At 44.6% G+C, this 71,739-nt stretch overlaps 5 protein-coding genes across 5 annotated transcripts; 1 reads left to right on the top strand and 4 right to left on the bottom strand.

Annotated features, from left to right (window-relative positions):
- Nucleotides 1-7,132: 7,132 nt before the first annotated feature.
- Nucleotides 7,133-12,566, top strand: LOC136653912 (vomeronasal type-2 receptor 26-like; the record flags this gene model as incomplete). Its single annotated transcript, XM_066630783.1, has 4 exons — nt 7,133-7,276; nt 9,487-9,714; nt 10,416-10,533; nt 11,701-12,566. Coding segments are annotated over exons 1-4 (1,356 nt in total), but the record flags the coding sequence as incomplete, so codon positions are not given.
- A 9,313-nt stretch (nt 12,567-21,879) lies between these two features.
- On the bottom strand, nt 21,880-22,818 carry LOC136653911 (olfactory receptor 4Q3-like). The gene has a single exon (XM_066630782.1). The coding sequence runs from the start codon at nt 22,816-22,818 to the stop codon at nt 21,880-21,882; it is 939 nt and encodes a 312-aa protein (XP_066486879.1).
- Nucleotides 22,819-42,154: 19,336 nt separating this feature from the next.
- Nucleotides 42,155-43,093, bottom strand: LOC136653910 (olfactory receptor 4Q3-like). The gene has a single exon (XM_066630781.1). It carries the CDS (start codon nt 43,091-43,093, stop codon nt 42,155-42,157), a length of 939 nt encoding a protein of 312 aa, XP_066486878.1.
- A 6,992-nt stretch (nt 43,094-50,085) lies between these two features.
- On the bottom strand, nt 50,086-51,024 carry LOC136653909 (olfactory receptor 4Q3-like). Its single transcript, XM_066630780.1, has one exon. It carries the CDS (start codon nt 51,022-51,024, stop codon nt 50,086-50,088), a length of 939 nt encoding a protein of 312 aa, XP_066486877.1.
- Nucleotides 51,025-57,157: 6,133 nt separating this feature from the next.
- On the bottom strand, nt 57,158-67,995 carry LOC136653908 (olfactory receptor 4Q3-like). The gene is made up of 2 exons (XM_066630778.1): nt 67,327-67,995; nt 57,158-57,304 (listed from the first exon to the last, which is right to left on the bottom strand). The coding sequence occupies exons 1-2, from the start codon at nt 67,993-67,995 to the stop codon at nt 57,158-57,160; spliced, it is 816 nt and encodes a 271-aa protein (XP_066486875.1).
- Nucleotides 67,996-71,739: the final 3,744 nt, after the last annotated feature.

Below are 71,739 nucleotides of genomic sequence, written 5' to 3'. Positions count from 1 at the left end.
ACCCAGTTGAGACAGGCTGTCCCTCAGTTCTGCTACTATGTTGATTACCTCTGAACTGAATGTCACAATGTTAGTATGTCTACAGTGGTTTAGCTCGTGGGAGGCAGGCAGTACCATGTGACACACTTGGGGACGGTGATACTATGAGTGGCCTAAACTGTGGATACTTTTTTATTTTTTGAATCATGCCATCATGATGTTTATCCTTCGATAGGTAACTTAATGCAAAATGTAATGAAACAAACCGTGTTATCTGTTTTCTGTCAAACGTTCTAGCCAAATAACCAGAAAAGGAAAACACAACTGCCTTATGTAACAAAAAATGGATTTCTTTCACTCAAAACCAACCAATGAGACTTGGGGTGCAATCCTAACCAACTTTCCAGCACTGACGTAGCTGTGCCAATGTGGCGTGCCCGGCATCCTGCAGTGGCGAGGCGGTCAAAGGGGCCTCTTCAACATACGGGCATGTTTGTTACCTTCCCTTGGGGCTGCATTGCAGCTAGGTCAGTGCTGGAAGGTTGGTTAGGATTGTGCCCTAATTGTTCCAAGAGCAAATGAGGTGTGATAAAACAGCATGGAACCAATAAGTGTTAGTCTGAGTCAGCTGTAATTTCCATGGATCAGAACTCACACCAGCACTCCTATTCTTTTGTGTGTGTGTCAAGTTTGCCACTTGTTCTTTGTTGTTGACATTTGTTGGGTGACCTGGAATGTTGCATAGTAAAATAAATAAATAAATAAATAAATAAATAAATAAATAAAGTTAATGGGTGTGACACTAACCCTATTCATGTCACTAGTGGGACGTTTGGGTGGTGTTAGTCACTGGCTGAGTTGAAGTTAGTTTGTCACTTTTAAGTTAGTCACTCTTAAAGTGGACCCCAGAAGCTGGTGGGGACAGGATCACAAAGAGGGGGACATGTGGGGGAGGGGACAACATTGGGGATGGAAAGTTTTTTATCTTGGAAGGACGGAGATGAGTAGTGGAGCAATAGACTGAAGGATTACTATTGGGGGTTATTAAATGAATTGTGAGTTCTGGTGGAAATGGGGACTGGGAATAGGAGGAGGGGTGAGAATAACTCTGAGAAAGCTTTACTATGTAAAGTTTATAATAATCACAGATTAAAAAATGTTCTCGTAGGTTTTGCTTCCATGCAAGGTCTTTCAGGTCACACGGAATTCCTCCAGCTTGTTGATTAGGAGGAGGGGTTGCAAGTTAATGTGGGGCATTGCGGACTTTCTGTGTTGTTGGTGCCTGCCTTAGACGACTTTAAAAGTGGGTTCCAAACATTAATGGTGGACTACAGATCTATCCGTGGTTATTAACCATTCTGCCTACAGTGAACCTCCAGGTGCAGGGGCAGGATATCACCGAGTACTAGCTGCAGAGACTTTCAGTCCCTGCTTGTGGGGAAATGTTCAATGCCTTTATTTTCTGACCTTGATGATTATTCATTTCATGTCATGACTCCTACTGAAAATAATTTTGTCATATACAGGGGGCGGTGTCAAAAATGTATGGGCCCCGGATGTCCAATGACCTAGCCATGCATCTGCTTATACTAATCACAGTCTCTGCATTGCCAGAAGGCCAAGGTGGCAGGTTCCAGTGATATCAAAAGAACTCCTGCTCCACAATTGACCCCGGTGTTTTATTTTTCGTGTCCTCCAATCAGCTTCACCACTTTCTGAGAAACGTTTGCTTCAACAATAACGCAGGCGAAGAAATATTCTTTGAAAATGGGGAACTGGCAACAGGTTTTGATATTGTCAACATAGTCACGTTCCTCATTCACTCTTTCCATAGAGTCAGGGTAGGAAAGAAGGACCCCTGGGCTCCTGAAGGAGAAGAGTTTGCTGTTAATGGAAGCGTCATTGTGTGGAAACAGAAGTTCGATCAGGTGGGAAGGATCTGAATGCATTTTCTGAGCTACAGTTGCATAGTTGTAGAGGAACTCAGAAGTACTCTTCAGTAGATGCCTGGGAATGCATGTTCCTGTACATGATGCACTTACTCTGAAGCAAGCCCTACGGTATTCACTGGGATTTACTCTGGGTCTGCCAGCCCTCTGTGGTTATAGTGATGCAAGAGAAACACCTAAAAATGTGGCTGACTTGTTATAACGTTTGTGCTTGTAGACTAGGATGAATAACATGGATAATATATGCCAAACTCTCATATATGCAGGCATATGTTATCCATGCTCTTTTGTCCCCTTGTTTGTCCATCTCTTCCCATGAATTTTCAGGCTGAATTGATTATGGTGATGAGAAGAGGTGGTATGTAAAGGAACTAAAGGAAAACATCTGGGGACTGAAGGATTCTATATGTAGAACAATATTGTAAAGACCCTCATTGAAACTAACTAGGACAGTCCACCTATGTAAACCGTCTTGAGTAATATCTGATGAGAAAGGCCTTATATAAATACAGGTGTGTGCCACTTAATGACAGGGACACATTCCCTGATCCCTGTTACGTGATTAGGTCATTAAGTGAACATTCAGTCCAATCTATTGCCTTTGTTGCGTAAACAGACACCGCCTGCCAGACACCGCTGGCTGCACAGGCTACTGGAGACAGATGGCCTCTTCTTTGCATTAAGAGCCTCTCTGTTGTGTAGAAAGACACTCTGCTGCAGGCTACAGGAGATGCGATTGCCTCCTTAAGAGCACCTTCATTGCGCTTTGACCACCGTCAAATAGGCGATCAGTCATGAAGTGAACCATTGTTAAGCGGCACATGCCTGTATAGAAGTAAATCAATACGTATAAGAGGTCAGAGGAGCTCATGAGCTGTGTGTCATAACTGTATTCTCGGGCAGAACAAACCAAACCAAACATCACAGCAATGAGAAAACAGTTGATTTCCATGCTAACCCTTTCTCCTTTGGGGTTTTTTGAAGATGCTGCCCCAATTGACATGTACTGAGAGCTGCCATCCTGGACAGACAAAGGTGGTGCACCAGGGGGAGCAGATCTGTTGCTATGATTGTGCTCAGTGCTCTGAAGGGAGGATTTCCAGCCAGCTGGGTGAGTGAAGAAGGTGATGCTCCATCCAATCGGTGTTCCAGAAGTTTGTGGAAATGAGCAGCTCAAAGGTCTTCCAGCCCAATCTTTTCTTTCCCAGCACTCAGAGGAACTGTGGTGTCCAGGAACTTTTGTCCCCTTCCCCCAAGGAATGTCTCAGGTCCCGCGATGGGGCTTCTCATGTTTGCACCAGCTATTTTGCTGGCACCGATGTGAGAACCTTCATGTCAAGCTATGAGGTCGGACACAGAGGATAGGATCTGGCGGAGGAGGCCTCAGAGATCATTATGCCTTGAAGAAACAGGCTGATGGCCAAGATGGGAGAAATAGTTAACGTGATACAGTGCTGGTCCTGACATATCATGAGAGCTTTATTGTAGCATCCTGGTGAACTGAATGAGCTATGAATCTGGATTTGCCTGGTGAGATTCTCCATTTACGTGACACATTCCCTCTCTGCCTTAGCTGCAAGTGGGCATACTAATAATTATTGAAACAACAGCACAATCCCATGCATGTATATGCAAAAGTACCATTAAGCTCAATGTGATGTACTCTCAGGGAAGTGTTTATAGGATGTCAATATGTTCCATTGAATTCAGTGGGACTTATTTCTGAGGCTAAGAGGCAAAGAAGGAAGGCCCATAGCCAGGGAGACAGACCAGGGACAGACTGCACTTGCTCCCAGTGTGGAAGGGATTGTCACTCCCGAATTGGCCTTTTCAGCCACTAGATGCTGTTCCAGAACCACCTTTCAGAGCGCGATACCATAGTCTTTCGAGACTGAAGGTTGCCAACAACAATATTTCTGAGTAGTCATGCACAGGGTTATGTGAGAGCAGCAGTTCATAAATATTTTGGTTTCTGGAACCCTTTACAGTCCTAAAAGGAGTCTCTGCATGTGTAGTGTCTCGGGTAGCCCCTGAGGACCTGTGCATTTACAGAGTGCTGCAGCACCAAAGGCCTTGCAGACATTTGAAAAGGTTTCTCAATGCAATCATCTTCCTGGTAATTATCTAAATCATTGCCTTCCGTTAGAGAACTCTCAGGGATCATCTGAAGCTACTTGCAACATTCATAACAAAAACAGTGGACTGTACCTCGGGAGCTGAGGATAAAATGTTCATTTAAGCTTTTGAAAAGCCAGCTACACGAGGCAGGTGTAGGGTATTCACTGCATACAGCCAGGTGTCTGTCGCTTGAGTGTGAAGACCTCGTGTGAGAAACTTGGCAGTGGGGATTCGCTCAGCCCCTCTATGGTCATTTCTCCTCATGACTGATGATTGTGTTTATGGTGCCTCGTGTGTGGAAGTCACTGGAAATTGGTAGAATGCTGTGGGGCTGAGGTTCAGACATGCTGCTGTTCAGATGGTCAACAGTGCTGCTGCTACTGCTGCCTTATGGTGTCATCAACCACTGCCACTCCAGGGGGGGTTGGCAGAAGAGCAGCTATCCGTCTTCGGACATAACTATTGCTGTCTTTGCCTCTCTCGCAATTGTTGATCAGAAAGATCTCTCTTTTAAAGAAACTCCAGATGTGTCTTCCCAGAAAGGAAGGTAAGTTGGGTTGTGGTTTGGATTAAAATTCAGTGTTGTAAATATAGAAAAATTACTCAGGATTACATACTTTGGGACTGGTGGCAATAGGGGCAGAAGTGGTGGCATGAAGTTCAAGTTCACAAATGCAAACAGACCCCAGCAACTAGAGAACTGGAATGTCAAGATGAACACTAAATAATGTTATTGTTATTATTGTTATTGTTGTTATTAACACTAGGCTAGACCTCTTTCGATGAGCCATGCTCATTATCCTTGTGCAAAGAAGTTTTTTTGCAGGAAGGAACATAGCATTTGGTTATGTGAGCTGCAGCCGGTGCTCTAAAGTGGTTTTGCTAGTGGGTGTGCTTTTAAAGACACGTGGAACAGGAACACACATGGAGGAAAGCTAATAGGCATGCAGGTTTGAGTGTGCTGGTCAATGGCACAACTTAGTGGAATGACACACAAGACCTATGGGGCACAATGGTGACGGTGTAACAATAGATCACTTTTATTGTGGAGATAATAATGCAACAGCAAAAATGTGCAGTCAAAATACAAAGCAATACAGTGTATTGGATATTTTCAACCTTTTTCAGCTCATGGCACACTGTCAGGGGTGTAAAATTGTAAAGACTCACCATGGGTTCTTGGACAAGGCACACCCAGCTGCCTGTCAGATTTCCCACATCACCCAATGGCCTAATAAATGACTCTCCCCAAATGGCCATGGCACACATGCACACCCTGCGTGGCACACCAATGTGCCACTCACAGGGGTTGAAAATTGCTGCAGTGTATTCACTACTCACTCATACAACTCGGCATCATCATAAGCAGTTGCTAGGGCTGCAATCCCATAAACACTTACCACATGTTCCTATTATACGTTGAATTCTTGGGGCTGATCTCAGGCCTCCCCCTTAAAAGATTCCAACCTAGACAAGAGTCCTCGACTCAGACATGTCAAGGAGAACATGATGGAGGTGCTAATTGTGTCATCAACAAGGCTGCAAATGTGACAAGAAGCTAGAGAGGCTTAGTGAGTCACTGGCCAGGCTTGCCAAAGGTGATCTATCTGTATCTCCTACAGGAGTTTGAAGAGTTGCAGGAATCATGGGGCTAATTTGCCAAGACTACTGGCCCAGTGTGATCTGGGCCTTGGGCTGACTGCACTTGCAATCCTTCAGCCCAAGGCACAAATGGCTGGAGCCCCTGAACGCGGAAGGAGTGCAGATCCCATTCCAGAGCAGGTGGGTCAGCAGAGGAGGTGCTCCGAGGAAGGATCAGGCTGGGAGGCATGTCGAGCGTGAGCCTCCGTGACAGTGGTTGTGCCAGTATGCTAAGCCCCCAGACTGGGTCGAATGCTGTTGCTTGGAGCTACTCAGATCTATGACAGCAGCAAAGTTGGTTTCTTAAAAGCCAGAGAAGTTTAAAATGTAGAAGGAAACAGATCAAAAGAGGCAAAATGGATACTTGATTAGAGAGACACACTGTCCAATTCCATCCCCTGCCACTCTAAAAGGTGGAGGTGCACACTGCATGCTCTGGGGGAGCTTGAGGTTTCTGGTGGTGCACACACATTCACGCTCCATTGCATGCACTGTCACTGCTTCTGTAGTGGAGAGGGATTCCAGTGGTGGAACACTTGCTCCATCAACAGAAGGTGCCCGTAGGATTAGGCCTTAGGGCTGCATGGCTATTCACATTGACATGGAAGTAAGCCCCATTGAACACAATGAGGAGACATGCATATGGTGGCAAAGTAGAGTCTTAGAGCTGGAAAGAACCTAAAGCGTCATCTAGTCCAAACCCCTGCCTGTAAGCAGGAAATCCTCTAGAGCATCTCCAAAATAAAACAAAACCAGTTTTTAATGAAACAATCCCTGCACTGTAAGGGGATCTGTTTGTCCCTTTCTACCCTTGAAGGGCATCAAGGCATGAGCAAAAAGCCGTTCCATGATAGAAACAAAACACGTTACCTCTCAAGCCAGCCTTCCCTTCTCAGGAGTTGGGGAACTGAGGCTCCACTTTCCTCATTGGCTTGTTCCAGGAGAAGAAAATGTCATCCTGTTCAACCACCCATAGACTATGGGAAGATGAGTGGACACATCCAGCGGGCCAAGTGACCAGATCCCTTCTGACTTTTGTTCAGAAGGAACTAGTGTGATAGGGTTATATTATTTTCCATCTCTTTTTCTTGTTGGACCATCAAAGGTTGTTACCAGGAATTCCTTGCCTGTAACTGGACATAGAGAGAGTTAGAAAGTTCATAAAAGCAGAGCTGCATGTGGGGCCATCAACCTGATTTTAAGCACAAGTAAGGGCTATGCAAAGAGCATGAAGCATTCCCATTCTCCATACTGAATATGAACCAGAGCCTAAGACTACGTGATTGTCTCATTTCAGCATAATTCCGAAGAACTTCCAGCATCTCTTTGCCATGATGTTTGCCAGGTTCGAAATCGAGAAAGATGTCGACCTCTTGACTAACAAGACAATGAAATTTTTATTTATTCAAAACGCTTACAATGCCAGGGGGTCCTGTTTTGGAACTATGGGTCTCCTTTTCACAGATGAGGGGCATCCCCTTAATTACATCTGCAGCAAGGAAAAGGAGCTCATTGTCATCATCGGGGGGCTCATTCCTCAAAATTTGAAGCTGATGCCTCACATCTTAAATATCTACAGGATCCCACAGGTATGTATGTTTCATAATCAGGAGAAAGGTATGGCCACTAGGATTGCTAAGAGAGCAGACAATCTGGGCTACAACAAGTGCGGTCAGAAGACTCTGCTCTGCCCATTTAGCACATAGCTTGGAGTCAAATGTTAATCAAGTGTTGTACAAAAATGTCAAAAGTTTTTAAAAAACCACTTTAAGGAGGGAATAAATTGTACTGAATTAGCAGCAAATCTATGTGGGCAAAATATTTTCTCCAATAATAATAATAATAATAATAATAATAATAATAATAATAATAATAATAATAATAATAATAATAATAATAACAGTATTTATATACCACTTTTCAACTAAAGTTCACAAGTACCTTACCTTGAGGAGGCCTCCATGAAAGCCCCACATTGCAGGATGTAGTGCATAATCCAATGACAGCTGAATCAAAACTGGAAAGTTGGACAGGATTGGATCCTGAGAGCCCAAGCCTATGCCTGTCTACTCAGAAGTAAGTCCCATGATAGTCAATGACACTTGCTCCCAGGAAAGTGCGGAAAGGATTGTAGGCTGAATGACTAATCCTAATCCTCTTGGTCATCCTGCCCAAAACACTACACCCAAAATTGAGACTTCCACATTTTCCATACAGGATAAAGTACAAAAAGATCTACTATATAACCTGCCAGGCATGTGAGAGAGGACCTTTTTATTTAGGAATAATGGGAGATGTTTGTCTGCCCTAAAAAGCTCATTGCCTTTCCACTTAGCTCAATTATGGCTTCTTTGACTCTGCACTGAGTGACAGAACTCAGTTCCCTTCTCTCTACCAGATGGTCCCAAATACAAGATCTCAGTACACTGGGATTGTTCGACTGATTAGACACTTCAAATGGGACTGGATTGGCCTCCTCGTTTCAGACAATGACACTGGAGAAACATTTCTGAGGACTCTCCTTCCCAGGTTCCTCCAAAACAACATTTGTGTGGCTTTTACAGAAGTTCTTTCAGAACTAAAGACATTTGTGGAAGAGAACCAACCCTTTTATGACTGTTTGGAAGAAGTAAGATCTATTGTCTCTTTGTCCAGGAGTAACGTGATTGTTGTTCATGGAGATTCACAATCTATGGAGAGTTTGCGATTTGTTCTAGCACTGTATGAAAATGTAAGGCAAGACCCAACAGAGAAGGTTTGGATCATGACATCTCAGTGGGATTTTGCAACCGTATTAAACCCACTTTTATTCACACCCAAATCCTTCAATGGTACCTTGTCCTTCACACCCCACACAAAGGACGTGCCTGGATATGAAGACTTCCTTAAGGCAATAAATCCACATCAGCTTGCATTTTCTTTCTCATACGAGTTTTGGTCAATTGCATTTCGGTGTTCACTCCCCACGTTCAACTGCTATCTACCAAAGACAGGGAACTGCACTGGGGAGGAGAAGCTGAGCAGTCTCCCCAGTTCCATATTTGAAATGAAAATGTCTGATGAGAGCTACAGTATCTACAATGCTGCTCATGCTGTAGTGCATGCTCTACATTCCATGTACTCTTCAATATCCAGGCATAAGTTAAAGGGCACTGGAGGCACAGGGGATGTTTGGGCTGTTCAGCCATGGCAGGTAGGATTTTACTGTAAGCCTCTACTGTGTACATTCATGGATGGACTTGGATCCACTCTTGCAATGCAACTGGACTGAGCTAGAAGTGAGACAATATTTTCACTTTAGTTTGTCTAAGCCCGAGCCCGAGTCCTTTCCATTTGGAAAGGGACTTAATTTAGAGGAGCAATAGATTGAAGGATAACTTTTGGGGTTATTAAATGAATTGTGAATTCTGGTGGAAATGGGGACTGGGAATAGGAGGAGGGCTGAGAATAACTCTGAGAAAGTTTAACTATGCAAAGTTTATAATCATCACATACAAAAAAATGTTCTTGTGGGTTTTGCTTGTATGCAGTCTTTCAGGAAATGTTCACAGTATTTATTTTCTGGCCCTGATTATTATTCATTTCATGTCATGACTACTACTGAAAATAATTTTGTCATACAGGGGGAGGTGTCAAAAATGTATGAGCCCCGGGTGTCCAATGACCTAGCCATGCGCCTCCATGTATAATCAGAGTCTCTTCATTGCCAGAAGGTCAAGGTCACAGATTCCAGTGATTTCAAAAGAACTTCTGCTCAACCGTTTACCCCTAAGTATTATTTTTCTTTTTCTCCAATCAGCTTCACCACTTTCTGAGAAATGTTCGCTTCAACAACAGTGCGGGCGAAGAAATATTCTTTGATAAAAATGGGGAACTGGCAACAGGTTTTGATATCGTCAACACCATCACATTCCACAATCTATCTTTCCATAGAGTCAGGGTAGGAAAGATGGACTCCTGGGCTCCTGAAGGAGAAGAGTTTGCCGTTAATGGAAGCGCCATTGTGTGGAATCAGAAGTTTGAGCAGGTGGGAAGGATCTTGTATGTATTTCCTGAGCTATAGTTCCATAATTGCAGAAGAACATGGAAGTACTCTTCAGCAGATGTCTGGGAATTCATATTCCTGTGCATGCTGCACTTACTCTGAAGCAAGCCCTATGGCATTCACTGGGATTTACTCTGGATCTGTCAGACTTCTGTGGTTATCATAACAGTGATGCAAGAATAACACGGACAAATGGGGCAGGCTTGTTATAATGAATAACATTAGAATAGGATGTAGAATAGGATGAATAACCATGGATAATACATGCAAAGCTCATGCATGCCCAGGCATATGATATCTATGCTCTTTTGTCTTTGTGTTTATCCATATCTTCCTATGAATTGTGAGGCTGAATTGAATATGGTGAAGAGGTGGTACGTCAGGTAAGTAACCATGGAAGGAAAACATCTTGATTCATACATAGAACAATATTGTAAAGACACTTATTGGGTCTACAGCCTGCCTACGTAAACCACCTTCAGTAATATCTGGCAAGAAGCATATATAAATATAGAAGTAAATCAATCGGAATACGAGGTTAGGGGAGCACATGTCAAATATAGATGTGACTTATATGTCATTAATGTATTCTCTTGCAAAACAAACCAAACATTATAGCAATGAGAAAACAGTTGATTTCCATATTAAACCACTTTCCTTTGGGTTTTTTGAAGATGCTGCCCCGATCGACATGTACTGAGAGCTGCCATCCTGGACAGACAAAGGTGGTACGCCAGGGGGAGCAGATCTGTTGCTATGATTGTGCTCAGTGCTCTGAAGGGAGGATTTCCAGCCAGCTGGGTAAGTGAAGAAGGTGATGCTCCATCCAATCGGTGTTCCAGAAGTTTGTGGAAATGAGCTGCTCAAAGGTCTTCCAGCCCAATCTTTTCTTTCCCAGCACTCAGAGGAACTGTGGCGTCCAGGAACTTTTGTCCCCTTCCCCCGAGGAATGTCTCAGGTCCTGCTATGGGGCTTCTCATGTTTGCACCAGCTATTTTGATGGCACCGATGTGAGAACCTTCATGTCAAGCTATTAGGTCATACACAGAGGATAGAATCTGGTGGTGGAGGCCTCTGCCGCTCCCACTCCCCTCCCACCCCATCTCTTCCTCAATTCCCCTGCTCAGAATAGAATCTCAAAACCGAAAGGCCATACCACTACCTGGTGGTCCCACTTATATCCACACAGTCACATGGCATTCTTCATCCAGAACTACCTACTCCAAGGGTGCCGTAAATGTGCTTTACGACATATTTACAGCACCCAGTGCCAGCACTGGAGCTCAGCACCGGTGCTATGAACCTTTAGGATTGGACCCTTAGGGTTCAATCCTCAATTCATCATACTGATGCAATCAGTAAAGCAACAATTCAGCAGAAAGTATGGCCCAGTCCTATGGGACTGTTATGACAGTGGGGCAGGTGTCTACCGTTTTCATAGGCCCAGTGATGGCGTGAAGCTGGTGCCACCACTGGGCCAAACCAAGCATCTGCTTCAAAGCAGCTGCAGATCTGGAACCACATTGCTGCAGATGCCGGTAAGTCAGAATTGGGGCATGTTGTGGATGAGGAGAGATCAGGCCAGGGAAGAGAGGAGGTGGATCTTGGTGGCAGCAACATGCACCAGGCTCTAATCCTTGAACCTTGCCTCGGAATACTCCCTGACTCTCCTCGGAAGTGCATCAGCAAAATGGAGGAGGAGACCTACAGGTGACTAGGCAGCCTATACACAACTCTGCTGGCCTGCAATTTGCCCCCCATGATGCCAGTTTTACTGAGGGTTGACATTCAAAGGATACCTGGATGTTTTATAAACATGGATGGATGCAAAGAAAAATTTAAGTGAGTGATTTCTTTTGTATGTATTAATTAGCACACTTCATCCTATGATTGACTGCACTGTTGCCAGACAGGCTCAGGTGACACAAATGCACTTTGAACTGTTGAATCCCTGCATGTTTCTTTTAGATGCAGATCATTGCAGTGACTGCCCAGAGGACCAGCATCCAAGCGGGAACCAGGATCACTGTATCCCCAAAGCCATCACTTTTTTGTCCTATGAAGAGCCCTTGGGAATCGTTCTGGCTTCTTCTGCTCTGCTGCTCTCCACCATCACACTTGTGCTCGTGTGGAGCTTCATTCAGCACAGGAACACCCCCATTGTCAAAGCCAACAACTGGAACATCACCTGTGCCCTGCTGTTCTTCCTGCTGTGTTGCTTCCTCTGCACATTTCTGTTCATTGGCCAGCCCAGAAAGGCATCCTGCATTCTCCAGCAGACTTTGTTTGCCATCACCTTCACTGGGGCTGTTTCTTCAGTGTTGGCCAAAACCCTCACTGTGGTCCTGGCCTTCATGGCCACCAGACCAGCCAACAGGATGAGGAAATGGTTAGGGAAGAGATTGGCCATGTCCGTCATTGTGGTGTGTTGTCTGAATCAAACTGGCCTCTGTGCAGCGTGGCTGGCAGTGTCTCCCCCCTTCCCAGAGCTTGACGTGCACTCCCTGATAGGTCAGATCATAGTGCAGTGCAATGAAGGCTCAGCCTTCATGTTCTCCATTGTTCTGGGCTACATGGGATTCCTGGCCCTTGTCAGTGTTTTGGTGGCTTTTTTGGCCAGAAGGCTGCCTGATACTTTCAATGAGGCCAAGCTGATCACCTTCAGCATGTTAGTCTTTTGCAGTGTTTGGGTGTCCTTTGTGCCAGCCTACCTGAGCACCAAGGGGAAGTACATGGTGGCCGTGGAGGTCTTCTCCATCTTGGTCTCTAGTGCTGGATTGTTGGGTTTCATCTTTCTCCCCAAATTCTTCATTATTGTGTTGAGGCCCCAGCTGAACACCAAAGAGAACTTAGTAAGGAAAAAGAACTTTGTTACCTGACTGAATTGCTTGAGTACCTTCGTCCATAGCATTGTGCATGAACCCCTTGAGATATCTCCATTGTTTTATAGAAACTCGTGTGACTTCCTTCTCTATTCCCAACTGTTCCTCTTGGACATAATCCTGAGATTCATTTCAACTTTCACCAATCTGACATTTCAGGGTCCATCTAATTTCTCATTCCTTCCTTCTCCTCCAAAGTGCAATCATCTACTTTAGTTATCCTAAGCTGTCTGTAACTGCTCAAAAAATAATAAATGATTATGATGATGGTGAACTGCTTCTTTAAATTGATTGATTGATTGATTGACAGCCTTCATGTTCTCCAGCACCAAGGGGAAATACATGGTTGCCGTGGAGGTCTCCATCTTGGTCTCTATTGCTGGATTGTTGGGTTTCATCTTTCTCCCCAAATTCTACATTATTGTGGTGAAATCTGAGCTGAACACCAGGGAGCAGATTATAAGGAAAAATAAATTTGGTACCTGGCTGGCCTTCAATTTTCTTTTCATACTTCTGCTCCCTTTCAAGTTTGTGCCTTGCAATTTTGTGCAATATTAACTTGTATTATATTTGTATTGCATTTAGCAGGTTGAAACCAGTGAGAATATATAATAAATGAGGGTGAATTCACTCATTTTTCTCCCAGGTGCAGTAAAATGTGTTCACTGTTGATCCCTTCAGGAGATGAGTCTTAGATATCCTTCTGTCATGCACCTGACACTGACATCTGACCTGACAATAGAGAAAGAGATTTCTATCCAGTAATGCAGGACGTTGAGGTGGTGCAACATTTGTGCCATCACAATTTCACTTATGGCAGTGGATAGCTAAATGGCACCCATTTAGGACCAGGGATGAGTGATCACGGGCCCTCAGGTCACAAACAAAGGTGTCTTGATGAGCTCACTCCACAAAAGTTCTCACAGGATTCTAGGGAAAGAACAGGTCTAGATTCTGGGTCATAGGAAACTTGATGTATTTCCTGTGACACTGAGCTCCAGGTGACATTGGTTCATTCCTTCCCAGTCGGAAATGTGATGTTTTAGTTGACCAACAGCCTCAAAATCTCAATGAGTCATGGATGGCTCTTTTCCACCTGCTTTCTACACCAGTATAACATGTCTGTCAACACCCCCCCCCCCCAAAGTTATCTTCAATACACAGGTTATTCTGAATCCACTGAATTCCCCATGGGGGGGAACAGACACACAACCACTTGCTACAGATCAGACAAACATATTTTCTTTACCCCTGCAGATAGTCAAAAAAGTTCTGGTCTGCAATGACCTGACCTATAATCATAATAATCCCTGCCTTCAGCTCCTGAAGCACCAGGGGCAGACAGCAGCCACTTAAGGATCTTGTAACTAAAACCCTTGAATTCTCCTTGGGAGCTGGTGATCTGCTTCAATCCCTTTATAAAGCCTCTCTTCAAAACAATGTGCATCATGTAGATTTAAGAGGCTAAGCCTGCAATCCTAACCACACTTTCCTGAGAGGAAGCCCCATTGAACAAAACAGAACATACTTCTGAGTAGACCTGGTTAGGATTGTGCCCTAGCTGAAGCTAACCTTCCTCAGTGGATGTCAGAGAGTCAGACATGGTTTAAAGGCCCTGTTTCCCTCACCCCTTTGGCTGTCAAGGTTGGTTCCATAGTTTTGTTTCTTTGTTTGCAAAGGCCGATGGTTGTGTGGCCCCAGCACTGCAAGTGTCCGTGTCACCTTGAAAGTCTTTGAGCGCAATTGAGACTGAGACCAAGATATGCTCCTGTTCAGGCTGTTCTCGTTGCTGCTGCTGCTGCTTTTGCTTCTGCCCATGTTGTCAGCAAGAACTCTAAATCCAGTTGGGGTCTGCTGCCCGACATTCAACACAGCCTCCAAGATTCTTCTTACGATGATCTTGTCATTGGTGAATTTGTCCCCCTCCGTGTTGCTGAACTGAAGGAGGTTTCTTTCAGCAAAGCTCCGGATGTGTCTTCACTGGAGGCTTAGTAAGTAGCTCTCTTATGCTTGAAAGATATACCAAGGGCCGTATTGGCAGTCTGGTTCTCCTGCTTCCCATGTATGGTTGGGTGGTCATAGCCCTGTGAGCATCCGTGTCACCACAAATGTCTTTGAGTGCAGTTTGGATGGTGGCCTCCTTTTTTCAGCCCCATCCATGCAGCTCTGTGTGTTCATTTTAATTCTCCTAGTTGCCCTGATAAGTAGCCTGGAGTCCCTGTGGTTTCTCTGAGTTGATGGGGAGAGCTTTGTCACTAATAATAGATTTGGGTCTGGGCTACTGGTATCCAAACACAACCCTGTAGTATCTGCTTCATGCTGGATTCCTACAGTTTTTCTCTTTCTTTGAGTGGGAGGCAGAAACATCCCCAATTATTGAGTTGAACTGATAATTTGCTCTTCATTAAAACCAAGGCACAATGGGGACGGTGCTGACTGCTGTTCAGTCCCAAATGGGATAATTACAAATGAATAAGGTTTTGAAGTTCTCCTAAACAACAGAACTTTAGAGGGTCTGTACTTTTTTTCCAGTGCTTTGTCTACATCAGCAGAAGTCGATGCACTTCATCCATCTAAATCAGTGGTGTCCAAACTTTTTGGCAGGAGGGCCACATCATCTGTCTGACACTGTGTCTGACACTGAGACAAGTCTTAATGGGGACACTTTCTGAGTCACCTGGAGCGTTTTCATGACTCGAAAAGACTCGAGTCACAAGTCTTTTTGATACATGTGTCAGGTGCAAAAAAAGGCTGATGCTGGTGTGTGTGTGTGTGTGTGTGTGAGAGAGAGAGAGAGAGAGAGAGAGAGTTCTCTTTAAACATTCTCCTGACGTCCCTGCCCATCTGTAAACAAGGTGGGAGGGGATGGGACGGACTGTGTGAGAGTGGAGACAGAAGCGGCAAGAGGGAGGAGGGTCATGTGCAGCAGCTGAGAGGCTTACCAGGACAACCCAATCCTTTGCAGCTGTACTCAGAAGTAGTTCCACTGCAGTTGGGCATTCAATGGGGCTTCCTCCCCACAAGTAACAACGGAGCTCACAGCAGCCATGCAATTGGAAAGCATGATCTCTATGAATCTCCCCTACCCCACTTCCCTGCCTCCTTTTTCCCTAGGCTTATTCAACCAGTCCTAAGACAAGAACCCCCTTTAGTTCCTCCTCTTGATCTCCCTCATTCAAAGAAACAAATCAGACCTCCCATCCTTCATCTTCATCAGTTCCTTCTTATTAGAGATTCCAATTAGAATCCAATTCCAATTCCTATTAGAGATTCCAATGTGCGGCGGCAGTAAAGAAGGCCAATTCTATGCTTGGGATCATTAGAAAAGGTATTGAGAACAAAATGGCTAATATTACAATGCCATTGTACAAATCGATGGTAAGGCCACACCTGGAGTATTGTGCCCAGTTCTGGTTGCCACATCTCAAAAAGGATATAGTGGAAATGGAAAAGGTGCAAAAGAGAGCGACTAAGATGATTACGGGGCTGGGGCACCTTCCTTATGAGGAAAGGCTACGGCGTTTGGGCCTCTTCAGCCTAGAAAAGAGGTGCCTGAGGGGGGACATGATTGAGACATACAAAATTATGCATGGGAAGTTTAAAGTGGATAGAGAGATGCTCTTTACACTCTCACATAACAGCAGAACCAGGGGACATCCACTAAAATTGAGTGTTGGGAGGGTTAGGACAGACAAAAGAAAATATTTCTTTACTCAGCGTGTGGTCGGTCTGTGGAACTCCTTGCCACAGGATGTGGTGATGGCATCTGGGCTGGATGCCTTTAAAAGGGGATTGGACAAGTTTCTGGAGGAAAAATCCATTATGGGTTACAAGCCATGATGTATATGTGCAATGTCCTGATTTTAGAAATGGGCTATGTCAGAATGCCAATGCAAGGGAGGGCACCAGGATGCAGGTCTCTTGTTATCTGGTGTGCTCCCTGGGCCGCTGTGGGATACAGGAAGCTGGACTAGATGGGCCTATGGCCCTGATCCAGTGGGATCCTGATCGAATGCAAAAGCTAATATTAACCCTTCCCTGCCTCCTGGCTGGAACTTCCCTGCTGCTCGCTCAGCCTGAATGATGGCCCCACAAGGATTTTTCATGCCGCTAAAACAGTAAGCAAGCATACCCAGTCAGACTTGAGTCTGCATGCGTAGGGATGAGTGCCGAGTTAAGGGGCCCTTGACTCAAGCGTTTTGTGGAATCTTCCATGTGCGTGACTTGAGTGTACATGAGTCAGTGAAAAACGCTGATTTTTGCGACTCAGACTTGAGTCACTTACTCGAGTTCCCATCCCTGGAAGAAACTATGTACCCCACCTTGAGCTCCATGGAGGAAGGGAGGTGTAAAAATGTGGAAAAAAAAATTAAATGGATGGTGCAAGAAAGGGAAGTGAGGTAGAGATGGTGATTTGCTTAAGGGCATCCATTGAGTTTCACACCTGAAACACAGATATGCATTTGCATTCTTTGTGTTCATGCTGCATTTGACCATGAGGTCTGGAAACAGCTTTTACTGGAGTAAAAGTGTGGAACATGGATGGGGCTCTCTGGCATTATAAGCAGAATCAGTCTCTGAGATGTGGATTCCCAGAGCCCAGTCATTGGGGAGGTGCTCCTTATTGTCTACATATATTTGAGTGTGTGTGTGTGGGGGGGGGGGTGGATGGGAGATCTGGTTCTCTGCAAGAGTTGAGTTACATTAATTGAATGAAAGATTGTTATAGGAATGAGTCATGCAGGACATTTTCTGCCTCATTTCTACAACCACCTTCACATCCTCCTGCTGAGGCCCCAAACTGGGGACTGCATTTCCTTTGGCACTCTTGTGAATGAGAGCTGCCAGCCTCTGTCATTCACTGAGTGCTAAATAGTGGCAGAACTCACATGAAACTTCCGCCTGAGATCAAGGAGAGCCCCAATGAGTACGCAGAATGGGGTTCCTTTGTGCCAGTATTAAAATGCAGTGTGGGGGATTTTTGCAGGAGCTTGCCCAAGGCTTTACAGGCTCTGTTGAATCACTTTGGCTGCAGCAGAGTTTGGGGTTTAAATGAAACAAATGCACACATTCAAATATATTATCTATAAACATTTGGTTTCATTTATTCTCTGCTCTTTCTCCAGAAAGTTTAGACCTAACATCTCAGCTCTGTTCCCTTGACCAAATGGAAATCCTCAACATGGAAAGGGAAGGCCAGGATTGTGCCTACAGGCCTCACCTCCATCCATTCATTAGTTCTTCAGCACAAAGCCAACATATGTTCGGTTGGGGGGAACAAGGCTATAATTGCACAGAAGCTTCCCCATCCAGGCCCTGTGCAGCTCAGACCTGCAGCATCTACAACAAAACTACATTATGGGCCTGGGATAGAAATGGCTCACCTGTAGACACCTTTTGCTTTAGACACTTTGGCTGTCCAAGCAACAGAAGCATGGAAAGCTTCTCCAGAAAAGGAAGGGACTTTTCCCTCCAGGGATTCTATCTGTAGACCCGTGGAACTCTCCTGTGACCCTATTGCCACATTTCAGCTACATGGATGTGCAGAAGAAGCACATTCAAGATTACCTGTCAAAGCTGAGCTGCGGGTCATCATCAAGTCATCCCCACTGAGGTCAAGCTAATGGTCAGTAAAGACCATCAATCCTTAGGCAAAGTCCCAGACTGAGTGAGAAAGGCATCTTCCTGTTGAGAAGAACCAGTGACCAGCCAGGGTGTGCAAAGCACTGAAGCATCTGATACTGCTTCACTGCCCATGGAGATGCTCCAGTCTGTAGTCTCACCTTCCCTCCATCACCCTCTGCCACCTCCTTCACCTCTGTCTTTCAGCCAAAGACAGCCTCTGTTCAATTGTGTTTTACAATTGTTTGCTTAAGACTTTCCCAGGCCAATATGCGGGCTGCAAGTGCCAGCATCGAATATCATAGCCCCGCAGCTCTCCACTGACCAGCCTTCCTTTTCAGCTGGGTCACCTGAATAGGGCACCTACTATACATTTCACCTCTGCCCTCTTTAGGGTTTCCACTATGTGGTTAGGTATACTTCCAAATATCTGGGCCCATAGCTACCTCTCTCCATGCTAGTGGCTCTATATTTGTTTGTTTTGTTTGTTTTTGAAAGGATTTTTTCAAACTCTGCTTTTCAACCACTTTGGTACCCAGAACATCTCCCAGTCAAAGTAACATTGCTGTAAAACCAGTAAGATAGTTCCAAAAGACTAGGAAGCAGAGGATTACAAATGAAATCATTTATTGACTCAACAAGGTCCAAGAATTTAATGCGGTTTTTTAAAATCTTGGGCACTTACATCTGAAAGGAAAATTACATGGGTGCCTGATGTTCTGTAATGGGGCATCCCCATTGAAAATCTCCGCTTTCGCCCCAGAGCCACTAAGAGGATTTTATCAGGGATTCAAAATTTCTTTGGAGCCTCTTCAAATGTGAATTTGGCTCCCAGGCCCCCTTTTGAACCTGGGTCCAGATTTGATGGACCCCTGCATGCTTCTCTCAGAGGACCTGACTCACCTTGCCACAGATACTCCCAGCAAGACAGCTACCTGAATATAGGTTCCTAAGACTGCAGATGGTCCTTGTACATTTCCTTGGCCACCAGACCACTGTTAGAGCTGTGCTATAGGCAGCCATCAAATGGAGCCAGGAGCCAGGAACCAAGGACCACAAGAAAGAATCCTTGTCCAAGCAAAGTCCCAGCCTGATCAGGAAGCCATTGAGGAGGACAATGGAAGCCTTCCTGTGGAGGACAGCCAATGGCCATCCTGTGTGGGATTGCTTGGGAATATATCATTGCCTAGGGCAGTGTTTCTCAAACTGTGGATCGGGACCCAATAGGTGCTCACAATCCAATTTCAGGTGGGTCCCCATTCATTTTAATATTTTATTTTTAATATATTAGATTTGATGCTACCATGGTATGTGATTGCATTTGAGAAATGTTACAGATCTGTACCTTGAACAGGCTACGATATATATGCTTTTAACAATATAGTAAATGGAACTTACTCCTGGATAAGTGTGGGTAGGATTGCAGCCTAGGATTGTTGAAAATTGCCCTGCTTGAGGACATCACTTCCAGTCATGACATCACTTCCGGTGGGTCCTGACAAATTTTCATTCTAAAAGTGGGTCCCAGTGCTAAAAGTTTGAGAACCACTGGACTAGGAAGATGATCCAACCTGTACCACTGTCGGCTCACCACACAAGGCACCTGCACATTGCTGGCTCTCACCCTGGCAGTTCCAGCTGATCACAATATCCTCATCAACTATTTATCATGTGATTATAAATAATTATTCCTGAATCATCTTTCTTCAATAAGCAAGCAAACAATTAAACCTCTCCTTCCCATTTTTAGACCAGCACTGCAGCTTTCCCTCACAGGATCTGTGACCCAGTTATGCCAAAGGGGCTCCTTATGTGAAAGATTGGGGGTTCAAGAGGGCCACAAATGACCCCCGGGCAAGGATTTGGGCACCTCTGATCTAAATTGTATCCCACCCATCCTTGGTGTGTAAAACTACCCAGAAAGCTAAGCTAGCTGAGAGAAAGAAACTGGCCCAAAGTCCCCTAGCTGAGCAAGAATTTGAATCTAAGACCCCAGTCCTCATAAATCCTTGGCTTAGGTTTCCTTTGCTACATCAGAACGCAGCTCTGCTGTCATTAGTGCTCATCCTGTGGCAAGCACAGTGAACTGCAGATTTTAGCATCCTCTGGGATTTCCAGATAACTGTGAAAGAGTAGGGCAGCCTGATCCTAAGCTTCCCAGTGCTACAGGCTACAGTGGCGCTGAAATGGCCACCACCATATCCTGCAGGGCCAAGGAAGCCACTGGAGGTCTCCTCGTGGGAAGGGGACATTTCACCCCTTACCCTTAGCAAAGCCCCAGCCCCCGCAATGCGGTTACTTGAGTCTATGTCAGATAAATCACTGGTGCAGACTTCAGAAGCCCCACGTCAGGCTTTCGAGACAGAGCAGAGGATACTGCAGAGGAGGCCTCCACCAGTCCAACCCCCCTCCTGGGTCGGTCCCTCCACCGTTTCGCCCTCTCCCACCCTCTTCCGCCCAGGAATGCTTCCCCCACACCCTCCCACCATCCTCTCCATGCCATCCAGCGCTTACCTGATTGACGGTGGCAGCTGGGCCTTCCTTCGTGGCCCTGGCAGGGTGACGCAGGCCTCCCTGCTGGTGCCACTTACTCAAAGGGTGCTACAAACATGCTTTGCAACAGGTTTGTGACACCTAGCTCTGGTGGTACGAGTGTACCACCAACACACAAGCCCATAGGCTTCGGCCCTGAGACAGCAGAAGACCATCTAAAAGAGTATGTACCTCTTACTCAAGTGTGCCCTGTCCATGTACTCTCCCTGCCTCCACTCACTGGAACATTACATTAATTATCTCTTGCTAGGAACTCCTTCAATTCATGTGTCAGCCTGGGCGCCTGCCAGCCTACTTCCTGGTGCTCCTACTATTGCTGTACAGGTCAGCTTGATCACTTATGGGATGTACAGTGCAATCCTAACCCCCAGGATAGTCCAGCACAAGTCACTTGTGCTGATCGGGGGGTGTCACAAACATGCTGTAAGGCACGTCTGCACCAACTTTAGAGTCAGAGAGGCTAGCGCAAGGAGTTGCGTTGGCCTCCCCCTACGGGATCCAGGCCTGGCAGTGTAAGTTTGTGTTGGTTGAGCTCGGAGTCGGGGGGCGGGTGTGGGGAGGCCAGGGAAAAGGCGAGGTGTTTTGGGGGGAGGGAGGGTGGTGGGCATTCCCGGGCTGGGCAGGCGGGGAGCGGGAGGCAGACCATTCCCGGATGGCGAGAAGCAGCCTGTTCAGAGGCTTTCATCATCAATCATTGCAGTATGCCTGGGATGATGAGAACTCAAGGGAGAGAAAGATTTTGCTTCCCCTAGAACTGGGTGAAGAGTTTCCAGGATATTATATTGCATATGACACTGGGTACACAATCCACTCTGATGCTGCTGTATTTGCAAGTGTTGTACATGCTTTGGACAACAAATAATGAAATTGTTTGTGTAGGTTCAAAATCATATAACAATGAATCATAGACTTTTGAAATAATTTAGCATGATACACTCAGTAATAACATTTCATATTGAATCATATTGCAAGATAATATCTACCAGCAAACTATCATCAGTCGCTGAAAAAATAAAGCAATAAAATTACTTGCAAATAATTCATTTAGGGCCCAAATGCACAGCAATGCATTTGTTAGGGAAAGGAAAGTTCACTTCCTCTGAGGAAACAGGAGCCTTCTACAATTGTTTTTCAACTTCCCCATGGCTCCTTTCACCTCTTGGTTTCTCAGAGTGTAGATCAGAGGATTGAGGGCAGGGGTGACCACCATGTAGAATACGGAGGCCATTTTGTCCACCTGGGAGTTGGAGGAGGGCTTCATGTACACAAAGAAAATGGGTCCATAGAAGAGACCAACTACCATCAGATGAGAGCTGCAGGTGGACAGAGCCTTACTACCACCTTTCCCAAAACGACTACAGATGGCGGCCAGGATGGTGGCATATGAAACAAGCAAGAGCAGAAAGGAGGGTACAGCTGCTAGCCCATTACTTACTATCAAGACTATCTCATCAGCATAGGTTTCTGAACAGGCCAGCTTAATTACCTGTGGGATGTCACAATAGAAATTATCCAAGACATTCGCTCCACAATATGGTAATGGGGCCATGACCACTACTTGGACAATGCCGTGAATGAGTCCTCCTATCCAGCAAAATATGAGGATACTGAAGCAACATTGTTGGTTCATGATGGTTGTGTATCTTAGTGGGTGGCAGATGGCCACATAGCGATCATAGGCCATGACAGTGAGGAGGAAAGCTTCTGAACCTCCAAAGAAGTGTTGGCTACATATCTGGGCCATGCAACCTCCAAAAGAAATGGTTCCGCCACTGTTCAACAGGTCAGTCACTAGTTTTGGGGATGCTATAGAGCCCAATGACATATCAAGGAGGGACAGATTTGCAAGGAACAAATACATGGGGCACTGAAAGAGCCTGGACTCAGTCCACACCGTCAATATGATAAGCGTGTTTCCCAGGAGGATGGTGATGTAGCAGGTCATGACCAGAGTTAGAAGGATGAACTGAGCAGAGCGAGAGCAGGAGAAGTCCAGGAAGACGAACATTGTAACTGTGGACTCATTCATCTTGACGGCTGCTTCTACTCTGGTGGAACACTGTTCACACTTGCAGGTCCAGCTCACCTCACAAAACCTAGTAGCTTCCCCTTCTGGAGTTATGAATCAAGTTCTTACTCTTACTTTCAAGAACAAGATTCTTATTTCCTTGTTCGAATCCCTGCTTTGCAATGAAATTTGGTGAACCTTGGCCAGTAACAGTTTTATGAATGCCCCACTGATTGCTTGCAGCTGTGAAGCAGAAGCCTTGCTATTTGAAATCATTTCACCATACACTGAAGGTGGTGGGCTTGGGACTTTAGTATACTAAAACTGTGTTCTGCTTTGAGCAATGTTCCTTCCTCCTAGGAGAAGGAGAAGTCCAGGAAGACATACTTTATAATGGTGAACCGATTCATCTTGTTGGCTGTTTCAAGAGAGAAAAAACAAATAGGATATTTTCAGACTTTCGTGGTCGCAGTTCAACTGTTTCTATTTACACTGGAACACTGTTAACCCTTGCAGGTCAAGGTCACCTCACAAAACCTAGTAGCTTCCCCTTCTGGAGATAGGAATAGAATTCACAAGTTCTTACTCTTACTTTCAAGAACAAGATTCTTATTTCGTTGTTCGAATCCCTGCTTTGCAATGAAAGTTGGTGAAGCTTGGCCAGTAACTGTTTTATTAATGCGCTACTGATGCTCGCAGCTGTGAAGCAGAAGCCTTGCTATTTGAAATCATTTCACCATACACTGTAGGTGGTGAACTTGGGACTTTGTGTATACAAAACCTGTGTTCTACTTTGGTGTGAACTGTTACCCTGCACATGCCTGATCGCGTCTGATCTCAGAAGCTAAGCAGGGTCAGGCCTGGTTAGTACTTGGATGGGAGACCACCTGGGAGATACCGGGTGCTGTAGGCTTATACCATAGTCTTTCGAGACTGAAGGTTGCCAACCATGTTCTACTTTGAGCAATGTTCTACTAGGAGCAGGAGAAGTCCAGGAAGACATACTTTATAATGGTGAACCGATTCATCTTGTTGGCTGTTTCAAGAGAGAAAAGACAAATAGGATATTTTCAGACTTTTTTGGTCGGAGTTCAGCTGTTTCTGTTTACAAGCTTCTGAGGTTCTAGACCACATTCCATGCAAGCTGGATCTTGACAAAACATCAGGGAGATCAAACTTGCATGGAATGTGGTCTAGAACCTCAGAAACTTGTAATTACAAAGAAATAGGATACCTTTAACACTCTAGGCCAGGGTGTCAAACTGAAGGCCAGAGAGCCGAATGAGGCCCACAAGAGCCCTTTACGTAGCCCTCAGGCTGTCCCAGCACCACCATCAGCTACTCTCAGCTGCTAAGCTGTGCTGAGGAGTCACTGCTGAAAGGGCAGCCATGTGATAATTGAACTCTCACATATCTTGAAAATATGACCAAGAATTGCATATTTTCTCTTCTGTCAGTTGTGGTTGATGACCTGCTTCATGACATCACTTCCTGCTTCATGACATTGGGCCTTCAGCAAGCCTCATGAATGCTATTCAACCCACTGTATAAGTTTGACACCTCTGCAATAAGCCAGTGATTTTCAATCTTTTTTCATCCCATGGCACGCTGCCAAGGTGCTAAAATTGTCAAGGCACATCACACTGCTGGTGGGGGGTTCACATCCCCCAATGGCTCTACTAATAAAATAACCCTCCTTGAAACTCCCATGGCACACCTGCAGACCATTTGCAGCACATCAGTGTGTCTCAGTATACTGGTTGAAAATCACAGCTGTAGACTCTGGTCACCTCACCTCCCACACCATATTATCTTCTTGGAACTTTTAATAGAATCCACAAGTTCTTGTTCTTGCAGCCCAGTCCTCTGCTGGGCTGGGCTGCATGATGCATGGCTGCTGAACCAGAGTCTGTTTCATTCTGGGCAGGAGGTCTGGTCTGGGCAGAAGGTCTGGTCTAGAGGGTAGAGCCTCCGTCTGTCTGAAGATAACATCCACAAGGTCGCCAGTTCGAGGCCACCGGCACCGTGCGACCTTGAAGCAGCTGACAAGCTGAAGCCGAGCTATTTCATCTGCTCTGAGCATGGGAGGATGGAGGTCAGAATGTGAAGCCAGATCGGAATGAAACACCTGAATGTAGTCGTTCTTGAAAGAAAGAACCTTCTTTCAATTGTAAAAATCCCTATTTAATAAGGGATTTAAAGAAGCCTGCCTATGTAAACCGCCTTGAATAAAGTCTTGAATAAAGACCAAGAAAGGTGGTATATAAATATATTATTTATTATTATTATTATTATTATTATTATTATTATTATTATTATTCTGCAGGCTAGCTGGAAGGTAGGCTAACTGAGAGACCTAAGTAATGAGAAGTCTTATGAGCTTGTTCCCCGCTGCCTGGTTGCCTTTGGGTCTCCTCAAGGTTACACCAGCCATCTTGCTGGTGTGGCTTTCTTTAGCCTTTCAGAGGCTGTCAGATCAGTGATGGGGACACAGGATCCGGCAGATACCACTGCCCCTGAGATATGTCTCTGTCCCGTCATGATCCTCCCCAGTCCTGTCTCCAAGCTCCTCCTGAACTTCTTTCTTCACTGCCCAGGGTCCACCAGAGGCTGATCTGTGTAGCATTGTCAGGGCATGAGGCCTTCTGGGCCTTGCCCTGAGAGTTTCACTCTGTAAACCAGCAGAGATGTTGCTGTGATAGCAACCCATATGGTACCCTGGCTGCCTGTGTTTTGGGGGGGCAGTGAAGTAGCAGGGAACCTTGGAGGGCTTCCGGGGGGACTGCTAAATAGATGTGTTTTTCAAGTGCCTCAACAATGAGGCACTCTTCGTTGCCAAGAAGAAGGAATGAAGGCTAAGAGCTTGAACGGGGGGGGGGGAGGTCTCTTGAAACGGCAATTTCAGAGATTTTCTCCCTGTTTGCTCCGTGCTGAATCACATTGTATCCCGGACGCCATCTTCGGAGATGATTCGGACAGCTGGGAACTCCCCCCCCACGGCCTAGATACAACAACATGACAGCGAAAAAAGCTTTAAATTGTGAGTAACCAGCTCCTTAAAAGGCTATAACAAGAACTGCAATCAAGAGGTTGGAAGGAGGAAAAGTTAACTTTAAGATTATTTACGTTGGCTGGTAGCCACCCAGAGGGGAAATCAGCGAATCTGGATTTAAAGAAACCCTTGCTGGAGTAATTTTCTCTGTTTCGTAATAAGGGTGACTGCAAGAAAAAGAGAGACAAAAAGATAAAGATCACCCTGCTAAATGGCATGCATGGAAAAGAAATAAATAACTAATCTTCAACGGCTGAAATAACTTTTACTTTCCTAGCAAGAAGGCTCAATTCAGGCCTGGTCATTTAAAGGCATACTACAAGTAATTTGACAGTGTTATTGACCTGGATTACTGATCCACCCCTTTTGGAAGAAGGGATACAAGATAAAGACTTGGATGACTCTTCAATTGTTTGACTGATTTGACATTGTTATTGACTGCAAGTGGAATATTGACTTACCCTTTTGGATATAAAAATTGGAAATTAGCCCTACAAGAAGGTGAAACAAGATAATGAGAGTTGGTTGTTTTTTTTAATTGTTGGACTATTTTATCTCTGTTTTTTACAGCCAGAGGTATTTCGGCTTGATTTGCTATTGATAAGAATGGCATTCAAAAATTTAAAGGATGTTAGTAAAAGTCAGGCCTTATTAATGGATTTGTTGTGGGATTTCAGAAGTGAAATGAAGCAACAGGTCAGAAAATTATCTGAAAAAATGAAGCAAATAAACTCCTCCCTGACAAGCATGCAGGAACAGATTACAAATAACAGATAAGAAAAAAGAATGAGTCAAATGTTGGATGAAACTAAAGAAGTGGAGATTTTTGAAATGAGACAGGAGATGGAAAAAGCAACCGTCATTATCAGAATTAAGAATTTTAAGGAAGAAAAAAGAGGAAACTTTCAGACAGTACATTGTTTCAAGAAGAGGAAGAATTTTGGGATTAAATCCAAAAAGAACAGAATGAAGAAAAAGAAAGAAGAAAAGAGAGGGATTAAGAAATTTAAGAGAGTTAAGAAGAAAAAGAAGAAGTGGAAGGAGCAGTGGGAGGAGCAAGAAGGAAAACACCAATAAGACAGAGGACAAAGAAACTACTAAAACAGAAAGTCAAAATGACTGAACAACAAAGTAGAATTTTTTTTCTCTTTTGTAGATATTAATGGACCGAATTCTTTTTAGAAATGAAGAGTATTCCATTAATTATGTTAAATCTAAGTAGATGTAAATGGAAACTTGGAACACAAATATTGCGAAAACTAAAGTGGTATTAAGATAACTAAAAGGGTTATTCTTTAAAAAGGAAATTATATACAATATTTTATAGATGGCATTTAATTCCAGAGAAAATAGTAAAAATGTACCCTGGGTCATCAAACAAATGCTGGATAAGTAAAGAATTGAGGGAATTTTTTATTATATGTGGTGGATATGCGAAAAAGCAAAGAAATATTGGGAAATGATATATAAACTGTTACAAGAGATATTGAAGTGTGTATTACCATTTAAACTGGAAACATTCCTCTTAAGTGCGACATCAGAAATTAAGTCAGATAAGAAATATGTTATTCTAAATATTAGTTTAGTGGCAAGAAGAGCGTATAAGTTAAAATTTGAAGCCTTTTTATGATCGGATAGATAATTTTAGATAAAAAATATTGATTGTTTAGTTAAATTATTAATCAGTAGATTAACAAATATGATAATTTTTGTATTGATGAATAACTTGTTTATAGACATTATCATTTTTTTTTTGACTAATGTATGTTGTAATCGATGGCCAATACCCTCATGCGTAACTTGTGTAGTCCCAGCCCTAAGTCTAACCGATTTTCCTTACCTGTATCTGTAATAAATAAACTTTGTTAAAAAAAATAAATAAAAATAAAATAAAGACCCCAATACTAAATAGTACTCACCGGTTCAGCGCTGGTGCCCACTGTCACAAACATGCTGTTGCGAGCACTCAGTGCCGGCCCAGAACCAGAGCTAGCCCAGTGCCAGTGTCACAGGGACACACCCCGCAACTGGGAGGGCGTGCCTCCAGGGACCCAGCCTGGCTCGAGGGGCTCACCTGCATGAAGGGGGGAGGTGACCTACCTGGACACGAGCACCCCGCAGCTCAGCCGGCAGCAGCCCCAAGCAAGACGCCCGTCCTTCCTGCAGCCTGACCTGGCCCAGGGACGCCGCGGACAACAGAGGCAGAGGACCCGCCCCTTGGCCCCAGCGACGGCAGCGGCCGTAGGGAAGGCATGCGGGAGGTGCCTTTCCCCTGCAGCTGCCGTGGGAGGGGGCTGGACAGCAGAAGGTGAGGATTCCCCGCCTGGGGGAACCTGGGAGGGGCGGAGCCTCATGGTCGGGTTCCCATGGTCTCACCTGTCCTAGAAGAGGCAGGGCACCAAAGTCTGAGGCAAAGCCTCATAAGGAGCTGGGAGGGCGAGAAAGGGAAAGGCAGAACATGGGCAGGGAGGACGGCTCGTGAAGGAAATGAGGCCGCCTCTTTTTGCCCCCAGGAGAGCGAGGTGGGAGCCCAGGGAGAAGGGAAAATGGGCTGGACAGGCCCTGGAGGAGGCCCTTCCACCTGGCACCCCTGGGCAAGTGGAAGAGGGAGGAACCCGGCTGCCCTCCCCAACACTTACCCAGGCTTACCTCTGGAGGCTCCAGGCGCCAAGCACCGGACCAGGGATGCTCCGGGACTTCTTCAGCCAGTGAGGCAACTTGGCGGGGCATCTGCGAGGAAGACGTGGTGGAAGGAGAGAAGAAACCTTGTTAGCTGAAGGGTGTTGTAACGACTCTCATGAATGTAAAGATACTTACCCGATTAAACTGTATCAAAAGGACCTGGACTGCTGCCTCTGCTTCAGCTCAAACAGCGGGTAGGTGATGGGGAACCCCAGGGGGGGAGGCAGCCCCCAGAATGGACATAACAGCCAACCAGTGTTTTTATGTCAGTTTCTTTGCAGGCATCAATGAGAATGTAACATAATTTTTGTACTGCCATAAGACAACAAATATCAGTGACACAGAGGGTAATATACAACTCTGGTTGGCTATGTCTTTGTAAGCCAAAAGTATTACGAGGCAATAGATATCACAAAGTCATGCATAATCATACAAAAGAACTAAAAGTAATAAAGGGGGTAGGGCTCCTATGGTAGACTTCTGAAAATTGTGGCTAACCCAATTAAATTAGGTAAGTAATGTTCCGAATGCAAAGGTATTTTCTTTATCTGAATTTGTTTTTCCTGATCTGGAATTATAAGAATCTGGATTTGAATCTCTCAGGCACACAACTCACTTGGTGAAATCAAGACTATGCAACATAAAGTGATATACAGGTCCAACCTTGTTATACATGGATTTTTTATACACGGATTTGACTCAACATGAATGGCCCCTGCAAATGAGAAGGAATGTGCTGATCCCTGGGGAAGGGGCAAAAATGCATCCCTTTAAAATCACAGTTAAAAAAACTGCTTTTACTGTTGTAGAGAGATAGTCATGCAAGCGATTACAGGTATAACCTAATTATCCACAGATTTTTCTATCTCAAAGCAATGAGAAGGGCAATTTAAAGGAAAACAGTAACAATAGCCTTGTTAATGGAATAGAGGGCAGCTAGCTTACAATCCATCAATCATTCTCTCTTCAGGCTTCACTCCCATTCCCCTTGAACACATGAAAGAAGGCTAAATGTCAGTGATTATCACCTCATCCATTCTTTCCCCCTTGCTGGGGCTCCTGGTGAAGGGAGGGGTTGCTGCCTCCTAGTGAAGCCTTTCTAAGCACATGGAGAGAGACGGATTGTCTCTGTGTGCATTTCAAAAGGTCAGCAAGGCTGTTTTTAAATCACTGAGGAAAAGAACTTTGATTTTTAAATTGATTTGCTTTAGTGCGATTTTGTTTTTTGCCATCCACGTGAGTTCAGGGAACAGAACCCTCAAAAATAATGAGACTCAACCTGTACAGTCAGTTTTTATTATCTGCTAGGGTTAGATTCCTGGAAACCCTCATGGATAGTGAATTCGCAGATAATAAACCATTGATCCAATGGGATCAATGGGGGTAAGCAGAAGGGGTACCCTCCCTGCCATCAGAGGAATCCAACAGCGAACCTCAGAAAGCCAGCAGACTGCAGCAGGAAGTGCCAAAATACATCTGAATGCTGCAGAGACCTTCCAGAGGCTGCAGGGACCTTTGGGATGGCACCCGCAACCAGTGCAGACTCCTTTAAAATTACCAGCAGAAGCTTCCACTGTCCATCTTAAAGGGGTCCGTGCTGGTCACAGCCACTATTCTGAAGGTCCCTGCAGTCTCCAGAAAGTCTCTGAATAGCAGATAATGAGAACAGAGGTGCAGATAATGAGAGAAGGTAGCAATTCTGCCTCGCCGTGCTCTCCTCCCTGTTTTGTTGCCTGTCCCAACCTTCCAATTCATTAAAGGTCTCTGACCAAGAGATTGTCAGCTTGTGATTTCTATCACAGAATCTGTACGCTTTAGCCCCAGATTCATAGCCCAAAAACGTCGGTTTTAACGCTTTGTCCGCTTTTTTTCGTCTAAATTTGTGGGGGACATTAACCCAGGCTGACACCCCAAATGTGCGCATGTGCTTCAGAGATGGGGGTCTCCCGTACAACGCCTCGTACGGAGTTTTATTTATGGCGGATGTCCATAGACGATTTAACAAATAATTTGCTGTTAACATGGCTTCTGTCCAATACCTCCTTCCCAGGTTTGAGTCAGCTAACAGCACACACATTTTCATTTGCAATAAACCATTCCGTCTCTCAACCATTCCATTTTCGGCAGGCATGCCCCTATTAATCAACCTTTGGCGTATGCCTTGTGCTCTTAACCAGTTTTGCAACTCAGAGCACGTAAATTCTGTCCCACGGTCGGTTTGAAGTTCCCCAACCTTGTGCGCGTAGTTGCGCTCTACAAACCTCACCCACTCACAGATACGTTGACAGGTTTGTGATTTTTCTCAAAGTAGATAACAGAAACTGAACCTGCTAAAGTGGTCAATTAAAACTAAGACATATTTTGCACCCCCGAAGGATTCTTCTAGGGGGCCAATAAGGTCAGCATAAGTCAATTCGAATGGACAGGACGTTCGTCTATCGCTCTTTAAATTTACAGGGCACGCCTTTGACTTAACCCTCTTGCAGGTCTGACAGTCAAGATAATTAGGGCATTCATCGAATTTTACACCACAGGCATTTTGCACTGTTTTCTCTAGAATTGCGTAAGAAGGATGACCAAGTCTTCTATGCCAGAGATGGCAACAGTGAATATGGTCTGCCTCATTTCTACACAAGTTTGTGGCATTTACAGAAGGTGTTACTTCCAAGACATAGAGACCACCTCTTTCAGTGCCTTGTGCACAGACCTTATTTCCCTTTAAGACCTTGCAGTGCCCATTTTGAAATTGCACACAATATCCCTGTCTGTCCAAAGCAGCAACACTCAACAAATTGTGCTTCAGTTGAGGGACATACAATACATCAGTCACGGACTCACCAAACCCTGGCACTGACACTGTGCCCTCCCCTTTAACCGGGGAGCTGAGTCCATCTGCCAGATTCACTGCAGCTCGAGCAGCTGGCTGCAGAAATGTAAATAGTTCCTTGTCTCGGGCGACGTGCTGACTGGCCCCGCTGTCGATCAGCCACTGGTGCTCACTTTCCTGCTCCACCACCTGGACCACCGAGACGTTGGAGCTTTTGTAGCCCCTCCGACGCCTCATATCCTTCCTCCCTGTACCTCGATCCTTCAGGGAGGGACATGCACGTCGCAGGTGTGATGTGGAACCGCAGGCGAAACAGCGTTTTACAACCAGCACTCCAGGAACATCAACATTCTCTTGGAAAGCAGCCTTGTTTGTTGGAGCCTCCCTCACTCGGGATTCCTTGGCTGCCTGCCCACGCTCTTGTCGGTTGTCTGCCCGTTTCTGCTCCTCCTCCACCAGCCAGCTGGTGAGATAAGCAAGGGTTAGCTGGCTCTCCGGGAGAGCTTCCAGAGTCGTCACAAGTGTATCATAGGACTCATCCAGCGAAGATAAGACGACGAATACTTTGTGCAGCTCCGGAAACGAGACTCCTCTCTCGTCCAGTTCTGTAAATAGCTGCCGCCTGGCACGGAGATGCTCTGTAACACTGGTGGCAGGTTCTAATCTTTTACGATACAGCCATCTCGTTAGGCTGATCTTTGACACGGCAGAGTCAGAAACGTAAACTTGGCGTAGTGCATTCCAGCACTCGTGAGCTGACTCTATGCCTCGTATGTGGATTAACTGGCTATCTTCCAAGCCCAAAATAATAGTGGCCAAGGCTTGCTCATTTGCAATGTCCATTTCAGGGCTTTCATCAAGCTGCGCAGTTCGAACAACTTCCCACAGCGACTGTTTGGTAAGATACATCTTCATCTTAACAGCCCAGTTCATATAATTGCTCTCATTGAGCCTTGTCAGTGGATATGCTGGCACTGCAGTCATCTTTCAGGACTGTACACAGGTCTCTTGCAGATAAACTTTGCTCTGCAGACTCACCGGGGTGCTCACAGACGCGCTCGGGTTAGATAGCAGCTGGGTGCTGGGCCCATAACCTGTTGCGAGCTGCTGGAGTGTGGACGTTCACGCAGCTGGCTGCCCGGCTGCTAGCTTGGCTTGCCTATCTCTCAAGGTCGGCGCGCACACACTCCTGGCAACAAAGACGACACAAGGCAGAAGTCCTCCACCAAATGTTCTTTACTATGTACAAGATATTTACAAGAGCAACAGTCCAAACTGTACAAATGGTACACGAATCACTGATCGCACTGACGTAGCCTTCGGCACAAAATCCACTCTGCATCTCCCACACCTTTGCTAGCCCCTGCAGGAACTTATACTGGTGACAGCCAATCAGCATGAGGGAAATACTGCACAGTCATGCTGACTTGGCATGTGCTGTCTCACACACACACACACACACACACACACACACACACACACACACACACAGAGAGAGAGAGAGAGAGAGAGTGTCACCTGGTGTACATCACCCGATATTGCATCAGCTTGGTTCCCAGGGTGCTGTGCTGGCTAAGTCTGGCCAAGGCTTCAGGCCTGCTACTGTACAGCCAGTAAATTACATAGCAGTCCCGGGGATGAACCCTTGACAGACTGTGTGAAAATTGTGTGTCTGTAACAGAGCAATTACCATTTCTATAGTACTTTATTGTGATCAAAGCACTTCACATTCATTAGTTTAATAATTTATACAATAAACCTATAAGGCAGGTCAGAATTTTTTCACTATATTATTGTGGGTGTGGTGGAGAAAAGGCTGATAGTAGTTTGCCCAAGGCCATTTAGTGAGTGCATTGCTGAGGAGGGATCGGGGGGGGGGGGAGTGTTTCCTAATTCATACATAGCTCAGGCTCTCAGAGCCACTAGCTCTCCTACAGAATGTTCATAGGGAGCTCTAAAAATAATAACTTTATTTGCATAGGGAAAATATAGAATGGCACCTAATAGTAACTGTGAACAAAGGTTTCTTCTTTCTGAATTTCCTGCATATGCTTCTTCAGGGAAGCAACATCATAGCAAGGAACATCACATGTGTCTCATCTTGCATTTGATCTCTGTAAGTGTTTTGTTTTCCCAGAACCATAGGAAAGCCTATCACGTACCTGCAGTTTGTGGGCCCACTGTGTTGAAAGGAGCAAGAAAGCACCTTCATTCTGGGCTGCTTATTGCTCATGTTCCTGGAGCCAAACGGAACAGATGAGTTCCTTTTGAAACTTGGGTGGCCTTGCATGCACTCAAACAAAATGTCTTTCAAAAAAATGCATTTAGCTATTGAGCATCAAGTTGAGCATCAGTTTTTATAAAGAAAGTACCTACCTATCAGTGAGTGATCAATAAGGTCAACACACACAAAAACACCTTCATGATTGCAGAATGATTTTAAATTGCTCCCTGAGTCTGTTGTCTCCAAGCAGCAAGTCATATGTATGTTTGGGGGATTTTCTCCCAGTTTGGGAGATTATATGGTGGTGGTGGGGGGGGGGGTTCCACAGCAATCTCTCCCTCCAGTGGCAAAGTGCCTAAACTGGCATTGCAGTGGTCCAGATAAAATCTCCCAGTCCAGATGGCAAGCCACTGTACAAATGGCTTTCCACACTCAGTAGCTACCTTAAGGAAGAAGTCATGGGGCCATTGGGATGTACTAAGCAATGCTTTGCCTCAGACACAATCTGGAAAGATAGCAGTTCCTCAGAAAGGTACTTCCTAGTGTTGCGAGGTGAAATGCAAAGTCCGCAGCAAACTTCAAAAGCAAACTTTAAAGTTGAAAACAAACTCAAAAACAAACTCGGTAGGCAAGAATGGTGATCATCTGCAAGCTTCTTTAATTTCATTGCCAGCAATGGGCCTCTCCTTTGTTCAAAGTGATGAGAGCAGTGAGAGCTGTGTGGTGACTCTCATTGCCCTCCAGAGAATAGCAATGTTTCACTATGAATCCTTGGTTTATATAGGATTCTGGCTTCTTTGTTTGAAAAATTTCACTATCATTGGCTAAGGGTGGATGACATCAGAAATGAAGCCTTTCTTGGGATTGGCTACAGGTTTTAAGCATTTGATTGGTTAGTCTCAGGTTACAGCATGATTTCCAACAACCTGTAGGTGGCACTGTTTACCCATTTATTCAGAGCTAGTTTGAATTATTCTTTATCAAACAATATAAACTCTTTATTAACTGAACTTCTGACTTTCTATCATTCTTGGTATGTGTATTAATTTAATCTGATACCAAACAGACTGATTTCTTCTTAAAAACAAGGGTTTTCAAATGACTTTCTCTCTTTGTTAAAGCCTGCTTTCTCTGTTAACTTTAGAATTCAGGCAGACTATTTCTGGAATATTTTTGTTCGTTTGAGCTTCTGATGATACTTTCCAGATGCCCTTACTTATCGGTTCTTGTCAACTAAGGTTGACTATTCTCTCATTAAAATACTCTTGCTTTTGGCACCAACAGATAGAGATAAAAATTTTCTAGTTTACTCCCTTATTCTCTGTATGTTGCTCCTTATCTAGTTGACAGGTATGATATAGAGAGTTGGAATGCTTTTGCTTAGATAAAGGTCTTATCTGTAAACTGTAACTTCTCTAGAGTCTTCCTAATTAATTCACTTTAGGCATCTGCATTTTCAAGGCTTGAGACTTAAGTCTTTTACTACATTCCAATATTCTGTGTTTTTCATGCTTTCATTAAACTAAATTTAACAACTAGAATCCACTCTTTCATTTATATTGTTAATTGTATTCTCTAACCATTAAAGCAGTGAAGAATATCAACATACATGCTGACTTTCATGATTCATTTGGCAATTCTATAAACCTTTGGGTGTGAGGCTTTAACAGCTTCCAGATATCTCTTTCTGCTAATTTACAACCTTAGGCACTTCTCATTACACTTTGCACAGTAGCCTGTTTGTAGCCTAAATGCGGTCACACACACCATGATGTTGCATGCACAAGACATGAATCCTTTCTGATAGCTTTGCTAATGCTCAATTTGTTTTATAGAAAGCTTATTCAATTATATTTAAAATACAAGATGTTTTCTGTCTAAAAATCCTTCTTTCTATGTGTTTTTCCTACAAGCCATTCAGGCTCTGGGGGTTGCATTCCTGACTTCAAAGTGAAGCTACGGCATAGTCCTATTCATCATTCTAATTAGGCTTGACGGCTACTAATTCTAGCCTTCTCTTATCTGATGTTGCGACAATTAAGTAGTGAAACATCTTAGATTTATGGCTTTTGCCTCAGCCTTCTGTTTAAACTTCTCCAGAGGGGGTGAATTAAAGTTCATATGGTTTAAACAGTGCTAGACATAATTTTCCATTTCTTATTTAACTAATTCACCCATTGCATTAACATTATTAAACATATTGCTTTGAACTGATTCACTTATAAATGACTTGGGTGCTCTCTGCAATTTTGTGTTCTATAAAAGAGCAGGAGGGAATGTATTTTCATTCCCTAATTCCTTATTAGCAGACTTTGGCTTCAAAGGGACTTCTCCAGCAGGCTTTCCTTTCTGATTTATTGCCTGCTTGTAATCTCATCTCTGTAACTCTGTTTGCAGACAGAGCCTAAAAATGCACTCCAAATTCTGAGCATCTCTCTATAAGTTTGCCTTTGTTTGTTTCTGAATATCTAGCCACAAACATTTTCCCTATTTCTAATAATTTGGTTAATTAAACTAATTCACTCAGAACATAGCATAACATTGGCTTCATTAAACATAAGCAAACACCTGAACACCTCCCTATTAAACTGCCAAACATGTGAACATGGAATATTTTGGTTCAGCATAATGTCTACATACACATACATAATAACTTGTGGCTTCCAGGGCCTTGCCTCACTAGGGCAGCTATTCCATAGAAGCCATGAAAAAGTTATACCATTTAAGAAATCAGAGTCATTTTACTTATCAGACATCAAATATACCTATTATGCCGTCCACACCAAAGCAGCTATTGCACTTTTGCAAATATGGCCTCAGAGGATACAGGCTTGAAAATGACCTTTTTGTGAGCACTGAGGCTATGCTTTAAAAAAATTAAATCATTCAAGAGCTTCCTCACAAATCTTCAGGTTATTTGGAGCCCAGGCAATTCACAACAACATCGTAGAACAGGATCATGTGGTTACTGCTGGAATGCAAATGTTACAGATACAGTACTGTATTTTTAAGGATTAGCCAATAGTTCCTCCAATGCAAAGGTGGTTTGATCCTTGGGTGGTACTTTCTAGGATTTTAGAACTGCAAATCTACTGTCTCACTGCCCCCAAAGTTTTTTTTAAAACCTCTAATGGCCAAAAAAGAAAAGAAAAATCTTGACTTTGAGATAAAAATAATGCTTGACTTTGGAAATTTTCTGGAGCTTTTTTCCTCTGGGATTTTTCCTGAAATTATGTAAACAGACACTAGCTGGCTGTGCAGGCTACTGGAGAAAGATTATCTCTCCGGTAGCCTGTGTTAGTCATGGTGCAGTCTCATGCAGGCTGTTCTGGTTAAGGAGGCTTACTCCCAGAAAAGTATGCATAGGATTGCAGCTGAAGGCCTAGAACAGGGGTGGGCAAACATTTTGGCAGGAGGACCACATCATCTCTCTGACACTGTGTTGGGGGCCAAGAAAAAGAAGAATTAATTTACATTTCATATTTGAATAAATTTACATAAATGAATACACTAGAGCAGAACTTATATGAATGAATGAATTTTACTGAACTTATTTATAATACACACAAGAACTATAAATGGTTGGTTGGCAACCTTCAGTCTAGAAAGACTATGGTATAAGCCTACAACACCTGGTATTCCCAGGCAGTCTCCCATCCAAGTACTAACCAGGCCTGACCCTGCTTAGCTTCAGAAATCAGACAAGATGAGGCATGTGCAGGGTAACAGTTGCTGCTAAGAACTATACCACATGCAGGTAGAACCACATGAGAACTATGAACTGTTTGCCGCACACCTCTTGCACAGTGAAAACATACAGACATAAGCTGTTCAGAGGCAATGGGGGGGGGGTTAAAATAATGCCCAGGGAAAAGCAGAAAACACATGGAGACTATAAAAGGCCTTGGTCTAACTCGGCCCACAGCTTGCATCTGGCCGTCGCAACAGGCAGTAACGGGCCAGTGCGGGCTGCAATAGTCTCTGACGGGCCAGAGGCTCAAGGGAGACTGGGAGCTTCCTGAGGGTCGGATTGGGGGCGACAAATGGGTCAGGGTTCTATTTCCAGTAGCCTGTGCAGCTAGTGAGTGTGCGGCAGGGACTGTCTGTTTACACAACAAAGACAATAGATTGGGCTGAATGTTCACTTAATGACCTAATTGCATAACAACAGGGACTGGAGAACACACCCCTGTTGTTAAGTGGCAGACATCTGCGTACTGTGCATTTTTTTTTTTAAAAAAGGTTATTTATAGCTTAGCTTGTGACAGCCTCCTGGGTTAGAATGACCAAAGGAGAACATCTGACATACTCTGGTTTACAGCTTTAAAATCCCACTTTCATATCCACATCTCAGGTTAGAATTTCTTGTGCACTAACAGTATCAGCAAGCCAGTCTGATTTGGTTCTGTGTCTTCTCTGAGGATGCCTCCCATTTGCACCTATTTGTGTTTGCAGCTAGGCTGTATTCAAATGTCATTTCCCTTGTTTCTACTCTGCCCTTTTCTGCAGAGGTTTCAACAGCCTGGCTCATTGAAGCCAACAACACAAGTTGATGACATATTGAAGAATTGAGAGCAGAGGCAGTGGGATCTGTGTGAAGCCAGTCTCAACACAGAAGGGAATGAATGATGTTGATGTCAGAGGAAGAATCCATGAATTAAAAAATGCAATGTCACCTGATTGTATGAGTGGATTAGTTTTAAGCCCCTCTGAGCTCACCTCACCTGCTCTCTTCCCTCCCCGGCCTGCGCATGAACCACTGTGCTGCTGACATACTGACCCCGGGGGATCTGGAGAGGCTGCTGCAGCACAGCCGGTACCACTTGCTTTCTCTGGCAGAGACCCAGTGGAGCGCTAGAGAGCACCCTGATTTGCAATTAACGAAGGCTGCAATCCTAACCACACTTTCCTGAGAGCAAGCCCCATTGAACAAAATAGGACTTACTTCTGAGTAGACCTGGTTAGGATTGTGCTCTGAGTTGGGCTGCTGTGCTGTCAGAACCTGAGTTCCAGCAGCATAGCGTGGTGATAGGATTGGCAGAAAGGCTGCAATTCTATCTACACTTACCTAACCCTCATTGACGATAATGGGCCTAACTTTTCAGTAAATAAACTCCTTCCTCTTCAGCTCAAAATGCGTTTAATGAAAACAAAACACAGCTTCCATACTTTATTCACTCGGTTATAGGGTTTGATTTTTCAGCTATCATTTTTATCAGTTTAAACATTTCAATCATTTTGTTGGTTTAGGATCTATTTTAAAAAAAATGAAACTTATGTGAAGTGTTGCAAACAGAAAAGTAGCTTCTAAATGCAATAAATGATCCTATCCATCCGTCAGGTCCTATCCATCTCAGTGATCAAAAATTCATTGCAAAGCAATCCTGAACATATGGTACCCTGGCTGCCAGTGTGTTATGTCACCTTATTGTGCATATAGGATTCTAAGGATTCTATTGAGTCTAAGGATAGGATTGGGCCCTTAGACTCAATATCTAGGCTAGACCCAACATCAGGCTCCTGTCTCACATTACTACATAAAATTACTTCAGCCCAAAATTCAGGGCAGGGTGATCTCTTCAAATAAAGTGTTGGTGGGGTAGGATGGGGTATCAATGAAATTATATCACATGTACCACTGGCCTATTTGGAAGCTTCATGTGTTGCACAAAGGTTTCCAGCTGATCTTGTTGCTGGAGTTCTGAAGGCAGCTCCTGCATAGGACTGGACACTAAAGGGGTTTGGTTACTTTTTATCCAAATATAGTTCAGTAAATATCTTTGCCAAGTTTAATTTGGAAATGCTGAACTAGGATTGGTCAACGCTGAAGAAAAAATTGAACCGTAATAACATCCAAATTGAAAGTTTTAATCTCTACCATTACTGTATTAACACACTGAATTCCTTGTATAAAGGAAGTAATATTTATACAGTCTCTCCAGTATATTTCTAAATTGTATGCCTGTTCCCTACCCCGAGGAGACTTCCAGTCACCTCCTCACCTGCGTAGCTGGTGGTAGAAGCACAGATTAGGATTCGGCTGCCTGGTAAATAGAAATAAAATTAATAACTACTTTCAGTCTGTTTGCAATTCCAAGCTTCTCCAGGAGATTGTAATAATATACAATGGAGTTATCTTGTAGCCAAGTGATATCTGATAACAGGAAGAATAACGGAAAAGATTTTACTTTACTTTTTCAGTGTTACCAAGAATTGATATTGTGCTGAGATATTTACTAGAAGGGGATTTTCATCCATTTCCCCTGGGGAAAACCCCAAGCCCTGCAGTGGGGCTTCTCAAGTCTGTGCTGGCTAAATCACTGGTGCAGACCTGAGCAGCTCCATTTGGGGCTATCAAGTGGTATGCTTGCAACACCCAGAGCCAGCAGTAGGAGCGTACCAATGGCACTAGAGTCCAAAGAATTGGGCTGTTAGGCTGAAATCCTATCCACATTTACTTAGAAGTAAGATCCATTGACTACAACGGGATTTACTTCTGAGTGACATGCCCAGGATTGGGCTGCCAGTCTTCATTTAGGTCAAGGGTTGATTGACAGCTACTGGTCACTACTGCATGTACTCTTGAACTCATCTCAAACACCCTACACTAATATATTCTGCGTGGAGGGGGCAGAACTTTGTTAAAGCACCTGAGAGCTACCCTTAACAAACTACAGTCTCCAGAATGTATTGGGGTAACAGAAATGCATTGGAAGTGAATTAAAAGTGTAGTGGAATTGCAACTCTGAATAAATTTGTTTTGTACTGTATAGTTTGTTTTATAAAGGTTCAAGCCCTGGGGATTTTGTCCCCCTGTCCCTCTTCTTCTCAGTCCTGTCTGGGAAACCAGTACTGTTTACCCCCTTTCTTCCTCTTCCTCTCTAATATACAAATGTACAGCACTTTCATGACACTCCTCAGCTGGAGCAAGGGACTTGTGCCGGCCGAAGGGCTGTTTGGGATTGTGCCCTAATATAATTATCTCTTGCTAGGAACTCTTTTGATTTCTGAGCCAGGCTGGCTGCCTGCCAATCTACTTGCTGGTGCTCGTACCTTTGCTGTACAGGTCGGCTTGATCGCATTGTGTCCATAGAACAGAATCTGAACAACCAGTAGTGTCTTCCCCCTTTTTTGTTCTTCCTCGCTAATATGCAGGTGTGCAGAACCAATGTTTGTGTTTTAGGTTGTCCTCCCAGTGTACATGCAGTGGCAGTGAGGCCCATCAGATCTGCTCAGTGGCCCACTTGAGCTGAACTTGTGCCTAGAATGTGTCACTTTGGGCACAGTCCTAAGCAACTTTCCGGCACCAAAGTAAGGGCAATGAAGCTCCTAGATAAGGGAACAAATATGCCTTACTTTGAGGAGACCTCCATGACTGCCACCCAACTGCAGGATGCAACACTTGCCCCACTGGCACAGCTACGCCAGTGCTGGAAAGTAGGTTAGGATTGCAAACTTAATATGATTTTAGTGCCAAAATCCTGGTGGGTCCCTGACTGAGAATCTGGAGCTCTTTCCTGGAGGCAGAACATTTTAAAAATCACAGTACTCTCAGAATTTTTGCCATTAATAAAATATTAAAAGAAGGGGAGACAAGTACTTGACCACATTAGCTGAGATCAAGCTATGTGCTTTCTCATTGCCAAAACATTTTTATTTTCAAATGTAGATTTTGATAAGAAACAAGGACCCAGTGAGAAGTTTCAACCTCAGCCGTCATCTTTGCATGTAGAGTCTTCCAGACAAAAAGATGGTTGGTGTGACAAGTCAAGGCAAGACAAGGCAACAGGAGGTTTGTGGAGTCATCTCCCTTTAGTCAGCCATTCAACCTATTAAGCTTCCCTGTCAAGCTAATGGTATGTCTATGATTGCTTGCAACTGTGGAGCCTTGCTATTTTAGATCCTTTCACTGTACATGGAAGGAGGTGGACTTTGAGCTTTTCCTAACATGTGTCCCAGCATTTCATACTTAAGGGTATTATAACAAAATATCCACTGGCAAACTATCAAGTCAGTGAAAAAATAAATAACTACAAAAACAAAAAATAATAATAGTTCTACAATAGTGTAAGAATGGCAAACAATTCATTGAAATCTAGGGCTCAATCACAGAACATCTTTGCTAGGAAAAGGAAAATTCACTCCCTCTGAAGAAGCAGGAGGCATTGACACTTGTTTTTCAACTTCCCTATGGCTCTCTTCACCTCTTGGTTCCTCAGAGTGTAGATCAGAGGATTGAGTGCTGGAGTGACCACCATGTAGAACACAGAGGCCATTTTGTCCATTTTGCTTGCAACTGTGGAGCCTTGCTATTTTAGATCCTTTCACTGTACATGTAAGGAGGTGGATTTTGAGCTTTTCCTAACATGTGTCCCAGCATTTCATACTTAAGGGTATTATAACAAAATATCCACTGGCAAACTATCAACAGTCAGTGAAAAAATAAATAATTACCAAAATAATAATAATAATAATAATAATAATAATAGTTCTACAATAGTGTAAGAATGGCAAACAATTCATTGAAATCTACGGCTCAAACGCACAACATCTTTGCTAGGAAAAGGAAAATTCACTCCCTCTGAGGAACCAGAATGCATTGACACTTGTTTTTCAACTTCCCTATGGCTCTCTTCACCTCTTGGTTCCTCAGAGTGTAGATCAGAGGATTGAGTGCTGGAGTGACCACCATGTAGAACACAGAGGCCATTTTGTCCACCTGGGAGTAGGAGGAGGGCTTCAGATACACAAAGATACAGGGTCCAAAGAAAAGACCAACTACTGTCAGGTGGGAACTGCAGGTGGACAGAGCCTTACTACCATCCTTCCCAAAACGGCCACAGATGGTGGCCAGGATGATGGCATATGAAACCAGCAAGGCCAGAAGGGAGGGTACAAGTAGTAGGCCATCACTGACTATCAAGAGTATTTCATCAACATAGGTTTCTGAACAGGCCAGCTTGATCAACTGTGTGATGTCACAATAGAAATTATCTAACACATTCGCTCCACAATATGGTAGTAGGGCCATGACTGCTACCTGGAAAATGCCATGAATGAGTCCCCCTATCCAGCAAAATATGAGGAGACCGAAGCAATGTTGTCGGTTCATGATAGTTGTGTATCTCAGTGGGTGGCAGATGGCCACATAGCGATCGTAGGCCATGACAGCAAGGAGGAACATTTCTGAACCACCAAAAAAGTGTTGGCTACATATCTGGGCCATGCAACCTCCAAAAGAAATGGTTCTGCCGCTGTTCAACAGGTCAGTCACTAGTTTTGGGGATGCTACAGAGCCCAATGTCATATCAAGGAGGGACAGATTGGCCAGGAACAAGTACATGGGGCACTGAAAGAGTTTGGGCTCAGTCCACACCGTCACCATGATAAGCATGTTTCCCAGAAGGATGGTGATGTAGCAGGTCAAGACCAGAGTTAAAAGGATGAACCAAGCAGAGCGAGAGCAGGAGAAGTCCAGGAAGACAAACTCTGTAATGATGGACCCATTCATCTTGTTGGCTGTTTCAAGAGGGAAAAAAACAAACAGGAATCTTTCAGGATTTCATGGTCAGAGTTCAACTGTTTCTGTTTACAAGCTTCTGAGGTTCTAGACCACATTCCCTGCAAGTTTGAGCTTGATGAAACATCAGGGAGATCAGACTCGTATGGAAAGTGGTTTAGAACCTCAGAAACTTGTAATTACAAAGAAATAGGATACCTTTAACACTCTAGGCCAGCGGTTTTCAACCATTGTGCCATGGTACACTGGTGTGCCGCGAGGCAGCCTCAGGTTTGCCACGGGGCCAGGCAGAAGCCGCGAGCGTGGGGGAGAAGCGGCTGCTTTGACCCTCATGTGGCAGCCAGTGAAAAAGGAGCGGCCACGGCTGCTTTACATCTGCTGCTGAGAGGAAGGCTGCAACCCAATCCTAATTTACCTGGAAGTAAGCCCCGTTGACTATTACGGGGCTTACTTCTGAGTAGACACGCCTAGGATTGGGTATCAAGTCCGCCCCGCATGCTGATTGGGCAGCTAGAGAAGCCCACGGAGTGAGTGAGAAGGAGGGAGGCCGGAGCATGCAAGCAGGTCGGAAGGGAGCGAGTCTGCTGAGGCCACCAGCCCAAGAACTGGCTGGCCTGGTGAAGGGTCCCCGAAAGATCCTTTTCCTGCCACAGTTGCCTGCAACTACCCAGAGCGACCCTCCCTGCCTTGCCTTTTGCCTTTCAGACGAAGGGCTTTGGGCCACAATCCTATCCACACTTACCTGGGAGTAAGCCCCATTGAGTATAGAAGGGCTTACTTCTGAGTAGACATGCCTAGAATCGGGCTTTTGGTCACACTTTTTTTTTTCTTAAATACAGGAGGAGGCAACTGGCACTTCTCCCCACCCCACTCCCTCCCACAGGCACATTCCCTCCCCCAAATCTCATAATTGCAGTTAGCACCTCTCTTACCGTCCCTCCCTTCACTCCTCCGTATCTTCCCAAGGTCCAGACTCACTTTCCTCACATTCTCCCCCCCCCCACTCCAGCTGAATCCTGCACTTCTTTCAATCACGTGTCTTCATTGCCCCTCACCCCACTATGTGCTCAGTCTGACCTCTCTTTACCAGCACTTTCTGGCATCACACTTTAATAACAACATTTTCCCTCCTTTCCAGAATCAGAAATACTCCAAACTTCATACTCTCCAAACTTCTTGTGAGTCTTTGGCTGCAATCCTAACCACACGTTCCTGAGAGTAAGCCCCATTGAACAAAATAGGACTTACTTCTGAGTAGACCTGGTTAGGATTGTGCCCTTTGTCATGTAGTGATTTAATTGTATTAATTATATTAATTAAAAATTAATTATAATGTAGTAATTTAGCGTGAGTAAAGAACTGGTAGTGTGCCTTGACAATTTTAGTTCCTTGTCAGTGTGCCGTGAGCTGAAAATGGTTGAAAATGTCTACTCTAGGCCAAGGGCATAAAACATAAGGCCAGGGGGCCGAATGCAGCCCATGGGAGCTCTTCATTCATAGGGCTCTCCCAGCATCACCATCAGCTACTCTCAGCTGCTAAGCTGTGCTGAGGAGTCACTGCTGAAAGGGCACCCAGGTGATAATTGAGCTCTCACATATGAGCTCTCACAGATATGACCAAGAATTGCATATTTTCTCTTGTCAGTTGTGGCTCATGAGTTGCTCCATGACCTGCTTTATGACATCACTTCCTGCTTAATTACATCACTTCCAGCCCTCAGCAGGCCTCATGAATGCTATTCGGCCCGCTGTATAATATGAGTTCGAACCCTCTGCAAAAAGCCCGTAATTTTCAGCCTTTTCTCATCTCATGGCATGCTGCCAAGGCAGTTAAATTGTCAAGGCACACCACGCTGCTGGTGGGGGGCTCATACCCCCCAATGGCTCTACTAATAAAATGACCCTCCTTCAAACACTGCAGCATATTTGCAGACCATTTGCAGCACAACATTGGGCCTCAGCACACTGGTTGGAAATTGCTGCTATAGACCCTGGTCACCTCACCTACCATATTATATTCTTCTCTTAGAAATCTTAATACAGCCCACAAGTTCTTGCTCTTGCAGCCCAGTCCTCTGCTGGGCTGGGCTGCACGGTGCATGGCTGCTGACCCGGAGTCTGTTTCATTCTGCAGGCTAGCTGGAAAGTAGGCTAGCTGGAAGAGCTAAATAATGAAAAGTCTTATTAACTTGCCCCCCCCCCACTGCCTGGTCTCCTTTGGGTCTCCCCAAGATTACTCCAGCCATCTTGCTGGCATAGCTTTGATTAGCCTTTCAGGTGGTGTCGGATCAGTGGTGGGGGCATAGGATTCGGCAGAAACCATTGACCCTGAGATCTGTCCCAGTCCCATCACAATCCTCCCCTGTCCTGTCTCCAAGCTTCTCCTGAACTTCTTTCTTCACTGCCCAGGTTCACAAGAGGCTAATGTGTGTAGCACTGTCAGTGGCATGAGGCCTTCTGGACCTTGCCCTGGCAGCATCATCCTGCAAACCAGCAGAGGTGTTACCAAGAGAGCAGCCCACATGGTACCCTGGCAGCCTGTGTGTTATGCCACCTTATTGTACATATAGGATTCTAAGGATTCTAGTGAGTCTAATGATCTGATTGGGCCCTTGAGACCAAACACAAGGCTCCTGTCTTGCATTACTACAGACAGTTATTTCAGCCCAACATTCAGGGCAGTGTGGTCTCAGTGTGATATCACTTATCTGATCTGAACATTTGGAAGCTTCATGTGTTGCAGAGAGATTTCTAGCAGATCTTGTTGCTGGAGTTCTGAAGGCAGATCCTGCATAGGACTCAGCACTGAGTCTAATGGCTTTTGTTACTTTTTGTTTTATCAAAATATATTTCAGTAAAAATCTTTGCCAATGTTTAATTTGGAAATCCTAAACTATGATTGGTCAATGCTGAAAAAAAAAATTGAACCATAAACCTCCCAATTGAAAGTTTTGATTTTTACCATTACTGAATTAACTCATTGAATTTCTTATATAAACATTCATTGTAATATCTATACAGGCTCTAATATCTATATAGAGATTGTTATAATATACTGTATGATGGCATTGTCTTGTTGCCAAGTGATATCAGAAGGTTGGAAGAATAATGGAAAAGATTTTACTTCCTGTTACTTTTTCACTGTTACCAAGTTGAACTAATATTGTGCTGAGACGTTGTGTACTAAAATCCTTAGGAGTTGCGCTGTCTCAGTTAATAATATTGTAAATATGCACTGATAGAAATACTGAAAAAGAAAATAAACTCCTTCCTTGATAGCTCAGAAAATATGCAATCAAAACAAAAGAACACAATTTCCATCCTTTATCCAGTTGCTGTGTTTAGTTTTTCATGTGTTAATTTTATTATTTTACCCATTTCAATCATTATGTTGGTTGAGCTTCTGTCTTTTAAAATGAAAATCCCTTGGAGTGTTGCAGTTCCTAAATGCAATGAATCAGTGGTTCTCACACATTTAGCACCAGGACCCACTTTTTAGAATCAGAATCTGCCAGGACCCACCAGAAGTGATGTTATGACTAGAAGTGACATCATCAAGCAGGAAAATTTTTAATAATCCTAGGCTGCAATCCTACCCACACTTACCCAGGAGTAAGTTTCCTTTACTATCATTGTTAAAAGAATATACATAGTAGCTTGTTCAAAGTACAGGTCTGCAATATATCCCCAAATGCAGTCACATACCATGAGAGCATCAAGTCTTTTAAAAATAAAATATTGAAATGAATGGGGACCCACCTAAAATTGGTCTACCTAAAATTAAGGTCTGCAATATATCCCCAAATGCAGTCACATACCATGAGAGCATCAAGTCTATCTATCTTGGAAGCTAAGCAGGGTGAGGCCTGGTTAGTACTTGGATGGGAGACCACCTGGGAATATCAGGTGCTGTAGGCTTATACCATAGTCTTTCGAAACTGAAGGTTGCCAACCAACCATCAAGTCTATTAAATATAAAATATTGAAATGAATGGGGACCCACCTAAAATTGGCTCGTGACCCAACTAATGGGTCCCGACCCACAGTTTGTGAAACACTGCAATAAATTATTCTTACACCAAAAACAGCATCCTTAGCGAGTCATGACCAAACACATATGCACATTTAAGACATATTATTCAACGCTGCAAAAAGAGGCTTTAGCAAGAAAACAGAAGGATCAGATCAGTCTACAAAGCCAAAGAAATAACTGCAATACTCACTCTTGCAGGAATTCACACTCAAGGGAGAGGTGGGTTCGGTTCCATCTATCTCAGTGATCAAGAATTCATGGCAAGGCAATCCTGCATCCTACAAACTCTGTGGCTTTTCCAGAAGACTCTGAAATGATGGAGGATGCACGAAATCCAGGCAAGCAAAAGAAGAGATGGAGGCGGAAGGTGGGATGGTCGAGGATGCTACTCATATGAAAATGAGAAAACTGAGAACTAGAATAAGTTTCTCCATGTAACAATGCAAAAGGAGAATTGGAGTGAGATGACTCACTCCCCCACCCCATATCTTTCACCACCTCTGGGAACTGGGAGGGCGCAGCCAGTTTCCCGGGATATAATCCTCCTGCAATATGAGGACCTTTGCTTTCTCACCCTCTGTATTCAAAGCTGGTGCTCTTTTTTTCGAAAGCTGACAAAGACATCAGCATGCTGGATGGTGCTGCCTGCTCTTGTCCCCCAAGTGGCTTAATTAATTACAAAGGAAAAAGTTTTTGAAGTTCTCCTAAACAGCAGAACTTGCTGCATCAAGTTCTACTGATGTAGGCTCATCTTGCATGGGGAAAAAGCACTTGAAAAAAGCACGCACTCCTCTGCTTGATAAAGTTCATTTATTTAATTTGTGCCCCACCTGTCCGCAGTGTGGCAAACATGGTGCCCTTCCCCAGAAAGCTAAGCTAGCTGGAGAAAGCAACCAGCCCAAAGTCACTTAGTTGAGCAAGAATGGACTCTAATAGACCAATCCTCCTAAATCCTTGCCCTGGGCTGCCTTTGCAACATCAGAACACAGTTCTACTGTCATTAACCCATTTTTGCCCAGCCCACAGATGTACACTTCCAAATGGGCTTCTGTTTGATCCCTGTTGCATACATGCAACGTTGGGCAGAAATGGCTTAAAGCTCATACAGTGTTGTGCACGATGCACAGCTGATTTTAGCATCTTCTTGGATTACCAGGTTACTGCGAAAGAGTTTAAGAGGTTAATTCGGAGCTTCCCGGTGCCCAGAGGAGCAACGGTGCAAAAATGGCTGCTGCTGTATCCAGCGGGGGCTGGGAAGCAGCTGGAGGTCTCTTCGGAGGAAGGGGATTTTCATCCCCTTCCCCTGGGGAAAGCCCCAAGCCCTGCAGTGGGGCTTCTCAAATCTGCGCTGACTAAATAGTTGGTGCAGACCTGAGAAGCTCCAGGTTGGGCTCCCAAGGGACATGTTTGCACCACACAGAGTCAGCGTACGAGCGAACCAACAGCACTAGAGCCCAAAGAATTGAGCTGTTGGGCTAAGATCCAATCCACATTTGCTTGGGAGTAAGCTCCATTCAGGGCTTCTGAGACGAATGTTATCAGGGGGTACGAAGTTTTCTTTGGGGCCCCTTTGCAAAGGGAGAGGGGTGAATTAACCAGAGCAGGGCAGGTTAATGCTGGGCAAGCAGAATGGGGGCAGGGAAGGGCAAAACAGGACGGAGGGTGGAGACAACTGGAAAAGTCTTCTGAGCCCTGGTCTACCCACCCATGTGGCATCGGCAGATAGATGCAGTAATACGGAAAACCAAACACACTCCTAAGCATATATGGTTTGCCAGTGACTGCAGCTGCAATGCTTGTGGTAGTGTCCCCAGCATCCCATGAAGGCTACAAGTCTGAATAGATTGGAAAAAGTAAGACCCTAGGAAATTTCTGGGGCCCCTCCTTTGGCTCCTGGGCCCCCTTTTTGACCCTGGGCCCGAGTACGAATTATCCCCTTTACTCCCCTCTCCTAGGCCCTGGCTCCATTGACTACAATGGGATTTACTTCTGAGTGACATGCCCAGGATTGGGCTGCCAGTCTTCATTTAGGTTAAGTGTTGATTGACAGCTACTGGTTACTACTGCATGTACTCTTGAACTCATCCCAAACACCCTGCCCTAATGTATTCTGTGTGGAGGGGACAGAACTTTGTTAAAGCATCTGAGAGCTATTAGAGCTACCCTTAACAAACTACAGTCTCCAGAATGTATTGGGGTAACAGAAATGCATTGGAAGTGGATTAAAAATGTAGTGGAAATGCAACTCTGAATAAATTTGATTTATATGATTTTAGTGCCAAAATCCTGGTGGGTTCCTGACAGAGAATCTGGAGGTTTTTTCTGGAGGTAGAACATTTTTAAAAATCACAATACTCTGCCATTAATAAAATATTAAAAGAAGGGGAGACAAGTACTTGACCACATTAACCCAGATCAAGGTATGTGCTTTCTCATTGCCAAAACATTTTTATTTCCAAGTGTAGATTTTAATAAGAGACAAGGACCCAGTGAGAAGTTTCAGCCTCAGCCCTCATCTTTGCATGTAGAGTCTTCCAGACAAAAAGATGGTTGGTGTGACAAGTCAAGGCAAGACAAGGCAACAGGAGGTTTGTGGAGTCATCTCCCTTTAGTCAGCCATTCAACCTATTAAGCTTCCCTGTCAAGCTAATGGTATGTCTATGATTGCTTGCAACTGTGGAGCCTTGCTATTTTAGATCCTTTCACTGTACATGGAAGGAGGTGGATTTTGAGCTTTTCCTAACATGTGTCCCAGCATTTCATACTTAAGGGTATTATAACAAAATATCCACTGGCAAACTATCAACAGTCAGTGAAAAAATAAATAATTACCAAAATAATAATAATAATAATAATAATAATAATAGTTCTACAATAGTGTAAGAATGGCAAACAATTCATTGAAATCTACGGCTCAAACGCACAACATCTTTGCTAGGAAAAGGAAAATTCACTCCCTCTGAGGAACCAGAATGCATTGACACTTGTTTTTCAACTTCCCTATGGCTCTCTTCACCTCTTGGTTCCTCAGAGTGTAGATCAGAGGATTGAGTGCTGGAGTGACCACCATGTAGAACACAGAGGCCATTTTGTCCACCTGGGAGTAGGAGGAGGGCTTCAGATACACAAAGATACTGGGTCCAAAGAAAAGGCCAACTACTGTCAAGTGGGAACTGCAGGTGGACAGAGCCTTACTACCATCCTTCCCAAAACGGCCACAGATGGTGGCCAGGATGGTGGCATATGAAACCAGCAAGGCCAGAAGGGAGGGTACAATTACTAGGCCATCACTGACTATCAAGAGTATTTCATCAACAGAGGTTTCTGAACAGGCCAGCTTGATCAACTGTGTGATGTCACAATAGAAATTATCTAACACATTCGCTCCACAATATGGTAGTAGGGCCATGACTGCTACCTGGAAAATGCCATGAGTGAGTCCCCCTATCCAGCAAAATATGAGGAGACCGAAGCAATGTTGTCGGTTCATGATAGTTGTGTATCTTAGTGGGTGGCAGATGGCCACATAGCGATCGTAGGCCATTACAGCAAGGAGGAAAATTTCTGAACCACCAAAAAAGTGTTGGCTACATATCTGGGCCATGCATTCTCCATAAGAAATGGTTCCACCGCTGTTCAACAGGTGAGTCACTAGTTTGGGAGATGCTATAGAGCCCAATGTCATATCATGGAGGGACAGATTAGCCAGGAACAAGTACATGGGGCACTGAAAGAGTTTGGGCTCAGTCCACACCGTCACCATGATAAGCGTGTTTCCCAGAAGGATAGTGATGTAGCAGGTCAAGACCAGAGTTAAAAGGATGAACCGAGCAGAGCGAGAGCAGGAAAAGTCCAGGAAGACAAACTCTGCAACTGTTGACCCATTCATCCCGATAGCTGGTTCTAGTCAGAGAAAGAAAGAGAATATCAATAACCCTTGCAGGCCTTACTCACCTCTCCAAACCCAGTAGCTTCTCCGTCCTGGTACCATGAATAGAATCCACAAGCTCCTGCTTTTATTTTTAAGAGCAAGGTTCTTATTTCCAGGTTCAAATCTTTGCTTAGCCATGAGGCATCCTTGGTGAACTGCAGCCTGTCCTGCAGCCTGACCTACCTCACAGGGTTGGTTGGAGTACAAATGGTGGGAAGAAACCATGGCTACCACCCTGTGGCCCTTAGAGGAAAGGTGGAATAAACACATGAAAAATTAAATTAATGCCCCAATCCTATCCCTCTCCATTCTATGCCATGCAGCTGTGCCTACTGTACTGCATTCAATGGAGGGGGGGGTGACCAGACCCAGGAAACATAAGTAAAACATTTCTTCCTTACCTCCCTGTAGGCTGCCTGGTTGCCAGTGTGTTTTGTTGGACTTACACCAGCTATATTGCTGACTGAGGAGCCTCAGGGGGTTGGTCTGGGCTGGGAAAGGTGGAGAGAATCAGGCATGTGTGTCCGCCTCTGAAATCCACTCCCTCCTGCTCCTGAACTGCCTCCCCCACACTTTGGCCCGCTCCCCTCTGCCACCTTCGCGCATGGTGGCAATGCATCATTTACAGCAGCGCAGCAGTATTTACAACCTGCTGTCCTAAATGCCCAATAGGATTGGGTGGTAAATTAACATTTCACGATTAAACTCCAGGCCCCCTTATCATTTTATTGCATGCAAAGGAAAATTTCAGACCAATATTCAAGACTCTCCTTGAATGACTTCAAATAGCCATGTTGTGGCTGGCTCTACATTCTTCTGGTTCTTCCCACCAGACTCATGCAGCCCCCCCCCCCCAAAAAAAAAACAACTTAAGCCTTCCTCCTCCCCTCCACCCCCCAGCCCAACCTACCCGGCTCCTACCATGTCTTTTACTGCTGTCGATATGAACACCAGCTTTCAGATGGTCCACAAGGTCTTTGACACAACACAGAGGTGGCAAGTAAGCAAACACACACACACACACACACACACACACACACACACACACACACACAAGTTGCAAGCCCGCACAAAAGTGAGTCGGGACTCAAGTCAATTTGGGTCCAAACGCTTTTCTAAGTCACTGGCACCAAGTCACAGGTTGATTGCGATTCAATGCCATCCATGACACGAGTTAACTCAAGTGGCCATCCCTGGCTTTCTCTGTTCCTGCTGGGGACTAAGATTGAGCTAATACCACTCAGTTTCCACTTGGTATTTCACTAGACATTGAGTAGGCATTCAGAAACTTGAGGACTAGAAACCATGTTTTGTTAATTTGTTTCTTAAGGAAGTTGAGATGATCAAATGTCCCTATTCTGACATCTTTGCGTAGTACGTATTTGTGTGCCAAAGTGGAATAAGTGCAGAATTTTTAAATACATACAGTTAATACCTTCCACAGTAACTGGCAGGGTAATGACACATAAAGACAAGTTGTAGTTCATTGGCAGAGCACAGGCTTTCCATGCAGAATTCCCTGTTCCACTCCTGCCATTGCCAGTAAAGAAGACCTCAGGTAGCAGAGCTGGGCAGTGCTACCCACTACAGAGCCACAGTGATGGAGTAGCCAGAGTGTTGCGCAGGGAAGAGGAAGACCTAGGTTCAGGTTCCTATTCAACCATGGAACTCACTGAGGATGGAACTCACCTAAGGATGAGGAGCACTGCCGCTGGATGTCATAAACGTGATGTAAAGCATGTTTATGGCACCCTCCGAGTAGGGAGTGCTGGCACCAGCCCAGCACCAATCGGTGCTGAGCCCAGTGATGGACTAATACTGCCCGGAGCAAGGGAAGAGTGCTGGGTGGCAGTAAGGACTTTCAGGGTGAGGTGTTCTGGGGTAGAGTGGGGGGAACAGGGACGAGAGCGGGGTGGGACCAGCAGATCCCTGGCCTCCTCAAGGTAAGGGTATATTCCTTCCCTTACCTCAGGACTGCATTGAGGCTGGAAAATTGGTTCGGACCGGGCTGTCAATCATGGCTTCGGAAGGTCTGTTTTTACAATGCAAGTCACTCGGAGTGCTGCAAACTGCAATGCAAGTCCAAAATGCAACAAATGGGACATTACCCCAATGACAACAGTAGCAACATCCTTAGGGACTTCTTCCAAAATTAAAAAAGAAGAAGAAGCTTCAACAAGGAAACAAAAGGATCAAACTCCAGAGTCTGCGAAATTGTAGCAAAAACAGCAAAACTCACACTGATTTCAGTTTGCAGTCAGAAGGTATCTGGGGCTGGCACCGTCCATCTCAGTGATCGAGACTTCATTGCAAGGCAATCTGTCATCCTCCACACATTGTGGTCTTTCAAGAAGGCTCAGATATGATGGAAAAAAGACATGCAAGAAACCCAGGTGAGCAAAAAGAGACCGATGGAGGGCAAAGATGGTGTCGTCCAGGATAACACTTGAATGAAAATGAGAGAGCTGAGAACAAGAATCTAAATAACCTTCTCCATACAATTATACAAAGGGGGGATTTGAATGAAATCACCCATTTCCCCCCTCAACAATATCATCTGAAAATGAAGAGGATGGAGTCCTTCCAGTTCCTTGAGATAAAATCCTGCTGCAATCTGAGGTCCTTGGATTCCACCCCCTGTGTTCAAATCCTGTGCTCTTTTTTTGAGCTGATGAAGATGTCAGCATCCCGGGGAGTGCTGGCTACTGCTCAGTCCCAAATGGGACAATTACAAATGAAAAAAAGGTTTTGCAGTTGTTGTAAACAGCAGAACTTCCGAAGGCATGTGTACTTTTTCCCCCCAATATTTTTTCTCCCTTGGAAGAAGAGCCTACCTCAGCAAAAACTGAGCAGGTCATTGATGGCATTTGCATTGTGCCCATCTTCAGTGTGGCAAACATGGTTCCCTCCCCCTCTAAGGCACACTACTAACAGAGAACAACTGGCCCCAAATCACCTAGTGCAGCAAGAATGACAACTTCAGGTCTCTCCCCCACCCAGACACTGCCCCCTTCCTCCCTTCCCTGCCCCATTTCTCCCACCGCCCACCTCCACCGCCAACTTATTGGCACTCTCCCAGGACGCCTCTCCACCATCCTGCACATTGATGCGCGCTGGCAGCCTTGTTGCACAAACTAGGCTCACAAATCACTTACATGACACTGCCCCACTGCCATAAATCAGATATTAGGATTAAGCCATTCAACTCCAACAGCCCTAGCCTATCACACTGCCGCACTGGGAGAACACACATGCCACCAGTGCCAACTGCTGAAAAGCACCCATAGCAAAGCACAGGTCACCAGACACATAGAATCAGTTGTAAATCAGTGGTAGCTGCTGTTACCTCTTGAGCAGCAAGGCCCATCAGATAGTTTGTGGCATCTCAGTAAGCAATGGCGATAATTTCTTAGAGCAGACCAAGCAAAAATTGAATGACTTCCTGGATCTTCAGCACTTCCTGCTGCCATTCCTCCGTCTTTCTCACACTTACCGTCCTACTTGCTGTCAGCTCCTTTCACATATTAGCCTCGAGTGCTTCTTTCCTGTTGTGTTATGCTGTTGTGTTATGTCTAACACCAGATTCACCTGGCTGGTGTTAGACATATAGGGGATTTTCCTGCGATGATGGCAGGTGTTTTGAATCTGGCTGGCCCCTTTTACAATTTTTCACAAGCTCCCCCCGATCTCTGTGTGTGTGTGGGGGGGCTAAATCACAAGTGAACACAACATGTGAGGTCCTCGACTGTGATTACTGCTTACATGGCATTGAAGGTAAACTGGGTTAATGTTGCCACAGTGCTCAAATTATTTATTTAGGGCGCAATCCTAATCCCTTATGTCAGTGCTTTCCTTCACTGGCTTAGCGGTGCCAATGGGACATGTGCTGCATCCTGCAGTTGGGTGTCACTCACAGAGGCCTCCTCAAAGGAAGGGAATGTTTGTTCCCTTCCCTCAGAGCTGCATTGCCCTTTTGTCAGTGCTGGAAAGCACTGACATAAGGGGTTAGGATTGCACCCTCAGGGAATTAACAAAGAATGCAGGGTTGGTTTCCTGAGAATCAGAGTAACTCATTCTCTCCAGCTTTGACCTTCCCTGTTGGAGCAGCCCATGGAACAAGGGATCTTCGGGGATAGAGGTGAAGACCGGCATCATTAAGAATCAATTCAACAGATTGACAAGAGAGTGTGCCCAAAGATACAAGTGATTTATTGGAGAAAAGAGTTGCTACAGGAAAGGATACAAATAAAGCGATAGATTAGGCAGGAGTTCTGGTCTAGAGGGTTGAGCCTCCATTTGCCTGAAGATAACATCCACAAGGTCACTGGTTCGAGGCCACCGGCACCGTGCGACCTTGAAGCAGCTGACAAGCTGAACTGAGCTATTCCATCTGCTCTGAGTGTGGGAGGATGGAGGCCAGAATGTGCGACCAGATCAAGAAAGAAACATCTGAATGTTGTGGTTTCTTGACAGATAGAAACCTTCTTTCAAATTGTAAAAATCCCTACGGGGATTTAATTTGCCTGCCTATGTAAACTGCCTTGCATAAAGTCTAAGGGAAATCTGAGGACCAAGAAAGGCGGTATAGAAATACCTGTATTTTTTATTATTATTATTATTATTATTATTATTATTATTATTATTATTAACCATATTTTGTGAAATGTACCTAACAGAGAAGTAGAAAAGCAATTGATTTTTTGGGGAAGAAGCTTTTGAGAAACTCTAAATTTTTAGCCCAGTCCTTAAACTGAGATGAGAGAAAGAAGGGTGAGTGGAAAGGAAAAGAAAGCATATTAATAAGTACCCACAGATGATATGGTTGGGGGAAGCCTTGCAGGGACCTGAACAGATTTGGAAATTCTGATTTCATGCAACATGGGGTGACCATCGGCTGGTCAGAACCCTTCACTATTTATGGGGTTTTGGAGTTGCTGCTTATGTACAGCTCTCAAAATAAGCATGTTCACCTGGTTATTGGGGTGTAAAAGGGGTTCTGGATGTTTCTGCGCTAGTGTGTTTATGTGCAAACTGGTGTTTGGATGGATTCAGAGCAGGTGCTGATGTGCCTCTTTCTGGCACACAATCAATGGGAACACTTCGACTCAAAATGCAGGTGCGCAGGGCACATTACACAATGGGCACCTTTGAAATGCAGGCACAGCTTCAAAACAAAGAGGTGACAAGAGGATACCAGAAAGACACTGATGGAAGGTGAAAGATGCATCACACGCATATTGCAAAGGCTGCATTCAATAAACAGCTACACTGAAAGGGAGCATTCAGGGATGGCTTGAAAAATACAGACACAAGAAGGAGGTTAAATAACGGCACATATTTAATGGAGACTAGGCAGTGAATAAAAAGTTTGCATAATGGGAGTACATACTTTTCCCAGGGTGGGTGACACAAAGTGGCACCCAGAATTCAAAATGGAGTTTTTGAGGCTTGATCTGAGTTTCAGGAAAAGCAGCATCCACAGTTCATATTTTTCATCTAGATTATATGGATTCGTACCATGATAATCCATGCTGGCCATGCAGGATTGGACAAAAATTGACTTGGGTAGGCAATTTTGGCTTGAGTGGTGTTGCTGCCTCAAGGCATTTATGGTACTATGTGCAAGTACTGTGTACCAATGAAATAAAAGAATGGAATTCAGAAGAATCACCACAACGAATAGACTGGCCTGAGCCATCCTCCATTGTTTGCTCCAGTCCTGGTAGCCTGAGAAATCTTCCCTCTGAATCTGGTGGTAGCCATGATGGCCATGCCTGCATGAATCTTTCTCTATAACCATCTCTGAAACAGTAGCCCTCATCCTCCCATCACATTCCCTAAGGTATAGTGCAACCCCATAGAAATTGCAACATCCCAAAAACACAGGAGAAAGATAAGAACACAATTCAATGAAAATGTCATAATACAAACAATGTATATCAATTATTATAATAAAAAATATTTAATCCTCATCAATCTCATCTATTATAATAATATTACAAAATAGTAATACAGAATTGGTGAAACTTAGGTCTCACATGGACAACAGTGGACAAAGTTCTAGGAGCCTATGAAATGAAACTTCATACATCTACTCCCTTTGATGCAGCAGCAGGAGTTTACACTTGTGATTCAATTTCCCCATGGCTCCCTTCATCTCTTGGTTCCTCAGAGTGTAGATCAGAGGATTTAGGGCAGGGGTGACTACCATGTAGAACACAGAAGCCATTTTGTCCACCTGAGAGTGGGAGAAGGGTTTAAGGTAGACAAAAACCATGGGTCCAAAGAAGAGGCCAACCACTGTCAGGTGGGAGCTGCAGGTAGACAGAGCCTTCCTACCACCCTTCCCAAAACGGCCACAGAAGGAGGCCAAGATGATGACATATGAAACCAGTACAGCCAGACAGTTGGGTAGAGTTATTAAGCCACCACTGATCAGCATCAGTATCTCAACCACATAGATTTCTGCACATGCCAGCTTGATTACCTGTGGGATGTCACAGAAGAAATTGTCCAACACATTCGGTCCACAGAATGGTAGCTGGGCTAAGACCACTATCTGGATAGTGGAATGAATGAAGGCTCCTGTCCAGCAAAATATCAGTAGACTGAAGCAGCGTTGCCGGTCCATGATGGATGTATATCTCAGTGGGTGGCATATGGCCACACAATGGTCGTAGGCCATGAGAGTGAGGACAAACATCTCTGCACCCCCAAAGAGGTGCAGACCAAACAGCTGGACCATACAGCCACCATAAGATATGATAGAGAAACTGTTCAATAGGTCAGTCACTAATTTGGGGGCAGCCAATGAACCCAAAGACATGTCGATAAAGGACAGATTGGCAAGGAAGAAATACATGGAACTTTGAAGGAGCTTGGACTCAGACCACACGGTCACCATAATTACGAAGTTTCCCAGAAGGGCGGTGGTGTAGCAGGCCAAGACCAGGACAAAAAGAAAGAGCTGTGCAATGTGGGAACAGGAGAAGCCCAGCAAAATGAACTTTGAGATGGTGGAGCCATTCATGTTGATGGTTGGTTCTAGTGCAATTTTTAAAAAATGAAGTATGTGAGCGATATTTCAACCCAGACACAAATTTTTTTAATCATTTTATTCCTGTAATTTATAACCTGACTTTCTATATAACAGACTCTTTTACCCTCCTGGAATTATGAATAAAATCAAGGTGATTCCACTCCTCTTTCTTTAGTTCTCAACTTCTAGACCTTTTCCAGGCTCTTTCCTTATGACTATACACACACAATGGTTTTCAGGCAATATTCATTGTTGTGTGTGAGCATGTCAAGGTAGAAATACAATAAATCAGTCACTGGAAAGAGCATGAATCTTTTGAAATAATCATGTGAATAGACCAATTAATTATATCTGCATCTAGTTCCTTATGAGGACTTATTTCAGTTTTTCTGTTTGTTTTAATTTTAGAACACATTGACCCCAATCTCCAACCCATACAAGAGGTCAAGTTGGCCTAAACTTTGAATAAAAGCAGTACAATAAAAATACTGAAAACTTAAAACAATAAGCAAGAATAAAATAAACTGAGCAATAGATAACAAGTTTTTTAAAAAAGGTTTCTGGGATTTGTTTTTATTTGCATCTGCTAAACAGAAGGAGTACAGAAGGATTTTGTAGGCTATGTAATTCACTGAAGTCCCTGATTGATGGAAATGCTTCTACTGTAACTTCTGAGATTCAGTTTCTTAGGAATTTCTTAGCCCTGTGATTCTTAATGACCGTTGAGATTTTCATGATGCTGAATTCTATAAAGAGTCCTAACTCCTGTCTCTGTGCAGGAAGAATTCAGAACTGGCATACAGACAGGTAACTCTTCCTGCAGTGGCTTAGAGATGGGATTTGATCTCAGGGAAGTGTGCAGGCTTTCCATGCAGAAGGTCACAGTTCAATCTGTGGCAGCTCAGGGGGTTCTATCGGGCCAGTCGCTACAATGCTGCATGTGACATCCTGAACTCTTTGGAGGAAGGGAGGTGAAAATATTATTCATAATATGGAGCAATCCCTATACATTCATGGTGCTAATCGTGATGATGACTGGTACTACTTAAACAACCCAGTTCTATCCTTTTCCCTACTATAGCATGCAGACGCACCAAAACTGCATGCTGGACGGGAGGAGGGGGTGATCAGGAGGCTTGGGAAAGGTAAGGAAAATTCTCTTACCCCTCTCTAAGCCCCTTGAGCCAATGGGTCTCCTTGGACCTGCACAAGCTATATAGCTCTATTCCAAGAAGAGCTTGGCTTTATTCCAAGAAGACAGTGGGGTTTGTCAGGAGGCTCCAGAGGGCATAACATCTGGTGCTTGTCAGGCTGGGAGACATCCTCTTCCGTCTCCAACATATCCCCTTCCCCCTTCCAATTCATCCCAATCTGCTCAGCTCCCCACTCCATTCTCTCTGTCCTCCCTAGTTAGGGGCCAGTCCTATGCAACTTTCCAGCACTGATGCAGCTGTGCCAATGGGGCATGTGCTGCATCCTGTGATGAGGGAGGGCAATGGTGTAGCTAGAGGGGGTGCAAAGCACTAAGTTGGGCAGGGGGCCTCACCGTGGTGTGCAGGTGGCCCCTCCCCGTCCCCTTGGGAGCCATTTTGGGTAGTGGGAGCATTCCGCCTCCATTTTGCTCCCAGCACCCAGAATGGCTCGGAAGGGGAGGGGCCACGTGCACTTTGCGATGAGGCTCCCTGCAAAACCTTGTGCTTTGCATCCCCTCTAGCTACACCACTGTGGAAGGACAGTCACAAAGACCTCCTCAAGGCAAAGGAGCATTTGTTCCCTTACCTTGGGACCATAAAGCAAGTTCCACAGCAGAAAAGCTGATTCCAGCAGACAAACCTCTTGATAGGATTGAGCGGTGATTCCCCCCCCCCCCCCAGAACTGCACAGAAAACAAAGTAGTTGCAGTGTAAGTACAGGGAAGACAGTGTAATGGAAGATCAGAAGATCATCAGGTGGATGATGTGGTGCTGACAGCGATTCCCTGTTTTGACAGCTGGTTGACAGCTCTGGGAAGGGCAGGGCTGGCTCCACAGCTGTAATCAATCAAGGCCAATGGAGACCTAGTTGGACACCTGAGCTTCATTTGACCTTGATGGGACTCGAGCTAACAAGGTAGCTCACAGCTGAGCTGCATTTGGACTTAACAAGGGGCTGCAGGATAAAAGGCAGCTTCAGAAGGAGCAAAGGGCTGACCAGAGCGGGACGCTGACCAGAGAGAGAACCCTGACCCAGAGGGACACCCGGACGGACTCACACTGGGAGAAGGGGACTGCCAGAACTCTGCTGGAGGACACACAGAGGAGAGGATTGCCAGGACCCTGCTGGAGGAGACACTCTTCTGGAGAAGATAGAGGAAGGGACTACTGAGACTCTGCTGGACACACACTCTGCTGCATTGGACTGCTACTGGGAAGATTGGACTGGGAATACTGGACTGGGAAGATTGGACTGCTTTGGAGATTGAACTGTGGACTTGGACTGGAGGTGTCAAACCTTCACCCACTGAGTTAAGTGGAGTTTTGGGGAGGGAAAGCCTCTGGACAAGAGGACTTGCAGGGAGTGTCTGTAGCAATAAATTCTTGTTAATTGCTATAGATAAGGAGTTCTGTGTTCATTTCTTTGCACACCACAGCTGTTGTTTCTTGGAAAAGGAGGGTGTTAATTAGCCAAAAAGCAGGCATTAGAAGGGAGTTGGGATATTTGGATGGGACAAATTGGCGTAGTCGGCAGGATTCAAAAATTAGGATAGGACAGGCAGAATCCGCACACCCCTTAGCAGGCAGTGCTTAAGAAGCCATTGAATTGTATTCATAACAATTATCAAATCACCCTCAAATGACTTTCAAGACATGACTGTGATTGCTGACAATTCAGAACTTGAATTGTGGTTGCAACAATTCAGAACTGCAATTGCATAGCAAAAGAAACAGAGCAAGCATCAATAACACCACTTAGGTGGTGGTTATAGTGTCCAATGAAGGCACTGGACACTCTGTTCCAATCATGCAAAGCAGATCCCCTGCAGAAGCCTTCAGTGTCAATCAACCATTCCTAAGCCACCCTCCAGCTTCTCAAACTACTGTACTCACCAGCATGAGAAAGGAAGTAAAAAATATCAGGTAAGCAAAAGGAAGGAAACAGGAACAGAAGGTGTTGTGACCCAGAAGATCCTAATGAAAATAAATGTCACTGAGGCACAAAAATGAAAAATGTCCCTCCATGCAAATATGCAAATTGATATTTTCTCGGACAAATATTGTTTCTCCCAAACTGACTTCAACCTCCCTTGAAAGTAAGAGGAAGACTCCTGTTGAAATCCCCTTTATAGTATCCTCCTTTGATCCACAGCCTTTTGATTCCACCCACTGTGAACAATGCCTGAGGTCCCGTCTTGGCACTGACACAGTTGTCAGCACCCTGGAGAGAGCTGCCTGCTGTTTGGTCCCACATGGGGTGATTAAAATCTAAGAAGATCTGGAACTTGTTGTATGCAATAGATATTATGCGGCCTGGGTGCTGTCAAGGGTTTTTTCCCACCGGGGGGTGTTGAGCTGAAGCCAGCAAAATCAGTAGTTTGTGTGTATAATTTTAACCCCACCATTCCTTCAAGAAATTCAGTGTCGCATACAACCTCCCTGTAAGGTGGGTTGAGGATTCAAGGATGCAAATACCCCGTAAGATACAGAGGTGTAATGGATACCAAGTTGCCTAAGGTAACCTATGGACTCCATGACTGAGCAAAGATCTCAACATCAATATTACTTCGTCAAACTGCAAGACATTAGCCTCTACACTACCCTGGCTCTCTGTTAAGATTGTCACATGGCCAGTTTTGTCTCTTTTGCAGTGTCACACATGAATGCTCAGGACTTGCAAATGAGGTATCTTGTGTTGGCACAGAAAGTTCCCTAGGGGAAACTCCAGAGCTCTCCAGGAAGAATTATCAGGCTATAGCAGGGGTGCCCAAACCCCGGCCCGGGGGCCACTTGCGGCCCTCAAGGCCTCTCAATGCGGCCCTCAGGGAGCCTCCAGTCTCCAATGAGCCTCTGGCCCTCCTAAGATTTGTTGAAGCCCACACTGGCCCAATGCAACTTCTCTCAGCGTGAGGGAGACTGTTTGCCCTCTCGTGTGAGCTGTGGGATGAGGGCTCCCTCCACTGCTTGCTGTTTCGCATCTGTGATGCAGCAGTAGCAATGAAGGAAAGGCTAGTCTTGCTTTGTGCCAGGCCTTTTATAGGCCTTGAGCTATTGCAAGACCTTCATTCATTCATATAAGTTCATCTTTAATATATTCATTTATGTAAACTTATGTAAATTTATTCATTTAAATGTAAAGTGATTCTTTTTTTGCCCCGGCCCCCGACACAGTGTCAGAGAACTGATGTGGCCCTCCTGCCAAAAACTTTGGACACCCCTGGGCTATAGCATGAATATCATGTAAGAGTATCATGAGCGACTTGGAACAAGGCTGGTTAAAAGTCAAGTTTCTCACTCCTGAGGGGAGATTGAGGATGATTTGAGTGCTTCTTTGGGGTAGGACTCTGGGGATGGGATTCACGAGAAGCAACTTTACAGGGACTGTGTTACTGTTAGGGCAGCCATTCTTGTGGGTCTGCTGAGGTCCTGGGCTAAATGTTAGCATTTTCAGGTAAGTGCCAGGGACTCCTTCAGTCCATCAGCCAGCCTGGCTGCATTGCCACCCTTCTTGCTGGTGCTCCCACTCTTGCTATACAGGTCAGCTTGGTAGTAGAAATTGTTCAGCATGTTAGGTCCATAGAATGGTATATGGGCACCATCTACCCTCCGTTCTATGCTTCCCCTCTAATGTGCAGAGGTAGTAAACCAATGGTTGTGTTCTAGGTTGTGCTCTCAGTTTCCATTCATTGACAGTGACAATATCCCTGCTCAGTGGCCCACTTGAGGTGTGTATGCACCTACAATGTGTTCAGGTATCATTTGCACTGCACAAAGTTCTTGTGTCAAAATGACAGTAGGGCCCTGACATTCAGTCTGAAAGCTACTTTTCTGGATGCAGAACATTTTAAAGACTTACAGTATGGAGTCTCCACTTTCTGGGCAAGGCAATCAAGTAGATGGTGGAGTCTCAGCTTCAACCTATTAAGCATCCCTATATCAAGACAGGTTATCCATCCATCTAGCCCAGCATAGTCTACTCTTGCTTGCCAGAAATTGTGAAGCAGAGGCCTTATCCCTGTAACCTACCTGCTCATTGTTCATGGCAGGAACCAGATTTGTGAAACATCTGCTGTGCTTTCCAAAAATGGTCCCGCAAGCAGTGACTTGTGCCAGGATCCTATTCCCTTTTTGAACCCTCCAATGCCCCTTTTCTTTCCTTGAACTTACACCAGCAAAATGGCTGGCATAGGTCCAAGGATAACCAGAGCTGATTAGGCAGCTATCAAGGGGTAAGTCCAAAATGCCTTTGCAGGCTGTCTGATTCCCCACCACCACCAGCAGAGAACACAGTGCAGCCTCCATTCGCAAAGCTGCATGTTATAATGTGGCAGGGGATATGCTCAGCTGCAGTGGTGTCACTAGGATTTGCACCACCCAGTGTGGAAGGCCAGTGCATCAGCCCGCACATGGACCTCTTCCCATACAATGGTGTTTTGTTTTTTTGTTGTTGGTGTTGGGCTATAGCTTTTGACAGTACTTTTTTTGTTTAAAAAAAAAGGTGCAGGAATTCACAACTTGTTAATCATTTATTTATTTGTTTATTTATTTATAAACCTTTTTTATTGGAGAAATAAAATATTTTATGTGCTTCCCCCCTAAAGATGAACTTACTTCTGAGTAGACATGCATAGGATTGGGCTGTCAATCGCCACATCCTCTTCTCCCAGCTACTTTTTCTACACATGGGGAAAAATACTGTACAGGTGCACTTATATTGTGTAGTATGTAGTGTGGCACTACTTCGAGGAGAGGAAGCAGTGAATGGATTCTCAAAAATGGCTTCCATGAGTTCCATGTAGTAAAATTACTCTAAGCAACTGTGGGAGTAAGAACAAAAAAGGAATTCTTACATGAGTGGGGTCCTTAGGTGCACATAGAAACAGCTATGTTTGCAAACAAGCGATAAAATATGGTTTAATTCAGGTATCAGAATACTCTGTGTCTTTGGGAAGGTGCTTGGCATGCAATTGTATGTTCTCTGCTGCCTTGAGCAGCTGCTGTGCATTGCTGGACAGGAGCTGCAAATGCTGGCTGGCAGAGGGCATGCTTGTGGGGGAAGGATGAGGAGGATCTCTGGGAAGGCTGGACAGCACATTGTACACATGTAGAATCCCTTTTCACCAGCCCTTAGCATATGAAAATGGGTGCAGGTATATATCTCTGCCAGGATTAAGAGCCCAATCCTAGGTATGTCTACTCTGAAGTAAGTCTTGTTCTAGTCAATGGAGGTTACTCCCAGGAAAGTGCCTAGGATTGCAGCCTAAGAGCCCAATCTTGTCTACTCAGAAGTCCACTTTAGTGAATGGGGCTTACTGTGGATAGGATGGCAGCCTCAGGGCCCAATCCTGTGCCTGTCTACTCAGAAGTAAGTTCCAATATAGTGAATGGGGCTTCCTCCCAGGAAAGTGTGGAGAGGACTGCAGCCTCAGACCCCTTCCTCTGCCTGTCTACTCAGAAGTCAGTCCCACTAGAGGCAGTGGGGCTTCCTCCCAGGAAGGTGTGGAGAGGACTGCAGCCTCAGAACCCCTCCTCTGCCTGTCTACTCAGGCTGCAAGGATAAGACACTTTGCCAGGAGTAAGCCCCATTGAACACAATGGAACTTGCTTCTGAGTAGACATGCATAGCTTAGGGCTCTCAGGCTGCAAGGCTATGACACTTTCCCAGGAGTAAACCCCATTGAACACAATGGAACTTACTTCTGAGTAGACATGCATAGGCTTGGGCTCTCAGGCTGCAAGGCTATGCACCCTTTCCCAGGAGCAAGCCCCATTGAGCACAATTAGACTTACTTCTGAGTAGACATGCCTAGGCTCGTGCTGCAGATTGTCATGGGTCTGCACCAGCCAGCTTCCTTCCCCTCCTCTGCCAAGCCAGTACCTGGGCATTCCTTGAGTGCCACAGCCTGTCTCCCTGGCTGGCTGTCCATCCTCCTCGGCATCGGCGCATGTCGCCCGCACCCTACACTGGCTTAGAAGCTGCGCTGGGGGCAGAGCACAGGGGGAGGGGAGGCGGGCTGGGCTCAGGTGAGAGCTTGGAGATGGGGCAGGAGGGGGTCATTGTGCAGACAGGCAGGGGCCAGGTGCCCGCCCACCCTGCACCCCCCAGCACCCACCCAGCTAATGCCTCTGTTTTGCTCCCCCCCTTCCTGGAATGCCTCCAAAGGGAAGGGGCCCCTGCAAAAAGGTGCCGGAACTCCGTCCCGCCACGTTCCATTAGAAAAAAGCCCTGGCTTTTGATGGAATAGAGATATTTCAACGCAGTTCATTTCATTGCATTCTGCATGAAATCACACATTGAATGATATATAACATGATGGTACTATTTGAAAATACTAAGATTTTAGAAATTTTGGACAGTAGTGGTGTCACACACACACCCCCTCATGCTCGTCACCTGGTGCAGCCTGCATCTCCTGAACCCCACCCCCCAGCGATGCCACTGCTCAGTTGTCATATGTTCTGAGCACACAAATGAAAGCATACATGTTTAAATTGTAACTGGTGTGGTGGACCATGGAGTCCATGGGAGAGGATTCATTCATTCATCAGTAGGAACACACTCTTGACCTCCTCGAAAATACTCATGTTCATAGCAGTCTGCATTCTACAGCTAGTGTATTACCTCTATCATAATTCTGCTGAGATTGTCTATATCCATACAATGAGATACAATCCAAAGCACGCTATTCATAGATGCAGTCCACTCTGATGCTGCTGAATCAGCAAGCAAAATACAGGACCTGAACATTTCAACTATTAATGATACTCTTTGATTAAGTTCAAAATTATATAATAAGGAATATCAACCATTTGAAATCATTTAGCATGACAAGCACATTCAGTAACAGGCAGTTACATATAGAAAAAAATTTGCAAGATAATATCCATAAGCATATCAGCAAGCAATTAATTAAAAAATGAAATAAAACTAAAAAAATATTTAAAATATAGTAGGTACTCGCCTATAAGGCAAGAAATTTCTGTCAATAAATCAAGTGTAAAGCCTCATCTTATCTGAGAGTCACATTGTGGCAGCCAGGAGAAGCCCAGAGGAGAGCAAGAGGCCAATGCAGAGATAATTAAAGGCAATTAGTCTCCCGGGCAACGAGGCTGCAAGCTGCAACCAAAGTTAACCTTTTCACTCCTCCTGAGAAAAAAGCAAGCAAGGGCTTGACACCACCATTTTAATCAAGCAAGCCTCCTTCTCTTTTGCAGGATCACACCTGACCCTTCTCCACCCTCATTCTATTTTGAAAATGTTTGGCAGAAGTTTGGTTTTTAAACTTTACCAGAATGTAATTGTCATTTCCATCTGAAACAAAGTCCAAAGCTACAATGCAATGAACCATTACTTGAGAAGAACACTGATGGAAAGCAATGGGTCTACTTCTGAGTAAATCAGGTTGCAACTATGTGTAGCTGAGCTTGCTTGTGCTCACTGCTTGTTGCTTGTCTCTCCACTGTGAACTGAATTGCACACTCCCAGTTATGTGTTATACGTTGTATAAGTTGAGCCTCTGGCTTGACACACTAGGCACCTTAAAGGATTAGATTAATGGTCCTACTGGTATGTTTATAGTGCACTTATTCTGATAGTGTTCAGAAAAAGGTTGCGAAGACGAGAATTAAAAAAGTTAATGAATAAAAATGTATCATATGATCTTTTACTATATTTTTATTAAATTAGAGACTATACAATTCTTAGGTAACAATTACTGATAGGTTATTTTTCAGGATCTGGCTTTGGATAAAATAAGACAAAATTATAGTCAGACACCCACTCTAAGTTTAAACCCCCCCCCAACTTATCCAATGGTCATAGGAAATGCCATTAGTTTTGCTCAAAATCTGCTCTCAACTTATCTGTGAGATCAGCTTGTGCTTGAGTTGCTGCAGAAAGTGCAAATAATCCATTGAAGTTTAGGGCTCACGTATACAACAATGTAATTGATAGGGAAAGGAAATCTTGCACTGAGGAAACAGGAGGTGTCTACACTTGTTTTTCAATTTCCTCATGGATTCCTTCACCTCTTGGTTTCTCAGAGTGTAGATCAGGGGATTGAAAGCAGGCATGACTACCATGTAGAACATGGAGGCCATTTTGTCCACTTGGGAGCTGGAGGAGGTCTTCAGATACACAAAAACAATGGGCCCATAGAAGAGGCCAACCACTGTGAGGTGGGAGCCACAAGTGGACAGAGCCTTCCTACCACCCTTCCCAAAACGGCCACAGATGGTGGCCAGGATGATGACATATGAAAGCAGCAAGGTCAGAAAGCAAGGTAGAGTTACTAGGCCATCACTGACTACCATGAGTATCTTAGCAACATAGGTTTCTGAACAGGACAGCTTGATTACCTGTGGGATGTCACAGAAGAAATTATCCAACACATTCACTCCACAATATGGTAGCTGAGACATCACCACTGTCTGAAAAACGCTGTGAATAAGTGCTCCCATCCAACAAAATACGACGAGACTGAAGCAACATTGTCGGTTCATGATGGTTGTGTATCTCAGTGGGTGGCAGATGGCCACATAGCGATCATAGCCCATGACAGTGAGGAGGAACATTTCTGCACCTCCAAAGAAGTGGAGACCAAATATCTGGGCCATGCAACCGCTAAAGGAAATAGTTCCGCCACTGTTCAATAGGTCAGTTGCTAGTTTGGGGGTTGCTACAGAGCCCAATGACATATCGAGGAGGGACAGATTGACAAGAAACAAATACATGGGGCACTGAAAGAGCCTGGGCTCAGACCACACAGTTACCATGATTAGTAAGTTTCCTACAAGGATGGTGATGTAGCAGGTCAAGACCAGAGTTAAAAGGATGAACTGAGCACAGCGAGAGCAGGAGAAGTCCAGGAAGAAAAACTCTGTAATAGTAGACCCATTCATCTTGATGGCTGGTTCAAGGCACAGAAACAAATGGAACACTGTTAATCTGCAGGCCCTGCACTTGGCTTCTGCTGGACATAAGTGGAATAAGTGTGGATTTCTGGCATACACTAAGAGCCCAATCCTATCCAACAATCCAGTGATGGTGCAGCCACAATGCAGCCACAAGGTGAAGCAACAAACATTCCCTTACACTGAGTAGACCTCCATGACTGCTGCCCCACCACCACCACAGGATGCTGTGCACACCATAGTGACCCAGTTGCATCAGCAGCCAATAGTTGGATAGGACTGGGTTCTTAGCTAATACCTCCCACAGTAACTAGCATAGCAGTGACAACTGAGGACAGGCTGTAATTCAGTAGTAGAGTGCTGGTTTTGCATGAAGTTCCCAAGTTCCGCTCTACTATTGCACTTAAAAATACTGCAAGTTGCAGGGCTGGACAGTTCAGGGCTATGAAGACATCGTGATGCAGTAGCCAGAGTGTTGTACAGAGATTGGGGAGACTTGGGTTCAAACCATTACTCAGCCATGAAGATCACTGGGTGACCATGTCCAGTCAAACAGGCTGAATTCAGCCTATCTCACAGGATTGTTGTGAGGAAAAAAGGAGGAACATGCATGCTGCCTGAGCCCCTTGGAGGAAGAATGAGACATAAATGAAATATGACACATACCTCTGGTCTGATCAGGACATTTGCATATTCCACAAGGATTTGCTCTTTTTCATTACTGGAGTTCTGAAGGCAGAAAAAATATGGATTTAGGTTGTGTCCTACCTTGAAACTTCATTCCAGGGAGAGTCATCCCATGTAACCGATTTTTAATTTCAGCATAAGAGAGTTCAACTGTGCAAAAAGATTCTCTTCAATATCTGTAGCAATTGCTTGCTTTCCATACAATAATAATTTTATACTCAGAACAAGTAGATCTGTTGCTTTCTCTCATCATAAAGTACTGGAGAACTGAGTCTAAACAGAGTCTAAAAATGTGTAGGGCCCAATCCCAATCAGCCCTTGGGCCAGTGCAAATTCCTTGTGCCAACCCGGAGGAGTCGCCAAAGTGCTGCAAAGCACCTTGGTGCCACCAAGAGAAGAGGAAGGCTGGCACACATCCATCCACTGCCCTTTGGAGGCCAACAAGGGCCTTGCAGAGCTGGCGCAAGGGTAGGTTCACGCAACCATGTCAGACTAACGCAGAGGCTTGGGGACGGCTGGGCCCAGGAGGGGGCATTCCAGGGCAGGGGGAGCCATAGGCAACCCCATAGGCAACCCCAACCCTGCTCTGGATATGGGACAAGCCAGCTGGTCTGCCTGTTCCATCAAGGGTTAGGATTAGGCTGCTAGTGTTTTTGTTTGCTTTGGTCAAGACACATTTCATTAACATTCTTTGAATGTTTAATTTGTGGATACTCAGTTGTGAGCGGTAAATACAGAAACAAAAAAAATAGAGATAATGTATCTATTATTGATATTGCATCAGGAAATGAAAGCTTTGAATTTTCACATTGCTTTATTAACAAATTAAATTCCTTATATAAAGGCTCATAATTATATTTATACAGAATTTACACTGTGTTTTTTAATTTTATACCTATGTATCATATAGGCTTCTCTGTCAAAATTAAAATCTCATCTGAACAAACAATTTAGATTCTCTTTTACTATATATTTGAAAGGGGGGAATATTTTGCATACATTTTTTCAGCTGCCTGAATATTCCATGCAAAATACTGGAGACTTATTACTATCAATGAGTGGGTGGGAAGAAGGTGGAAATATTAGACAATGGCAAAACTAACAGCTTTTGTACATGTAAAAGCAGAGAGACAAAATGAAATGACTAACTTTAAATGGTGTCCATACTGTATATTTGGCACTCTGTTACATTCCTTTTTCAGTGTTACTATGTGGAATCGATGTTGCATTGAGCAATTTGTATATCAGAATTTTTGGAGAGATACGGCCTGATTTTAAAGTATTGTAAATATGCACTGGTATTAACAGTAAAATTTTAAATAAATCTTTTCAGCTGCAATCCTAACCACATTTTCCTGAGAGTAAGCCCCATTGAACAAAATAGGACTTACTTCAGAGTAGACCTGGTTAGGATTGCACCCAATATCTATAGCGCAAAAATTTTTAATTTTTATAAAGCGCTTTCCATACTTTGATTAATTGTCTGGTAATGTTCTGTTCTTTTTTTAGCCGTTACAATTCATCATATCACTTTAATCTCCCTTTTTTTTTTTAATGAAAACCACTTGGGTACAATCCTAGCCTACTGAAACAAGCAGGCCTACTAGCCTATGCTGTATTCAGTGCAGGTTTGGTGTGGCCCGGGTGTAACTCAGAGCAAAGGGATTTTAGGCACAAATCCTAACCAATTTTTCAGCACTGACACAGCTGCGCAATTGGGGCATTTGCTGCATCACGGAGGCCTCCTCAAGGTAAGGGAACATTTCTTCTCTTACCTTAGAGCCATATTGCCCTTACCTCAGTGCTGGAAAGTTGGTTATGATTGTGCCCTTAGTCCCCTTTCTCCAAGCCACGCCACAGGCTGCCCTATGGAGTTACTTGGAACTGAGCACATTTCATGGGCGCAAATCCAAGCAGCCTGAATTACACCGCTCAGGCCACAGCCAGGGGTTGGGATCTAGCCTGCGCTGCCACAGCCAGCCCCAACCCCCTCCAGGGCCTGAGCCTCCCCACAGACCACTCTCCCCCTGCACTGGAATGCCCCTCTGCCTCTGTTCCTCGGTCCTCCCCCACCCCCTATGCTGGCCTACCCAGGCCGGCACAAACTCACCCTGTCCCAGCACAGCTCTGGCTCTGCTGGGTCAGAGCACTTTGGTGCACTAGCCCAGCCTGCTCCCGAGTAGTGGCAAACATACTTTATGGCATGTTCATGACAGTCAGGAGCTGGCACAAGGGACTTGTGCTGGCTGAGGGCAGAGGTAGAATTGGGCTTCCTGAGTGTTGCAAAATTGGGAACCCCAAAATGTGATAATTATTCCATTTACACCAGTAGCAACGTCAGTAGCAGCCTTAATGATTCACAGTCAAACATATATATGAATTTAGATTTTGAAACAACCTGTAGCTGCAAATAGAGACTTAACCAAGGAAAGAAAAGGAGCAGTTTTAGAAGTCTACACAGAAATAGAAAGAACTGCAATACTCACAGTTGTTGCAATTCACACTCGAAGGAGATTTTGGGCTAGCACCCTCCATCTCAGTGGTCAAAGCTTCACTACACAGTAACACTTCATTCTCTGATCTTTCAAGAATGGTCAAAATGATGGGAGAGAGAGATGCAAGAAATCCAGGTGTGCAAAAGGAAACAGAGGGAGGGATGTGGTGGGGTCCAGAATGATGCTCTTATGAAAATGAGGGAACTGTGGTTGCAAATGTAAATAAGTTTGAATGAAAACACTCGTACCAATACTCATTCCCCGCTTCCCAAGATCTTGTATTTTGAAAATTACTGAAAATTTTGAAAAGATCTGAAAATTAAGAGAGCCTCTCATGTTTCCCTTG

The sequence above is a fragment of the Tiliqua scincoides genome, chromosome 5, assembly GCF_035046505.1.
Source record: "Tiliqua scincoides isolate rTilSci1 chromosome 5, rTilSci1.hap2, whole genome shotgun sequence".
Lineage (NCBI taxonomy): Eukaryota > Metazoa > Chordata > Lepidosauria > Squamata > Scincidae > Tiliqua > Tiliqua scincoides.
Note: the sequence above shows the minus strand (reverse complement) of the source record. Positions and strands in the feature narration are given on the sequence as shown.

Bases quoted from the DNA above. Each gene is read 5' to 3' on its own strand.
- LOC136653908 (XM_066630778.1), bottom strand. From the start codon at position 67,995: ATGTCATTGGGCTCTGTAGCAACCCCCAAACTAGCAACTGACCTATTG. The intron at 57,305-67,326 runs GTGAAGGAATCC...TCCCACTCTCAG, and splicing joins ACACTCTGAGAAACCAAGAG to GTGGACAAAATGGCTTCTGT.
- LOC136653911 (XM_066630782.1), bottom strand. From the start codon at position 22,818: ATGAATGAGTCCACAGTTACAATGTTCGTCTTCCTGGACTTCTCCTGC.
- LOC136653909 (XM_066630780.1), bottom strand. From the start codon at position 51,024: ATGAATGGGTCAACAGTTGCAGAGTTTGTCTTCCTGGACTTTTCCTGC.
- LOC136653910 (XM_066630781.1), bottom strand. From the start codon at position 43,093: ATGAATGGGTCCATCATTACAGAGTTTGTCTTCCTGGACTTCTCCTGC.